Source organism: Aquarana catesbeiana, linkage group LG03, assembly GCF_042186555.1.
Source record: "Aquarana catesbeiana isolate 2022-GZ linkage group LG03, ASM4218655v1, whole genome shotgun sequence".
NCBI classification, from domain to species: domain Eukaryota; kingdom Metazoa; phylum Chordata; class Amphibia; order Anura; family Ranidae; genus Aquarana; species Aquarana catesbeiana.
In genome coordinates this window covers 410,326,654-410,398,742 of record NC_133326.1, presented here as the reverse complement: position 1 = coordinate 410,398,742, position 72,089 = coordinate 410,326,654, and the positions used below count along the sequence as shown (strand labels likewise).

At 39.2% G+C, this 72,089-nt stretch overlaps 1 protein-coding gene across 1 annotated transcript; it reads left to right on the top strand.

The window, feature by feature from the left end:
• The first annotated feature begins 44,821 nt into the window (after positions 1–44,821).
• TLX3 (T cell leukemia homeobox 3) lies at positions 44,822–52,016 on the top strand. Its single transcript, XM_073624056.1, has 3 exons — positions 44,822–45,368; positions 47,417–47,660; positions 51,524–52,016. The coding sequence occupies exons 1-3, from the start codon at positions 44,960–44,962 to the stop codon at positions 51,732–51,734; spliced, it is 864 nt and encodes a 287-aa protein (XP_073480157.1). The 5' UTR covers positions 44,822–44,959; the 3' UTR covers positions 51,735–52,016.
• Positions 52,017–72,089: the final 20,073 nt, after the last annotated feature.

The window sequence follows — 72,089 nt, the reverse complement described above, 5'->3', positions numbered from 1 at the left end:
GTCCACCGACTCGGTCGATCGACTGACCTTCATAAAAATGAATCAGACTTGGATCACCACCAGATACCAAGCACCTGATGCTGATGTAACCGAATATATTTTTTTGAAATGTCAGATCCCTTCAAGAAGGCCTATGCTGATGCTGAGTGACTATCCTGTTATGCTTAGTGACTATCCCCTTCCTCCTCAATGATCATGCTGATAGCTTGTAAGAATATTTTTGTTTCTGGGCGCTGCCACCAGTGGCTAAGGCCCAATTTTTCAGGCCCTGTTTAACAGGGGCGTGTAATTACAATTTTTGATGCAATTCTTTGCAGCAGGGCTCGTTCCTGCACTCCAACTAGAGTATCTGTGAGGGGTTGCAGTGTTGTGGCACCGGTGCCTAAGGCCCAATATTTCTGTCCCTTTTTAACAGGGACATGTAATTATTAATTCTTGATCTAATATTTCACAGCAGGGCCTGTTCCAGCACCCACCAAGAGTAACTGTGAGGACTTACAGTGTTGTGGCACCAGCACCACCAAAGGCCCAATTTTTCTGCCCCTGTTCAACAGGTGCATGTAATTACAATTCTTGATTTAATATTTCACAGCAGGGCCCGTTCCAGCACCCACCAAAAGTAACTGAGCACTTACAGTGTTGTGGCACCAGCAGCACCACCAAAGGCCCAATTTTTCTGATCCTGTTCAACAGGGGCATTTAATTACAATTCTTAATCTAATATTTCACAGCAGGGCCCGTTCTTGCGCCCACCAAGAGTAACTGTGAGGGCTTACAGTGTTGTGGCAACACCAACACCTAAGGCCCAAATTTCTGAGTATATAGGGCAGGCCCCTACTTCCAAACAAACATCCAACTTACAAACGACTCCTACTTGCAAACGGAAGGAGACAACAGGAAGTGAGATGAAATCTACCCCTAGGAAGGGAAATTCTCTCCTGTAAGAGTTAACATGGGAAAAAAGTTATACTGATGCTTTATCACTAATGTTTTTTTCACTAAAAAACCCAAATTTTCTAAAAACATTTGTCATTGTGACAGAAAGTGAGGTGAAATCTTCTGAAGAGGAGGACAGACAGCAAAACAAATGTCATAGGGGTGATAACCCTTCCCTATTTTTTCCAAAAAGCTTAAAAATAGCTTTTTTGGCGGGAGCTACAATTTAAAAATGTACCAGTTCAAAATTACAAACAGATTCTACTTAACAACAAACCTACAGTCCCTGTCTTGTTCGCACCGCCTGTATAGATCTGTTCAGAGTATATAGGGCCTGGGGGCCCCACGCCTTTCCTTTTTTTAATTTGGGTGCGGGGTTCCCCTTAATATCCATACAAGACCCAAAGGGCCTGGTAATGGACTGGGGGGGGTACCCATGCCGTTTGTCTCACGGATTTTCATCCATATTTTCGGGACCCGGCATTACATTAAAGCCGCAAGCAGTTTTAAATGACTTATTCCTTTAAAAATGTAATTTTGTGCAGGGACTGTTCTAAGCACGGGAAACATGTGCCACTTTACAGGCATACTATAGACACCCCCCAGGTATGATATTTAAAGGAATATTTCACTTTTTTTCACTTTAAGCATTATTAAAATCACTGCTCCCGAAAAAACTGCCGTCTTTAAAACTTTTTTTTGCATTGATACATGTCCCCTGGAGCAGGACCCGGGTCCCCAAACCCTTTTTAGGACAATACTATACAAATTAGCCTTTAAAATTAGCACTTTTGATTTCAAATGTTCGAGTCCCATAGACTTCAATGGGGTTCTAACGTTTGTGCAAATTTTCGGTCCGTTCGCAGGTTCTGGTGCGAACCGAACTGGGGGGGTGTTCAGTTCATCCCTAGCGGTGACGTACACCATGTACGACGAGACTATAAAAGGGCAGTTCAAAACCAAGCGCGGCACCCTTTGGGCTCCTTTTGCTAATCTCGTGTTAGTAAAAGTTTGGTGAGAGATGATTCGCGCTTTTTCAGACTCGTGGTTTTCAGATCATTTTTCTGCTGTTCAGTTTGTGCTTGCGGGTTTGTATCTGGTCTTCAGTGCGTGCAGTGAGTTCCCATTGGTTTATTCAGTGTGTTCTTGTCCGTTCGTTACTGATTTTCAGATTGCTCTTCACAGGCATTGCTGTTCTTCAGTGCGTTCTGTTACTGCGTTCTGACCAGTTGACCGTTTTGAAGCCATGTTGTGTGTACGTACTAATCGTAGAGTTTGTGCTGTGCGGGGGCTTGGTGTTGGGGTTCTTACTTTGACACAAGCCCAGTCCATGAACAGGGTGGGGAGGAGTTCATAGACCAAGAATTGGTTGCTCCAGCGTGACCAATTCTGTCACATGCCTGTGCTCCGTGAAAATAATCCTGATGATTTCAGGAACTTTCTCCGGATGACGGACCCCGCTTTTCACCCTTTGTTGGTTTTGCTGACCCCTTATATCAGCAGGCAGGATACCTGCATACGGCAAGCCATCACTCCGGAGCAGAGGCTAATCGCCACGTTGCGGTACTTGGCGACGGGGAGAAGCCTGCAGGACCTTAAGTTCTCGACAGACATCTCCCCCCAGGCTCTGGGGATCATTATCCCAGAGACCTGTTCTGCCATCATCCAGGATCTGCAGAAGGACTATATTAAGGTAAGATTTATCCTTTAACATCACATTTTATTGTATTTAATGTTTGCTAATGTATTGTATTTCTTTCATCATTCCCTAATTACCATGATTGTAATATGCTGTGAATGTCCCCTTTTGTCCTCATGCATGCTAGAATGTTTAATCGTTTTTTGTTTTGTCCTTCATGCATATTTGCCTTCACTTACCTCCCCAGCATGCTCTCCTGTGCCCATACTCACCTCACCTAGTCACTTAACAATGTATTTTGTCAGCTCCACAGTAGTGCTTTACCCTAAACACCCCCTAAAATATGTAAAAATCTGATTTGTGTCCTTAAATTCTGACAGAGTGCCAGAGGCTTATTTTTTGGGGCCCCAAACTCATTTGGAACCCTCCCTCCCCCCAACCTCTAGGTCAACCGATACCAATCCTCTATCTGCTGACTTTGCCAAACCCATACACACTATACCTACCTCTTTTGTGGTCAGATTTATAGATGAATTCCCCAAAGCATGTAGTGCAAGGGCCTGCCTGAATATTTTTAAATGGTACTGTTTAAAGTTTTTGTATCCTATTCTTATCTTGATAGGTAATTGCAGAATGTTAAAATTGTGCTCCAATTTGTACAGTGTGTATTCATTTTTTTGTATTATGACACTTCTTACCTGTCCAGTGGGCTGGCAATAGTGTAAGTAAGGAGGGGCTGGCCAAAGTTATACACATTATTTAGGCATTCAGCTCTCAAAGTGGAGAGGGTTACCTGTCCAAAACATCCACCCCCCTAAAATTTTTACAATGGGCCATCACAGGGGATGAGGAATCTGATAGGTGGACCTTATACTTTTGTCTTTAAATACTCCATAAAATAAATGTTATACTGATGTTGGCCAAGAACGTGTCTAATCTGCTTTCAATGTTTATGTGCAAAATTACTAATTTTTTTTTCTTGTTTCACTCCACAGTTTCCTTACCACGCCACAGGAATGGCAGACTGTGGCCTCCCACTTTGCCCAGGGGTGGGGCAATTGATGGGAAACACATCCACATAGTCCCACTCCCCAACTCGGGGTCATACTATTATAATTACAAGGGGTTCAATAGTATTGTGATGTTGGCGGTGGTGTCGGCTACTTACGAGTTCCTGTATGTGGACGTGGGGAAGAATGGCCGGATGTCGGATGGTGGAGTCATCACCCAGACCGAGTTCTACAGGCGTCTCCAGAATGGCAGCTTGGGCTTGCCACCTCCAGAAGACAATGCGGAAGGACTCCCATTCATCTTCGTTGCGGATGAAGCGTTTGCGCTGGGGAACCATCTTATGCGGCCATTCCCTATGAAGACCCTCACCTGGACCAGAGCCAGAAGAGTGGTGGAGAACACGTTTGGAATAATGGCCAGCCAGTTCCGCCTATTTCTTACAGCGATACACATGGCGGAAAATAAACTCAATCACATCATACTGTGTTGCTGTGTTCTCCACAACTTTTTAAAGGAGAAATTCTTTAAACTATGCTGCCTCAGTTGGGCCTGTGGCCGGAATTCATATTAATGAACCAACCCTGACGGCGCTTGAAACTGGCCGTCCTGACTTGCCCCCCCAGAGTGCCCGCAAGGTCCATATAAGATACATGGAATACTTTGCGGGTGGGGGGGCCATCAATATGCCAGACAATGTCTGAGACATTTTTTAAATAAAAATATATTTGAAACATAAAAAATATTTGGTTTGATTTACTGCTTGGCTTTCTTTTAGCTGTCTCCTCAGTTATCTTTTATTAATGTTATATTTTTTTGGCCTTTTTCTTCAACAGTGCAAATGACATTTCATTGACACATGAGGTGACAATTTCTTATTCGGCTAACTATTCTTATTATGTTATGGGTCTGCTACACACACCTTGTTTTTGTTGTTAATGTATGTAATGCATTACTGACAAAAATATTATTAATTTTCTGCACCATGACCGTAATTTGGGGAGTCATGAAAATAGCGTGATTGTGTAAAATTATAAAGCACTGTTGGGTGTTATTTACTAAAGGAAAATACACTTTGCACAAGTGCACTTGAGACTGCACAAAAACTGCTCTTGTAGTGCAAAGTGGATTTGCCTTTAGTAAATAACCCACATTGTCACTGAAAACACCAACTTTACTCCAAAAAATGCTTTTGAGCATTGAAAGAAGAAGCCACACATTGTTGATTATCAATCTTTTTTATCAAAGCACAATCACATGTGTGTTTATAAAAGGGTTTTTGAACAAACCAACATGTTTGTTGTCTAACGTTTTTTTAGGTCACATCAAGTAGAAATTGCCTTTTATGTTAAAACAGGCATGTTTAAAACCATAAAAAAAATAAATACACAACTCAGGAACTTATAAAGTTCAACTTTTATAAAGTGAAGGCAATATCAGACATGAGTATGTCCAAACTGTGTTTGATATTGCGTTCAGTAGATGGGGTGATGTCACCCCTGTAAAAGCCAAATTTAGAAGATGCACACAAATTGCCTAATGTCAACATGTGCTAGCTGCCATCATGGGGGGATCAATGGATGTGTTTTGTGGGTGCAACCCCTTCCTCTCAGCTACTTTATTATCGAGGAAGGGGTTGCACCCACAAAACGCGTACATTGATCTCCCGTAATGGCAGATAGCACATGTTGACATGACACACTGTGTGCATCCTTTAAATTTGGCTTTTAACATACGTAAAAAAAGTTTAGTCACAAAAAAACAGAAGAAATTTAGGGATTTCTGGGTGTTTTATATTCTCCCTAAAACATCAATGATGTTCTTCATTTTGTTTTTAACATCATTGAGGTTTTGCTTTATGTTTTCTAAATCTCTATTACACCCCATTATCTCCCCGATGAGGATCTGGGCACTTTCACTGGTGAAATGACATTCCTCTTCCACAACATCACGATCACCTACAAAAAAAATCAAAAAAACACACCATGTATTATAAATATGCAGGCACCCATCTCTTACCTGAAGCTGTGGTCGCAGACACACACCTGTTGTGAAAATTTCTACGTCTCCCTCCTCCTCCTCTGGTTGGGTTTGGGGGATTTCCCCTTCTATCTGAGGTGGGGGGTCCCTGGTCTCCTCTGATGAGTGGTGTCCTCGGAGTCCTTTATCCCCTATGTGAACAAAAATAGGTATACTTAGCACACAGATATTTGATGGCAGAAATAGGAATATGAAACATTGGTTGGAAGTGGGGTACAATTGTTTGTTTTGGCAAGAGTTCCAAGCTGAAGATTTTTTTTTGTCCTTTGTAAAGCTTGAATACTTACCTGTTTTGTGCAAGCTTCGCAGATGGAGACACCCCTATAGTATACACTGGAGCACCTGTGTGGGCCCCCTATTTAAAAGGGTGTTCTGGTGTCCCACACTAGTGCTCCAGCGTCCTGATGTGTAAACAGCTGCTGAGTGTCCTCTCCTTACACATAATCTAGTTTGCATTTCATTCTAGTTACAAACCCATCTAGACAACAAACTTTTATTAATAGAAGGAGGCCAGAAAAACAGTATTGAACTGCATCTGGACAAAACATTGTATTTTAGTGGCCGAATGAACAATGTTTCCTACGAACGATTAATATGCCCATGAACATGAAAGTTGCCTTTTTAAACTGTACTACAGTAAAGAAAAGCGCATGGAGCAGCACAAACATTATGAAAATAAAGAATAGGAACACAGGACAACTACTTACTTTTTTGCAGCACTCTCCTGATCCTTCTATACTGATCGTGCTCCCTTAATTTGAGGTCCGACCACCATTTCCTCAGTTGATCCTTGGATCGCCGTACCACAAAATTCCTGTGCAGACTCTTCACAACTTTAGCCACGATCTTGGCCTTTCTCACATTTGGGTTGGGGTAAGGTCCATACTTCCCGTCATAGTCGGCCCTCTTCAAGATGCCCACCATCTCCACCATCTCAACAAAGGCCATATTTGATGCCTTAAATCTTTTCCTCCAGGATTGTGACGTTTCTGGCTCCGGGCTTTCCTCCTCCTCCTCGCTGCTGCTATTATCACACACCTGTTGTCTCTCCGCCATGTGCTCTCCCCCACTGCGCCGAAAGAGAAGGGGCAGGGAATAGACTAGAAAAAATGTCAGGGGCGGGCGGAGTTTCACGCATGCGCAGTGTATATAAAAGCGTAACACGCATGCGTCGTTGAGCAAAGGAAGACGATCTGTGAGCAAAGGAAGCGCCGATCGTGATAACGAAGGTACCATTTGGACCTATACTGCTTATAGATTGAGGCCTATATTGGGACAAGATTAGGAGAGTTTAGCCTGACATTAGAATTTGTCTTGTGTTGTGTCTTGCAGAGAAAATGGATCTAATCAATGATCATGACTTTATGTTAATATTCATTGATATGTTCAGGGAGCTGCCCTGTCTGTGGCAGGTAAACCACCCACATTATAACAATACAACAAAGAGGAAGGCAGCATTGGATCAATTAGTGGAATTTGTGAAGCCGGTGATCCCCACGGCAGACATCCCCTATTTGAAGGCCCTAATTGGTGGCATGAGGAGCACTTAACTAAGGGAGCACAAGAAGGTCAAGGATTCCCAGAGATCAGGAGCTGCAGCAGATTACATTTTTGTAGCCAGGCTGTGGTACTATGACAGACTGCATTTTCTGGCAGGCCAGACTGAACCCAGGCCAGCACTCTCCAGTCTTCCTTCTACTCTTCCTTCCCCCCCAGCTGAGGCTTCAGATGCCCAACCTGGGCCTTCCAGGCAGCAACATGTGGAGGAGCCCAGCTTTAGCCAGGTATAGCATTCTTCAAAATATTTCTGGTTGTCAAATTAATGATGTTAAATCTATGTTAGTTTTGATAACTAATGTCTGATTTCACAAAGTGTTTTGCATATCAATAGACAGTAGTAGCCACAAATGATTGTGACAAGAATGAAAAATGTTGGGGTCAGAATAATAGTCTTTTCTATTTATTGACATTCAATTTGCAACAGTCATGAGCTGAAAATTGTGTGTGATTGATGAACCAAAAACTAAAACGATGTCCCTTTTTCATACACAGGAAAGTCTCAGCCAGGAGGTGGCGGGGGTAAGTGGCAGCCAGGAGGTGGCTGGGCCCAGTAGCCTGCCCGATACCCAGGTCCCTTCCCTCCGCCTTCCACAAAAAAGTGGCAGGAAGAGGAGTAAGCTGGAGGAGGCAGCAATTGGCCTATTTTGGAAGGCTACTGCGGCCCTCAGAACCCCCCACAGTGTTCAAGAGGACTTTGCATACATTACAGCCTGCAAAATGCTGGAAATGGAGGAGGGTTAACGCCTAATATGTGAATATCTCATCTTCCAAGCCCTAAATATGGGGTTGAGGGGCCAACTCACAAGCCAAAAGCCACGTTTGTGAGTTCAATCATGGTCCTCCTCCTCCAGGTGCTCCTCCTCTTCCTCCTGCCACACCTCCAACACCAGAGCCACAGCCTGGAAGGAAGCATCTAAGGAAGACCAGAGAGTGATGGCCCTGGGTTCAGTCTGGTCTGGCAAAAGATGCAGGCTGTGGTAGTACCACAGCCTGGGGACAGATATGTCATCTGCTGCTGTGCTCACTATTATAATGACTCCTCAGGCCACCAATTTTGACTGTAAAATTATTGATGTGTACCATGGGGTACAAAGGCTTCGCTAATTTCACCAGCTTTTCCAGCGTTGCCTTCCTCCTTATTTTGTTATGACCCAGAATAAATGGCTATTTATTTTTCACAAATACTTGCCTATGTGTTTTACTTCAAAAAGGACAGTTTGTTTGTGAGTAGGCAGGTACATTTCCAAAATACAATGTGAAATTAACAAGGGACACCAACATCAACTAACCAATCTCCTTCTAAAATACAATATAATAATGGTGTTGTGGTAACTTGACACACAAAACCCAAAAAAAAAAAAAAAAACAGGAGATCTTGATTAAAAAAAACAAACAACAAATTATCAAAAATATAAAAACATAAAACCCAAAAAAAGTTGTTAGATATGACGAATACAAATATTATAGTCATGAAATCATGAGAAATAATAAAGAAAGAAGTTTGTGAGACGTCTGTGTGAATATGAGCAGCAAAACAACTTCATTCTTCTAGCATTATAAAGAAGAAGAGAGTGCGCTGCATTAAACAATTTAAAACATTGTAGCATGACGAAAGTGCTATATCCATTACGAACGCTAATTTTACCAGACCGAGCAGTTCCGTCTCGGAATTTATTCTGAGCATGCGTGACACTTTGTGCATTGGAATTGTCCACACAGAGTCAGAATTTACGCGAACGGATTTTGTTGGAAAATTTTATAGCCTGCTCTAAAACTTTGTGTGTCGGAAATTCCGATGGAAAAAGTTCAATGGAGCCCACACACGGTCGGAATTTCTGACAACAAGCTCCGATCGCACATATTCCATCGGAAAGTCTGACCGTGTGTACAGGGCATAAGTGCAAGAACACCAAATTTAACACACCTGCTCCCCATACACCCCTGAGACTTTGTAACACTATCGAGTCACATGATACCATGGAGGGAAAATGGCTAATTGGGCCCAATTTGGACATTTTCACATAGGGGTGTACTCACTTTTGTTGCCAGCAGTTTAGACATTAGTGGCTGTGTGTTGAGTTATTTTTAGGGGACAGAAAATGTACACTGTTATACAATCTGTACACTCACTACTTTACATTGTAGCAAAGTGTCATTTCTTCAGTGTTGTCACATGAAAGATATAATAAAATATTTACAAGAATGTGAGGGGTTACTTTTGTAAAATAATGTAAGTTTCACCCTTGCTACTGCACCTTGTCTCAGTGTTTCAGCTGCTCCTGCTTATTCACTGTTTGTCATGCTGCTGCTTGACTCTGTAGGGGTCCATTCCTCCTCCATACTGCCTGTTGATGGGGTCCATTCCTCCTCCATGCTGCCTAATGATGGGGTCCAACCTGTTTCCATGCTTGCTTCTGAGGGGGTCCAACCTGCTTCCATGCTGCCTGCTGATGGGGTTCAGCCTGCCTCTATGCTTGCTGATGGAGTTTAGCCTGCCTCTATGCTTGCGGATGAGGTTCACCCTGCCTGTATGCTTGCCGATGTGGTTTAGCCTGCCTCTATGCTTGTTGATGGGGTTCAGCTTGCCAATGGCGTTCAGCTTGCCAATGGGGTTCAGCCTGCCTCTATGCTTGCCGATGGGGTTCAACCTGCCACTGTTGACCTGCTGCCAAGCCTGCTGCTGGTACCCTGCTGTCTGCTGCCAAGCCTGCCACTGGTGCCCTGTTGTCATGCCTGCCACTGGTGACCTGCTGTCCGCTGCCAAGCCTGCCGCTGGTGACCTGCTGTCCCCTGCCAAGCATGCCACTGGTGACCGTCTGTCTCCTGCCAAGCCTGCTTGTGATCTGCTGCCAACCGTTTAATTGGACTATGCTGATTCCTGGCTGCCACCCAACCGGACTATGCTGGTTCCCAGGCTGCCACCCAGCTGGACTCTGTTGACGGAAAACTCAGCCAGCCTCCAGACCCCAGCAGTGGGGAACCCAGTTGGCTTACAGAACCCGACGGTGGGGCATGATGGAGCATCTGGAGGCCGCTCCTTAAGGGGAGGAACTGTTAGGACCAAGTTCGCCTGCTGGTTGCACTGTGATGCTCTGGGCAAAAAGCTGCAGTTTTAGTGTCCACCAGCAGGTGTCTCCCGACAGCCAGCAGGTTCCAGCGATCAGCTCCACCTGCTGGGAGGGTACTTAGGTTCCACACTTGCTCCTTGCCTCAGTGTTTTGGCTGCTCCTGCTTGTACGCTATGTTTGTCATGCTGCTGCCTGACTCTGTAGCCATTTTCTCTCGCTCTTGTCCTGCATCTAGTATCCTGGTGCTTTTTCCCAACCCAGATTTGTTTCCCTCCTTCCCATCTGCTCTCCCCTGCCTTGTGTGTTTTGTTTTCTCATATATATATATATATATATATATATATATATATATATATATATATAAATAATGGTATTGGGGTGTTTAGCTCAAGTGGATAGATGCATTTTTGTGCAGTGAGTCCACATCAGACAGGCATTTATAGTTAAGGGCCTGGTAGCCTACATTTATTAAAGGGAAAAAACAAAACAAAAGTCCATCCAGAAATCCCACGCAGGGGTTTAACTTCATTAAGCACTCATGAATGAAAACATACCAAGCCACCTGGCTCTCTCTTGTCAGCAGTTCCTCTGCTTGCTCTCAACAGAGTTGATTCTTTCCAGCCCCCTGGACTCACTGGCTTCCTGACTCTCAAGGCTGGCCAGCCTTTCCCAGTCCCTGAGCAAAGAATCCCCCTTACATGGGCTACAGTCTCCCACAGGGCAGACCACTCTCCAAACACAGGTTTGTCTTCACACAGCAGCAGCAAACTGCTCACACTCCACCATCCTTCACTCTCTGCTCTCACCAGCCCCTCGTTATATGGGCTGTGTGCACCAGGGCACACAACCTGCTGGCTATCCATAAGACCTGGACACAGGGTTGGAGATTCCATCCCACCCAAGACTCTGAGGAATCTCCAAACTACAGATAGTAAAATCCGGAGAAAGCCGCCGGAGCAGATTTCTCCTCTCAAAATAATTGCTCTGTAGCTTTGCAGTCACCTGACATGCAAACTTTCCTTATTAACCCAATTTTCCCAGAGACAGGGACTCTCACTATTACAATATATATATTAAGTGTCAATGAACTGCTGGTGTTAGATATATGACCGCCCCTGATATCCTATACCACCACTGCGCCAATGAAACAAAATGTTAATAAAGCTGCCACTTAGGAAAGAATATGTAAAATAATAGAAATGAAACCTATATCCATGCACATTGAAAAATAGGAAAAACTAGTGAACTTGTGGCGCTAGTGAAATATAATAACAATGACTGTGAATCAATGGTTAAATAATGTGAATATGGCATATATCACCCAGTGACATGTGACAAAAAATAGTCCATAAATAAACAAATGTTAGATGTTATGCCACGTACACACGAGCGGACTTTACGGCAGACTTTGCAATTCGATCGTGTGTGGGCTCCAGCGGACTTTGTTTTCTCAAAAGTTGGATGAACTTAGATTTGAAACATGTTTTAAATCAATCCGTCGAACTCGAGTCCGGTCGAAAAGTCCGCTCGTCTGTATGTTAGTTCGACGGACAAAAAGCCACGCTAGGGCAGCTATTGGCTACTGGCTATGAACTTCCTTGTTTTAGTCCGGTCGTATGTCGTCACGTACGAATTCGACGGACTTTGGTGGATTGTGTGTAGGCAAGTCCGTTCATTCAGAAAGTCTTCCACCACACCAATGTGCTTGTGACACCTCTCCTCTGAAAAACGCACTCACCAGCTTATATTGCCTCCCGTGTTTGGCTGAAGAGTAATTTAAACCACACCTGGATTAAAAACGACCATCCACTGTATCGCCGTAGTTCAAATCAAGATTTCTCCATATGTGAAAAATAAGAAAAGTGCTCCAAATAGCGTGATAAAGTTTCAACCAGTTTATTAAAAATCACACCAACACTTCAATGTTTGCACTCACATTTCAAACGATAAAAATCAGCATCAAATAAAGAACCACAGCAAGCAGAAAAATTAAAAAACATTACAAGCGCACACTTCAGATCCACCGCGGCCGCAGTGCACCACTGAGCCATCTTTTTCTGCTTGCTGTGGTAATCCTTTCCTTTAGGGGTAAAGGTTTTATATAAATAAATAAAAGCTGGTCATTGTAAGCACCCCTGTAACCCCTGAAAGTTTGCTCTTTTGAAAAACAACAGACCTACTAGCTGAATCACCAGAAAATAAAAAAAGAAAGAATAAAAAAGTAAACAAATGCAGCCACCACATCTAAAAATTGGCAAGCTGCAATATAATACATTTTTGCTTTTGGGTTTAACTCTTTCATGACTAAGCCTATTTTTGAAATTTGGTGTTTACAAGTTAAAATCCGTATTTTTTGCTAGAAAATTACTTAGAGTTCCCAAACATTATATATATTTTTTTAGCAGAGAATCTAGAGAATAAAATGGAGATTGCTGCAATAGTTTATATCACATGGTATTTGTGCAGCGATGTTTTAAACGCAAATTTTCGGAAAAAGGACACTTTCATGAATTTAAAAAAATCCAAACAGTAAAGTTACCCCAATTTTTTTGTATAATGTGAAAGATGATGTTACGCCGAGTAAATAGATACCAAACATGTCACCCTTTATAATTGCACGCACTCGTGGAATGGCGACAAACTACGGTACCTATGAATTTCCATAGGCGACGTTTCAATTTTTTTTATGGTTACCAGGTTTGAGTTACAGAGGAGGTCTAGGGCTAGAATTATTGCTCTTGCTCTGATGATCGCGGCGATACCTCACATGTGTGATTTGAACACCGTTTACATATGTGGGTGCGACTTCCGAATGCGTTTTCTTCGCTGCGCGAGCTCGCGGGGACAGGGGCACTTTAAAAAAAAAAATTTTTAATTTATTTTATTTATTTTTATACTTTATAAATTGTGTTTAAAATTTTTTTTTTTTTTTTTTACTTTTATTGCTGTCACAAGGAATGTAAACATCCTTTGTGACAGTAATAGGTGGTGACAGGTACTCTTTATGGAGAGATTGGGGGTCTAAAAGACCCCCGATCCCTCCTTTGCACTTCAAAGTATTCAGATCGCCGAAAACGGCGATTCTGAATACTGTATTTTTTTTTAAAACCGGCGCCATTGACAGCCGAGTAAACGGGAAGTGACGTCATGACGTCGCTTCCGCGTTTACATTGAGAAGGCTGGAACGAAGCCACGAACAGCTTCGTTCCAGCCCACCCACAGCCGCCGGAGGCAGCCGATTGGACACCGGATGTCCCCTCCCGCTCCTCCGGTATAACAGCTGAGCGGCTTTTAGCCGCATCGGTTGTTATACTCGGGTAGCCGATCGCCCGCTGTAAACAACGGTACTGGGATGATGCCTGCAGCTGCGGGCATCATCCTGGTATAACCCCGGAAAGCCGAGTACGCATATCTGCGTACGTTTGGCGGGAAGGGGTTAATACCGCTTTAAGATCAATGCCAGTAAAGGGAGGCCCCATGAAAATTTTGCTATGTGGTCCCATGATTTATAGTTATGCCCCTGACTATGCATCAGTAAATCGCAGTATTCATTTTACACACTCACTGTTTGAATTATTTTTCTTTTAAATTACACCTCTAAAGATGCATTGGGGATTATTTACTAAAGGCAACTCCACTTTTCACTACAAGTGCACTGCAAGTGCATTTTCAAGTGCAGTCGCTGTAGATCTGAGGGGGACATGCGAGGAAAATAAAAAAACAGCATTTTATCTTGCATATGATTGGATGATAAAGTCAGCAGAGCTTCCCCTCAGATCTACAGTGTCTGCACTTCCAAGTGCACTTGCAGTGCACTTGTAGTGCAGGGTGGATTTACCTTTAGTAAATCAACTCCATTATTTTGCTTTCTTATAAGCTGTTATAGGTCAGAAAAAAAACTACTGTTTCCCCTCAGAAGACTTTGATTTCTCCCAAATCTGTAATTTTACCACCTGTAACTGCCACTTTTGCTTGGAATGTTAAAGCAAGCTGTAAAACAACTGATCTTCTGACAGAATTATCATGTAATAAAACTTACAGCAGAAAAACTTAGGAAAAAAACAAAACCTGTGTTGAAAAACATGTGTTAATGCTAGTGAGAGACTGCATCATAAGTGTTATTTTGTCATTTTTTTATTTTACCTATAATAAAAATTTAAAACCTTAATAATAAAAAACCTTTTTGGCAAATAAAATATTTTAATGAAATTATCAACCCCTGGGGAATAAAATGCAACTTTTCATAAGCATTAGAAAGACCACCCCAGAATTTAAAAAGATGTAGGAAGCAAATCTCCAAAAATGTACCAATAATATGATGTCGATACTCATCGGATATTGATGTTGATACATTGTGTTGTCTCTACGTAGAAAAAATGTTATATGAATGATTATCCTAATTACTGTTAAGAATCAAGGGTTTGAAGAGAATATTTGAAACAATATAACAAAGACATTGGAGATGATTTACTAAAAGTGGAGAGTGCAAAATCAGCTTCCAGGTTTTTTTGTCAAAGTTTAATTGAACAAGCTGAAGTTAGAAGTAGTTAGAAGCTACCTTGCACAGTTGCACCAAATTTTGCACTATCCGATTTTAGTAAAACAACCCCATTATCTAAAAATACTTTAGATAAATAAAATACTGAAAATACTAAATATTAACTAAAAATACTAAGATATACCGGCTTTCAATGTGGGTAAAGCATACAGGTGAAACACAGAATCAAAGCAGTTCATATTTGGGTGCACAAAATAAGGTACAACACTGGATGAATTTGGATCTGATACATTATTTTTGTCTTCTCTATCATAACAAGTACCTCACGGAATTGCTGGTGGGCCTTAGCGCATTTCACAGAAGCAGGTTAAGTGAGGTGGTGGTTTTAATTTACACGGTGATGGTTATATTTATACATTTTCCCCACCGCTCACACTGAGGTACCCATGCAGTGGAGAGTAGGGGTCACAGCCAATGGTTCAGGCAAATGAGCAGGGGACATTTGAACCCACTTACAGGCACCTAAAGTCAAATTCTTGCACGTTACCCAACACATTAATGATTCACAATCAAGGAGTGGTATCATTCCCTCCAATGTCAATTCCACAGGACATTCAATCATTCAACCTTCACAACTAGGAGTGATTCCTAAAGCACCATTTTAAGCAATACACTACACAGTAATGTTAACAAAAAACGTGGGCCATCTTGACTCATTTCTGATTCCTCACAGGAATGAAACATGTAGAAATTATTAACTTTTGATCCCACATTTTAACTTCCGCTGAAATACCATAGAAGCATTACAGTGATCGATAATAAGCACTCTCATATCCCCTTAAAAAGGTTACTGGGGTCGCCTGACCTATTGCATAGGGTTTAAAGTGAATTAATATGTTAGGTTACTAAAAAACAAATTCAGTTGCATGTCAAAAATACATTACACCTGAATATACTGCATACTGAAATCATGTGTTGACATGTCAGAGGATACAGAATTACCTGTCCCCTATAAAATTAATCCATGCACAAGCTATCCATGTACGAAGTGACCTGTCCTGTAAAATAAATTAATGCTGGGGGGAATATGTTTCAATTGCTGTATAATCTGTTGTACTGGACTTTTCTGATGGTGTGATTGATGAACAACTAAAACTCCAAAAGTTTCACTCTTTAAATCAAACTCTGAAGTAGGTAGTTATTCTAAGAAAGCAAGTAAGTTAGTTGATGATTATCTGAGGCCCTTATGTAGTGAGCCTCCCACCCTATGTAAAAAGATAAAACTATTATTAAATTCAATTTTGAATTGAGTTTCAGTACACCAGAATGCTTTATTGGTGGCAATAGATGTGGAAGCCTTCTTTTCTTACTATAAATATGTATTTGGCAGCACACCAAGGATCGTCAATCTCATCCAAACGGTTTTTGTTCAAGAAAGATCACATAGTTACATATAGTTGGTAAGGTGAAAAAAAGACACCAGTCCATCACGTCCAACCTGTGTGTGCACTTTTATATCATAAGTATATTGTATATCCTTGTATGTTGTGGTAGTTTAGGTGCCTATCTAATAGTTTTTTAAATCATCTATGCTCCCTGATGAAACCCCTGGTTAGATTGCTTTTCTTCTAATTCTAAAGAATGGCCGCAAGTCTTTTGTAAATGCCCTTTCGCAGAAACATTTTATCCCTATTGAGGGGTCACCAGTACGGTATTTGTAAATTTAAATCATATCCCCTCTCAAGCATCTCTTTTCCAGAAAGAATAAGTTCAGTGCCTGTGATCTTTCCTCATAACTAAGGTCCTCCAGGCCCTTTATTAGCTGTGTTGCCCTTCTCCGTACTTGCTCCATTTCCAGCACATCCTTCCTGAGGACTGGAGCCCAGAACTGGACAGCATACTCCAGGTGCGGCCGGACCAGAGTCTTGTAGAATGAGAGCATTATCGTTTTATCACTGGAGTTAATTCCCTTTTTAATGCATGCCAATATTCTATTGACTTTGCTTGCAGCAACTTGGCATTGCATGCTGTTGCTGAGCCTGTCATCTACTAGGACCCCCAGGTCCTTTTCCATCCTAGATTCCCCCAGAGGTTCTCCCCTAGTAAGTAGATTCCATTCATATTTTTGCCACCTAAATGCATTATTTTTCATTTTTCTACATTTAACCTCATTTGCCATGTAGTTGCCATTAATTTGTTCTTATCTTCTTGCAAGGTTTCCACATCCTGCGGAGAAGCTATTGGCTTGCTTAGCTTAGTATCATTAGCAAATACTGAGAGCTGTTTATCCTATCCTCCAGATCATTTATGAATAAATTAAATAGGATTGGTCCCAGGACAGAACCCTGAGGGACCCCACTTTCCACATTGGACCATTCCGAGTACTCCCCATTTATCACTACCCTCTGAACTCGCCCTTGTAGCCAGTTTTAAATCCATGTACTCACCCTTTGGTCCATGCCGACAGACCTTAGCTTGTATAGTAAACGTTTGTGGGGAACTGTATCAAATGCCTTTGCAAAATCCAGCTACAATACGTCTACCGGCCTTCCTTCATCTAGATGGCAGCTCACCTCCTCATAGAAGGTTAATAGATTTGTTTGGCAAGAACGATTTTTCATGAATCCATGCTGATTACTGCTAATGATACTTTTTCAATACTAAAATCTTGTATATAGTCCCTTGTCATCCCTTCCAAGAGCTTGCATACTATTGATGTTAAGCTAACTGGTCTGTTGTTGCCAGGGATATATCTTGGTCCTTTTTTTAAAGATTGGTGCTACATTTGCTTTTCACCAATCAACTAGTACCATACTAGTCAGTAGACTGTGCGTAAAAATTAGGAACAACAGTCTGGCAGGCAATTACTTGACTGAGCTCCTTAAAAACCCTCGGGTGCAAGCCATCTGAGCACAGTGACTTATTTATGTTACGTTTTTCAAGTCTGTTTATGATTTTATCCTCTTTTAACTATGGGGGTGCTTCCTGTGACATGTCATGAGGACAAACATTGCAGTTTTGGCTACTGAAGCGCCCCAATTCCCTCATGAAGATTGAGGAAAAGAATAAATTCACTACCTTCGCCATCTCACCATCCTTTGTAACCAGAATCCCTTTATCAATCTTTATGGGGCCAATATGATCTGATCTCCCTTTCTTACTATTTATGTACTTAAAGAATTTATTTGGATTTTTTTTGCTCTCCTCCGCTATGTTACACGTAGAACCTTCTACGTAGTTTAAGGTTAAACCTCTTTTCTTCTAATTTTAATGAGTGGCAACGAGTATTGTTAAACTCCCTTCCGCAAAAAAGTTTTATCCCTATTGTGGGGTCACCAGTACAGTATTTGTAAATTGAAATCATATCCCCTCTCAAGCGTCTTTTCTCCAGAGAGAAAAAGTTCAGTGCTCACAACCTTTCCTCATAACTTATATCCTCCAGACCCTTTATTAGCTTTGTTGACTTTCTTTGTATTAGCTCCAATTCCAGTACATCCTTCCTGAGGACTGGTGCCCAGAACTGGACAGCATACAGCATACAAAATCCAGCTACACTACGTCTACCGGCCTTCCAGCTCACCTCCTCGTAGAAGCTTAATAGATTTGTTTGGCAAGAACGATTTTTTATGAATCCATGCTGATTACTGCTAATGATACCGTTCTCATTACTAAAATCTTGTATATAGTCCCTTATCATCCCCTCCAAGAGTTTACATACTATTGATGTTAGGCTAACTGGTCTGTAATTCCTAGGGATGTATTTTGGGCCCTTTTTAAATATTGGTGCTACATTGGCTTTACTCCAATCATCTGGTACCATTCCAGTCAGTAGACTGTCAGTAAAAATTAGGAACAATGGTCTGGCAATTACTTGACTGAGTTCCCTAAGTACTCTCAGGTGCAAGCCATCTGGTCCCGGTGATTTATTAATGTTAAGTTTCCCAAGTCTAATTTTAATTCTGTCCTCTGTTAACCATGGAGGTGCTTCCTGTGATGTGACATGAGGATAAACACTGCAGTTTTGGTTACTGAAGCCCCTCAATTCCCTCGTAAAGACTGAGAAGAATAAATTCAATACCTTCGCCATCTCCCCATCCTTTGTAACCAGATGTCTTTCCTCATTCTTTATGGGGCCAATATGGTCTGTCCTCCTTTTTTTACTGTTTACATACTAAAAGAATTTCTTGGGATTTTTTTTGCTCTCCTCCGCTATGTGCCTTTCATGTTCTATCTTAGCCATCCTTATCGCACCCTTACATTTCTTGTTGCATTCTGAATGCTGATGATGATCCCTCAACCCTGTATTTTTTGAAGGCCTTCTCCTTTGCTTTTATATGCATTTTTACATTGGAGTTAAGCTATCCAGGACTTTTGTTCACTCTTTTAAATTTATTACCTAATGTGATGCATTGGCTATTGCCCTTATTTAATATGCTCTTAAAGCAAACCCATCTCTCCTCTGTGTTCTTTGTTCCTATAATTTTATCCCAATTATTATCTTCTAGCAAGGATTGTAGTTTAGGGAAGTTGGCTCTTATGAAATCCAGTGTCGTTGTATTCCCCTTATGTTTCCTATTTGTGTGATTTATGCTAATTGACCTGTGATCGCTGTTTTCTAAATTGCCCCGTATTTCCAGGTCCATAAACAGGTCTGTATTGTTAGTAATCAGTAGGTCTAGTAACGTTTGTTTCTAGTTGGTGCATTTACCATCTTACCCATGAAATTGTCCTGCAAGACATTTAGAAACTGGTGAGCCTTAGATGAATGCGTGTTTCCTTCCACCCAGTCTATGTCTGGATAATTAAAATCCCCCATTATAATGACACTTCCCATTCTTGCTGCTAATCCAAACTGTGACAGGAGGTCTGCCTCCTCCGTCTGGTTAGGGGCCAATAGCATACTCCCAGTATTACTTACTAGTGGATGCACCCGCTCCTGTTGAAGTGTCTTAGTAACACGAAACACATTGAGCAGGATGCACCATGTTTTTTATTCAATTCAACAATCATTGCACATGTACTCTATAATCTCTGCTACTTTCTAATCCCTGTATGGAGTATTACACCATACATTACTCCATACATGGGTTACTGGAATGTGCTGCTATTTCGCTTTTATAATGTATGTATATGTATAGGAACTGTTTGGAATATGTAATTGGATCCTTATTTATATGTATTCATAAACTGTACTCTATCCAATTGTGTGTATATATTCAATGGCTTTGCTATATATTTCATACTGAGTGAGATTTTATACCATCTTTATGACAAATAAACAAGTTTTTAAGCCATCTGTACGTGTATTACCCTATTTGGTTGCTACCTGCCTTCCACAAAGTCCCATCTCCCTCTCTATGTTCAATTATACCTAACCCCCTTAGCTTCATCCTTAGAGGATAACTAAACACACAAGCAAAAAATTTAATATATTGCAGCTTACCAGTCCTTGGATGTGGTGGTTGCATTAGTCTTCTCTTTTCAAGCTAAAAGTACAGAAAATACCTGTTTGTTTCCAGAAATGCAGCATCCTTGTCACTCCTGTGTGCTGAAAGGACAGAAACATCTTTGTTCTACTAATCCCATCATCCTCTATGTACTGAAAGCGGAGGTTCACACAAAAATTGAACCTCCACTTTTTTTAACCCTCCCCCCACCTCCAGTGTTACATTTGGCACCTTTCAGGGGGGAGGGGGGTGCAGATACCTGTCTAAGAATGTCATGCGCTATGGAAGCACATGACATTGATCCAGGTTAGGCTGGTCCACCCCCTGCCCTCTGCAATGTTGCTGCAGCTACAGCAAAGATTTTAAAGTAAAACTCTATTTGTGAAGGGGGTGCTGAGGACTATGTTGTGAAGGGGGGTTCTAAAGAGATGGGGGCTGACTCTGGTGTGAAGGAGGGAACTGCGATACAATGGGGACTGAGTCTGATGTGAAGGGGGAACTCTAATGTGAAGGGGCTGACTCTGATGCGAAAGTGGGAACTCTGATGTGATGGGGCTGACTCTGATGTGAAGGGGAGATTCTAATTTGATGGGGGCTGACTCTGATGTGAGGGAGGGAACTGTGATACAATGGGGATTGAGTCTGATGTGAAGGGGGAACTCTAATGTGATGGGGCTGGCTCTGATGTGAAGGTGAGAACTCTGATGTGATGGGGGCTGACATTGATGTGAAGGGTGGACTCTAATTTGATGGGGGCTGACTCTGATGAGAAGGGGGAACTCTAATGTGAGGAGGGCTGACTCTGATGCAATGGTGGGGACTCTGATGCGATGAAGGCTGACTCTAATGTGAAGGGGTAAACTGTAATGTGATAGGGGCTGATTCTGATGTGAAGGTGGGAACTCTGACGTAAGGAGGGGAGTTTGAAGTGAAGTGGAGGACTCTAGTGTGAAGGGAGGAGCTCTAATCTGAAGGGGGGGTATAATGTGAATGGGGGAACTTTGATGTCATGGGTGGTCAATCTGATGTGAATAGTGATTCTAATGTGAAAGGGGAAATCTGATGGAATGGGGGGACTCTAATGTGACGGAGGAAGTCTGATGGGATGGGGGGGACTCTAATGTGAATGGGAGATTCCAATGTGAAGGGGGAGGGCTCAAATGTGATGGGGAGACTCAGATGTGATGGGACACTCTGATGTAAAAGGGGGGCTCTGATGTGATCAGGGACTTGAATGCATACTTTCTGCTTTTGGGGCCACGCACTCACCCCTGTACACTTGTCAAACTAAGCTGTGTCTGTACAGCTGCCTCGTGTCCTTTTAGCAACATCGGCCCCCTGCACACACCTCCAGGCAGATCCAAACATGGAAACAAATGGCCTATTCACATTGTATGGGCCTCAGCACCCATGTGAATGAAGCCTAAAACTAACATTTTTGAGCCTTTTGCTGACTGTTTCCCAGTATTGAGATTTGGGGCAGTCTCTCCAAAGCAAGGTAGATCCTCTCTCTGAAGAAATGTCCTCATTGAAAGACTCTCTCTATTTCTATTCAAGTGGCAACTCAAGATTTTGGCTTTTCTCTCACTTTCTGTACTGGTGAAAATGGTCATCAGGGCAAATAATGTGGGTGGATATACCCAGCAGGGACACAGGAAGCAATATGAATGTCATAATGGTTCTAACACTTCACTGGACTTTAGATACACTTCAAGGAAATCATTTTAGATTTTATGCATTTTGTTCTGTATTAAGGTACCAGTTTGTACCATTATTGTATCTAATTATTTATATGAAATATAAGCTATATATGCTATATAAGCTATATATGGACAATTAAATGATATATTTTAAATCTCTACAAGTTAACAAATTATCTACAAATCTACAAATTATTTCAATGTATGCCCAAAAAAAGCTATGTTCTATAAATTATTCAGAATAAACTATTCTTCATTTATTTTTGTTAGTTCAATGCCCATGGTAGAATGTATTGCAGATACTGACCAATGAACATAGCCATGATCATCTGTAACAATACATAAGCCTTTAGTAAATCCAAACCTTTATGTGTTTATTTTTATTTCTGCACATTTACTGCATAGCTTGTTAGCTTTTTGTAGTGCTCATGATAAAATATCTGCTATATTCCATGATGATATTGACACTGACACATAATCACACACATAGGTTGGACTTGATGGACTTGTGTCTTTTTTCAACCTCAACTACTATGTAACTATGATTAGGGATTGGCAGAGTGAGTTTGAAGAATTTTATTTTGTTGCAAAATTGCCTATTTTGCCATCAGCAGAACTTCACCAAAAAGGAAACATTCAATTTTGCTCATTGAGCTTCTTAGTAGAAATTATAGGTCTATTACGCTATGCAGCTCTGGGAAGCACAAAAAGCCCTAATTTGATTTTGATTTTTGGAGGTGAAATTTACTTGATAAAACAAAACAAGAAGACTTATTTAGGTGCATATAAGGTAGCTTAGTTTATTTTGGTTTTTTTTTTTTATTATTATTTTTGTAGTGTCCTTTATATTTGTGTTTTTTACATTTGTGCTTGATCTTTATTTGTGTACTGACAGTTTCAATTTTTTATTTTATTTCTTTCACAATAGTTTTTTTCTGTGAAAAAATATAAAATATTGACACTATTGGGTGGCCATTTTGCTTGGTGCAAAATGGCTACATGCACATGGGCGCCTTTGCCCATGTACGGTAAATGCCCATGTATTTTTGTTTTACCGGATATCCTAGAGCTGCATACAGCCGCCCATCAATATGAATAGGTGAAGGCGGCTAAGGTGCATTTGGTGCCTTAAGTATGTGCTCATGCAATACTGTAAGCAAGTAGCTGTATACAGCTGCATTTAGCCATTCATGGCTATGGGCAACTGTATGCAGCTCTAGGACATCCAGGAAAACAAAAATAAATAGTGTTGTTATGCTGCACAGACAAATGTACCCATGTACATGTAGCTGAATAGGTCCATGATAGATGAATGTAGCTTCCATAAGCCTCAGGAGCCATCTAAATCCTACTCTTTTCTTAAAGACTACAAAACCCCTTTAATTTTACCTTCTCCATAAATTTGAATGCTTTTACCCAATATGGGTAATCTCCCAGTTTTTACTTTCAGTTTTGCCCATTCCTACCCCTGCACCCCACTAATAGGGCTTAAAAGCCCCTATTTATAATGCATGTCAAATGTGTACACCCCTTCAAAAATGTTATTATGTATAATGGCCTTAAACAACATATATGCTTTTGTTTTATTACATTAATCGGTTAAGAACACTAAACTCGGGAATACCAGCACAGTGGACCTTTGCATTGTTCTATATAATGCTGAAAAAATAGTAAATGTGTTAAACTGCTGGAAAGTAAATATGCAATGAATAAATAAGTAGACAAAAAACAGTCATTAAGCAAATGTTCCAGATTTTTTTTTCCATCTGAATATGAAGGAAAAAATACTTAACAACACACAACAGTGTTTTAATGAAGCAGAAGCTCTATAATCATGAGTAACACAATCTTGTTCTTAAATATTCCAAAACAAATAATTTTCAAACACTAGTTTAATTAGTCTTTCTTATTAATAATACTCCAACACAATTATTTTACATAGCTCAATGTGTACGAAGTGATGATCTCCATTATGTTGCATCAGTGGGGAAAATCAATTTCTTAACAGCATGTGATCAACAAATGAAAATGTAGGGATATAAAATATCCTCAGGGCCTGCAAATATAAATTGCTATGATAGCAAAGAAAATTAATTCCTGAGTTTCTCATAATTCAAAATATGAACATTTTAAGCTGCTATTACAACTGCCAATATTATGGAAGAAAAGATAGAGCTGAATTTCTAAAGGAGAAGATTTTACACAAACCTGTGTGCAGTGTGCATTCTCCTTGATTTTTTTTAATCCTATACATCTAATTGGGTATTTGGAGTTAACATATCGTACTGTACAAATTACAGTAAGAACATCTACAGGCTTTTTGTACTGTTAGACAATATATAGGAGATGACAGACAAACAGATGGATGGATGGATAGATAGAAAGGCATTAAGAAAAGCTAGTAGTATGACAGAGAAAAAATACAATATATACATATATATATATATATATATATATATATATATATATATATAACATTAAATTATATATAAAATTAAATGCTGTTGGATTATATGTGTATGTATTTTTTTTTCTCGAAAACTGCTTTCTATTTCCCATTTAGTCTGGTATCTGATGAAAATTAAAAGCTGCTGGAACTTAGAATGTTTAACTATTTAACTAAAATTCAGAAAATAGGATAAATAGGCTGAAGGTAGAAAAAATAAAGTGCTATTTCTCTAAATCAGCCAAGTATTACTTGATTCGTACATTCCAAATGATGTTTAACTTGGCATTTCCAGCTCAAGCTGTCAGTAACAAAATAAAGTGCAGCAATTATCCAGTGTGTGTATTTATTTGCCATGGCCACAAGCTCCATTGCTGGTAGTGATTAGTCATGGAAGTCCTAATGTCTGGTGACACTACAAGGGCCACTTTCACACCTCTCTGCACATTAAACCAGAGAGAAAAATATCTGTAGGACAAACGACAATTTGGTGCCTTCAAACATCAAGCAGTTTAGGATCTGATTAAATCCTCTCGCTAATTGCAGGGAAAACTCTACAATGTCAACATATCAAATTCAAAAGCCTATATTAAAACACTGTTAATATTTAATAAGGCAGCTAACTGTTTTAAAGGATGCTACAACCTATAGATAAGAATAATTACACATTTTATTCACTAAGAAAAAAAAAGGTTCAGGATCGTTGGAAGAACTTTGTGATACATTTGGAAAAAAATAATAAAGATATCTTCTAAATATTGTAATAAAAACATACCAGCGCCTTTTAAATACACTATTACTTACCAGCCCTTTTTATATTGTACTATCACAGACACTTTGGAATTGGTTTAAAAGCACATCATTCATTATTCAAAGCTCATCTTTGCATATTATTCCAGTTCAAGTCTGCCAGGCTCCCTGTGAAATTGTTCACGAAATTGATAACAGCAGACACACATGCAATAAAGAGATAGCCTTGGGCATCCAGAGCCCCCATTATGCAGATCAAGCTGTAATTTTCTCTAACAAAGCCTTCCCTGATCCAGAACAGAGTATAATTTTATTTTTCGGTACAATTCACTGAGTATCAAGTTGTAGATGGGACTGGAGGCTTTTTTTTTTTTTTTTTAGAAATGGTGCCTTCGGGCCAGGCCAGGAGTAGTGTATCCTCCACCCCCTCCCACCCATCCTGCTGTCCCTTCTGTGTCTCTGCTGACACTAGGCTGCTGCGGCTATCTCCAGAGCTGGGATGCTTCTTACTAAAAGCTGGCAACACCAGCTTGCTGGTATCTTGGAAATCCAATTATCTCCACTCTATAGAAACTCAAACTAATGACCAGTCAGCTTAGACACGCAAGTGCAAGTGGAAAAAATCAAATTAGGGCTTTTTGAGCCTCCCAGGCTGCTCTGAGAGCTCCCTGGAATAATAGACCCATAATTTCACATGGACTTTGTCATAGGAGAACCTGGAAGTGAGCGGCCCCCAACACATCTATCACTCCTTCAGATTGTTTCCAGAAAGGAAACATTATTCGAGCTTTTCGTCAACTTCAACTGACTGTCTATTTATATAAGCCATCCAGGCTCCTTTGTTCTAACCTTCTATAACCAGGAACGAAGATGTCCTCATGGTCGGGGCCCATTTTGGGTCTGAATGATTTGCCTGTATAAATACACACACACTTACTTTTTTATGAACATGGATTGTCAGTACTACTTACCTTGAAATGAGGATTAAACTGTTTGTAAAGTTCTAAATAAAGCCATTTATGAATGTGATGGTCCCCTTACCTCCCTTCTGAATATAGTTATTGGAATCTTGGCTAAATTGGCCAGCCTTTGAACCCTAATGTTCCCTAAGCTGGCCAATAAGATTATACAGTCTTATTGTACAATCACCTTAAAAAGGAACTCCAGCCTTACAATCAAAAACACCAGCCTAAAACTTGTCTCTGTTTAAACGTAAGAAAAAACATACTTACTAGTTCATGGAGTCCTGCGTTTTCTTGCTTGCAGTGAAAGTTCTCCCTATGCTGCTCATCTCCTGCACAGCCATCTTGAATTCATACCTGGACCATGCAAAGACACACTACAGGGATCTCTGCCAGGTCTATGGGACCCTGCAGATCCCTGCTGCATGTCTGCACATGTGTTGGACCCCAGCACATGTGCAGACTTCTCGCTGGCCTTGCCAGTAAACCATGCTGTTTCTGCACATGCGCAAGATACCACAAGTTGCCTCCTGAGATGAGTGATGTAGAAATCCCACCAGGCAGTTTGCAGGACCGAATGCATGCACAGACATGTTGCAAAGGATTCTGGAGTGACTTGTGGTGTTCCTGCACATGCGCTGGGTCTGGGTACGTCACCCTTGCCTAGGCAAGAATGAGGGACCTGAACTTTAGCAAAAAAAAAAAATATTTTATTTTATTTTTTATTTGTTTGCAATTGTGTTATGGGGAGGAGAGGAGGCAAGGGATAGGTGAAGGTTTGCTATAACGCTGACCGTGCACATTACAATCTGACAATCTCTCTCTCCAATCAAGCAGACCCTCGGACTACATACTTTTTGGTATTTCTAAGCAGACCACACACTATACCATCTGATTGTACAATCTCCTTTAGATTTACCAAAAACATATAATATGAGGACAAACCTAACAATACTTTAAATTTGTATCTAATTAGACAAACCCTTGTACTATATAGTTGATGGTAGATCTCAAAGAGATTGTTTAACAGGATTGTACAGTGAATGAGTACCTTAAAAAGGAAGTAAATCCTGGTGGGTTTTACTTCCTCTTTGTTCCCTGCAAAGTAAAAGCATAATGGGCTACTATGCATCGCATACTATTCTATTATGTGCCACTTACCTACAAACGAAGCCCGCAATGCCACCACTGTTCTTGCGGCAGGCCGCTCCCATCTTCATCCCTCTTCCTTCCGGGGTTGTGGACTCCGACTCTGTTACTGGCCGTAGTAGCGTGACGTCACTCCCGCGCATCACGGCACCGGAACAATAGAATCGTGCCCATTCTTCAGTGCGCATGCGCCGATGACGACGGCGTAAGCGTATATGGATAAAATTTCCATTACCTACAAGTAAGCCTTAGTATAGACTTACCTGTAGGTAAAACTGGTCTGTAAGGGTTTACAACCACTTTAAATGAGACTGCATAATTTTAAGGTGTGTGGTAAGATTTAGGCCTGGTATATACGGTTCAGGCTGTTAATGGGCAGGCTGAATGTACTAAGTTCGATCGAGCAACTTATGTACAACCAGTCTGCCGGATTCTCTTGCGATAAACGCTAGCGGCTGCTATAGCCGCTAGCGATAATCACTGTCTTCTCCCAGCGTGGACAGCTTCCCCCAATCCCCCCCCCCCACCCCCCCGGCTCAGCGGGAGAAGACAATTGCACTGCCTGTGTTGATGGGGGTATCATGCAAATTTCTTTCCTGTCCTCTTCCCTCTTGTGGTTGCAGGAAAGATATTTGCACTGTGTATGGCACTGTGTATGGCAGGCCTTAAATATACCAACACTGTGGAGTTGATTTACTAAAACTGGGGAGTGCAAAATCTAGTGCTGCTGTGCATGGTAGCCAATCAGCTTCTGCCTTCAGCTTGTTCAATTAAGCTTTGACAAAAAAAAAAAACTGGAAGCTGATTGGTTTCTATGCAGAGCTGCACTGGATTTTGAACCCACCAGTTTTAGTAAATCAACCCTTATGTATAATGAGGGCACACCTAAACAATCCATTCAATGTGTATAAAGTCAGGCATGCCTATGCACTACATAGTTGATGGTAGATCTAAAGAAGATTATACAATCGGATTGTATTGTGTATGGTCACCTATGGTGGTCAAACATGCTATTGTTTTATTATCTGATCGCTATGCAATTCAATCAAAACATTTTGATCAGAAACCGATGGAATAACCATAATTTCCCCTCTTATAAATTTAGACTTGGTTTCGATTTGAGTCAATCAAACTGAGTCGATCAGCCAGGGTGGAAAATAATGGTTTTTCATCATTCAGCAGGACTAAGATGATTTGGTTACTAATTTGATTGCATTTTGATTGCATTATGATGTTGCCTAGTAGAAACAGAGGTATGATGAATATAACTTACGATATCTTCCAAATATCTATTGAATCCTACTTCCCCGTGTGTGGCATATCGATCAAATTTGTTGTTGACTATTGAACAATTAGTTCTATAATGAGAAAGATTGATCAGAAAAGAAAAAGATCATTTATGGAAGCATATATAGCCATTGTAACACACCTAATTCAGGTTGAGTCATTTTCCCTGAACCTGCAGATTAGTGGATATTAGTTGGCAGCATAGAAAATGAATGAATAATATTAATATAAAAAATGCCATTTGAATTTTATCATTCTATGGTGAATATAATCCAGCAAGCCTTATTTACTTCGCATGGAGGTCTTAGATACACTCAAAATGTATGTACACAGTATGTGTTGTTATTGTCCTCTTCCCTCTGATGTGTAGGATTAGATATATGGATGGATGGATGAATGGATGGATGATACATCGCAATCCGCCCCTCACATGTTTCCAACTGACAATTACTTTAGATGATGCAAACCACTGACTTCTTCTAACAATGATAATCCATCCTTTATCTTCGCTTCATAATTGAGCTTTTAGCGTCCTGGCTAATTGCTTTTAAAATATTAATTTTTTTTAGCGAAGCTACTTTAAGAAATTTATCTGATGATTAAATGTGACAAGAGGAAATGCATTTACGGCCGTGATTATGTATGCAGCCTAAATGCAGATATCATATCACTCTACAAGGATAAGTTTACTTATGTGGGACCTGGGTACCTGCAAGTACTGGAGCAATCCGATTTCCTCTACTAATCCAATAGAGCTAATAGTGCCTTCCTCTTCTTAATGAGCTGTTATATTTATTAATTAAATCCATGTCACCTCCCTTATTAAACCAGAGAAGCATATCTGCCCTTCAGACCTGTTGGGTTTCTCTATACCTAATAGGATATGTTGCATTCTATTTGACTTGCTATAAATGCGCATTAATAGAATATGATACCCGAGAATAATGGATTTATTACAGGTATTTCATTTATACAGTGCCGGCAATGTATGCAGTGCATCAGTCCCTGCCCCCAAGGAGCTTACAATTTAAGATCCCTTTTTCACCTGCATGCTTATAGAGCCAGTTTAGACAGGAGCCAATTATTCTACCTATATGTTTTTAGAGTGTAGGAGGAAATCAGCGCAAAAACAGGGAAAGCATGCAAACTCCATGCTGCTCATGTCCTGAATGGGATTTGAACCAAGGACCCTAGAGTGCTAACCACTAAGCTAATGAATTAGTGTGTGCTTGTATGTATTGGTATACTCTGTCTTAGCACTGTTCACTTAGTATATCATAGGACAAATATAATAATAAAATAAGTATTTTTACATAAATACATTATATTACAATTATAATAATAATAATTGTTATTATGTGTGTGTGTGTAATATATATATATATATATATATATATATATATATATATATATATATATATATATATATATATATATATTCACACATATGATTATAATTATTATTATTATGTGTGTGCGTGTATATATATAACATATATATACACACACATGTATGATTATTGTGTGTGTATAGATAGATAGATAGATAGATAGATAGATAGATAGATAGATAGATAGATAGATAGATTGATAGATAGATATAGATAGGTGTGTATACATAGATATATAGATATATATATATATATATATATATATATATATATATATATGTATGTATGATTATAATTATTATTATTATGTTTGTGTGTGTATATTATAATTATTATTATTATTATTATTATTATTATTATTATTATTATTATAATATGTGTGTGTGTGTGTGTATATATATATATATATATATATATATATGCACACACATAATAATATTTATCATAATCATAAATGTGTGTGTGTGTGTATATATATATATATATATATATATATATATATATATATATATATATATATATATTACATACACACATAATGATAATAATTAGTACTATTTTTTAATATATATAGATATATATCTATATACACACAGTTGTGTCATACCTATTTTTTCCATCGCTGTACATTTAATGCCTATGGAAGGCATTTGGCCGTAGTTCTATGGCTTCCCCGATGTCATCACCCCCCTTTGTTGACCATAACTGTCAAGTGTATTAAATGTTCTTCCTTGTGTTATTTAATTTGATTATTTGTCACGTTTGTAGCAGTTTGTATGCCAAGTCCCTCTCTTGTATAGAGATGGGGGGGCATTGCCAGCAGGCATATCAGGGGCTCTACTTAGCGATGGTTGTACAATTGGGTGACACTGAAGTGGCCCTTCCTTAACCGATTTATGTAAATATCTGCGATAAATGACATCTTAAGCCGATTAATAGTATTATACCAAAAGGCAGCTCATTTGTCACAGGATATAGCCATTAAGTGGGCTTTTCTTTGTGTGCTGATGAATGAAAGTTGTGTTTGGTGGTGTAGATGGAAGGATGGGATGTTTGGTCCTGTCGGCGGTGTGACTCCAATATATATATCAGTAGATGTTAGTGAGCAGAGCTCGGGTGGTGTCTGACTGTCTATGGGGAGCACGATTGATAAAAGCCTGCCTCTTCTGAGCGCTTTAATTTGATAGTTTTATTGAGTGTTCGGTGTTGTAGATCACATCAGATGCTGGAATCATAGACTTCAATTAGACTTGTCCGGTACGCTTCCATCCTCCTTGTTATTGCTGCAATATATGTACAAAAGGCTGCCCACCGAGGAGGAATAGTATAGGGAGCCTGGGGGAAGCACATCCTGGGAGTCAAGGAACTACAAGCCCCAGCATGTCCTTCTAGGGGGTGCTTCCTGGACTTTAGCACCTCACATCCTCTACTATAATGCCAATAGTAAACTACATGCACACAGACATAATAAAATGCTCTTATCGACTCCCCAATGGCTAAGCCAATGTTCATAGAGCTGTCTCCTTACACACTGGCTTAGAAATCGCTCTTTCTAGAGCTCATGTACACTGCTGCTCAAAGAACGGCTCCTACAGGCTTTTGAGATTTTTTGAGCTCTTATTTTTTTCTGCCTGAAAACTCCCCTCCATGTTAGCCAATGGGGGTTATTTACGAAAGGCAAATCCACTCTGCACTACAATTGCAAACTACAAGTGCAAAGTGCTCTTGAAATTGCACTGAAAGTGCACTTGGAATTGCAGTCGCTGTAGATCTGAGGGGGACATGCAAGGGAAATAAAAAAAACAGCATTTTAGCTTGCACATGATTTAATAATAAAATCAGCAGAGCTTCCCCTCATTTCAGATCTTCCCCTCAGATCTACAGCGACTGCACTTCCAAGTGCACTTTCAGTGCAATTTAAAGTGCACTTTACACTTTTACACTTAGTTTGCACTTGTAGTGCAAAGTGGATTTGCCTTTCGTAAATAACCCCCATTGTGTCCATGCACACTATGGGGTTGATTTACTAAAACTGGAGAGTTCAAAATCTGGTGCAGTTCTGCATAAAAAGCAATCAGCTTCCAGGTTTTTTTTTTTTTTTTTGTCAAAGCTTAAGTGAACAAGCTCAAGTTAGAAGCGGATTGGCTATCATGCACAGCTGCACCAGATTTTGCACTCTCCAGTTTTAGTAAATCAATCCCAATGGCTTTTTCAGGAGTTGACAGGCACAAAACAAAAACCACCAAACTTGTATTTTTGAGAGGAGCTTTCGAGCAGAAAGGATACCTAAGTGCCCAAAAACGCATGAAAGAGCATGAAAAAGCATGAAAAAGCTCAAAGATGCTTGAAAAGACACAAAAATAAAAATAGGAAAAATTAGCTGGAGGGAGGGTTTGTGAAAAAAAACGCTTACGCTCAAAAAAAGCTCAATAAAAACGTGCAAAAGAGCCAAAAAAGTACAAGCGTCTTCAAGCTGAAATAAAAGCTGAAATGACTGTAAAAAACAGCTTTTTTTAACTGCAGTGTGCATGAGCCCTATGAGCTTTTTTTTCTGCCAAGAGAGCTGGCTTTTTTTTTTTACCCCAGTGTGCATGGCACTGCACACGACTGTAAAAAAAAAAAAAAAACTCTATTCAAATCATTTTTTTTTTATTCATCCAAATGCAGATGACGTGTTTTCTGTGCTGTGTTCAGAACTATAACCAAAAATCTAAAAAACAGCATTTGAGAATGCACACTTAGGCCTGGTTCACACCTATGCAGGTTGCAGTTTGCATATTCCAGGTGTATTTTGCGCTCTTCAATACACATTTTTGATCCATTGAAGTCTATGGACCCAAAAACCAGAAAAAAGTCCCCGGCTCTTTCCACAAAATGCATAGATGTGAATGTGACCCATAGGAAACCATGTTAAATGGACTGTAGACTGTAGTGTGTTTCTGCAAAACTGAAAACACGCTAGAAAATGCCTAGGTGTAAACCTAGGGTTAGGCCTGGTTCACACCTATGCATTTTTAGTGCATTTTCAGTTTTGCAGAAACACACTACAGTCCATTTAACATGGTTTCTTGTGGGTCATGTTCACATCTATGCATTTTATGGAAAGGGCCAAGGACCTTTTTCTGGTTTTTGGGTCCATAGACTTCAATGGATCAAAAACATGTATTGAAAAACACAAAATACACCTGGAATATGCAAACTGCAACCTGCATAGGTGTGAACCAGGGCTAAGTGTGTAAACACATGTCTAGGCAAATCCATAGATGTAAAAGGTGCATTCTGGAGTTGAAAACAGAGCAGGAGAATATAGAACTAGAATTGTATGCGTTTAAATACTTGGGGGGGGGGGGGAGTGTGCATTTTTATCTAAATGCAAGCATTTTACTGATCATTTATGCAGGGACTTGTGTGCCAGAAAAAAAGCATATATGATCAGAAACATTCTTATGGCCATGTGCATGCACATAAACTCATTGTATTGGCTAGAATATTCATGTATGTGCTTTATAATTAGTGTATGTGCATACATTATGCCAGTTAACTCCTCTCTGATCGCAGGTTTGGAGCTTTTTTTTCAAAACAAGTGCATTGTAATTCTATAGGACAATGCACACAGCTGCATAAAGACCCATAATGCAGCAATGCATTCAGAGCTGTAAAATAAAATTGAAAACATGCACATGGTCGTAAAATTCTCCTGATCATATAGGCATGGTTTTTCTTGTGCCTGTGTAAAGGATCAGTAAAGTGTTTGTGTTTAGATGCCTTCAAACGTGTAATGGCGCATATGCATTTAAATGCATAAAATTCTAATTCTATATCCTTCTGCTCTATTTTCAAACCCAGAATGCTCTTTTATATCTATGCATACATGTTTTCATGCGCATACACCCATATCCACATAAAATGTATGTCCTCAAATGCAGATTTTTCCATTTTTGGTTGTGGATCTGATCGCAGCACATGTTTATGCACCTGCATACATGTCCCCATTCAAAACAATGGACCTGCCTTTGGATCCATATACATAGAATGCTTTTAATTGCATTTTCTTAAAGCCGCATGCACATACCTTAATGTTTGAGTGGGGCAATTTACTATATGGGTGTATACAAAAGTACCTACATGCATATACACATAAATTGAAACATTGCAGCTAGGAGAAGATGAAGGAGAATTTTACATATGTATGTACAAGGTCTTCTTAGAACATAACTTGCGTTTTATAATCAGGATCTTTCTGCCAGCCTCTACCAGCAAGGTCCAGTTTCAGCAAATTATTGTTTCCATGCAAGAGGCCTTTAAAGTGGTTGTAAACCCTTACAGTCCACTTTTTTCTACAGGTAAGCCTATAATAAGAATTACCTGTAGCGACCCCGGATATCTCCCTAACCTGCATGGTTTAGGAGATATCCCCTGTATCTGCATGTGCCGATGTCATTGGCACATGCGCACTGAAGCAATGGCACGTACATATGTATACTAGCTCATTATGCCTATGTCTTGCAGGTCTTTTTTTTTTTTTCATGTGGGTTTACAACCACTTTAAAGAGGTTGTAAACCTCCCTTTGCAAGTTGTACCTATAGGTAAGCCTAGAATAAGGCTTACCTATAGGTACTGTAAATATCTCCTAAGCGTGCGTCGTTTAGGAGATATTTACTGTACACTGCGCCAATAATGTTGGCGCAAGCGCTGTGAAGAAACGGCCCCCCAAGCCATTTCTTGACGAGCCTATGTCTTGCAGGTCTTTTTTTTTTTTCATGTGGGTTTACAACCACTTTAAAGAGGTTGTAAACCTCCCTTTGCAAGTTGTACCTATAGGTAAGCCTAGAATAAGGCTTACCTATAGGTACTGTAAATATCTCCTAAGCGTGCGTCGTTTAGGAGATATTTACTGTACACTGCGCCAATAATGTTGGCGCATGCGCTGTGAAGAAAAAGCCCACCAAGCCATTTCTTGACGAGCGAGTGCCATGACCAGCAGCTCCCTCGCACATGCATTGGAGTGACGTCACGCGGCTCCGGCCAGTCACAGAGCCGGAGTTCACGACCCCGGAAGGAAGAGGGGAAAACATGGATGTGGCCTGCAGCGGGGACGGTGCAGGCTTCGTTTGCAGGTAAGTGTCACATAATGTGCTAGAATGTGATGCATACTAGCACATTATTCTTTTACTTTGCAGGGTAAAAGAAAGGAAGTAAAACCCATCAGGGTTTTAATGCCTCTTTGAGGTGCATTCACATCTACAAATGCACTCAACACTGACTATATGCGACAAGCCCAGCAGGGCTTCCCAGCGATTAACTGCGGGAGGCAGCCCTATTGAAAGCAATAGAAGGATGCCAGCTCCCGCAGCTAATCGCAGCCACTCTACACCCAGGGCCCATCACTTTGTGTAGCAAGTGACTGAAATTGAGAGCTGGCAGGCAGCCTTCTATTGCTTTTAATAGGGCTGTCTACTGCAGCTAATTATTGGGAATCCCCACTGGGGTTCTCATACGTAATCGCAGTTGGGTGCATTCACATTTGTGAATGCACCCTTAAGTGGGGTTATTTCTGCCTGTGTGCATGAGGCCTAAAACTGTAGGAACAATTGCCAGTTCCAGCCATCAGATATTTTTTTTTTTTACAAAAAGACGCAAATATACGACATTTGTATACAATCACATGAACATATTTTTATTCCCCCAATTTTTGTAAATGAGGCCCACATGCATAACATGTATTTCACACTGCACTTTGGAAAGCATAAGAACATATTAACTACAGGAAACCCTAGAAGAACTCTCCTTATTGCTTCTGTCAACTATGATGTATGGCTCATATTTACACCTGGAAAAGGCAGCCTTAGCAGTGAGCGAACACGTGAAGGAAACATGGGTAATTTATAATTTGATTGGAATGACTGCAATATTACGTTGCATCAATTACTCCAATTCCTCTTTATTGTTATTAGCGATTGGTACTATAAACCTGAAAGAGAGGTTGTAGCACTGACTCCTATTTTCTTTACAGATATTATTATTATCATTATTATTATTATTCTCTGTGTACACAAGTAAAACTCATATATTGTGCTTTATTAAACATACATCATACATTACATTTATAGTGCGCTGTGTTTATATAAACTAATGCTCAACATTAAGAAATGTGATTTTTTTTTTTTTTTTTTGGTGAAAGCATTGTTACTTTTTATCAATTGATTTTAAAAATATAGCCAAGACATAACTCATGGTGCTAATGGCCATTATTGCTTGAGATGACTACAGAGCCCCATTTTTAGCAGCCACTTCTCCAGTTTCCTAATGGTCAACTCTCTTAGCTCATACTTAAGTAATAAGTACTTGAGTAATTATGTTTAAATGATAATTGGTCATCACTAAAACCATTGTAATTGTATTAGCACAGCTAAAATATGTTATTATTGTAAATGAAAACAAGCAAAGTGTCTTGTCTTTTTTTTTGGGGGGGGGGGGGGGGGTTGAAAAGGTACTGGCATTCCAAAAGTTAATACTAGGTTTCAAAAAATGGACAAAATGAAGCAGCTTTCACATGAAACACATCATCGTATTGTTGTTTTTGTGATCTGAAGTCTATTGTGTCACATTGCTATGGAACATAAAGTGTATGTAAACTCTAACAATACATTTCTCCTTTTTGTTCACTTTTGGTCTGTGTTTAATATATATACTGTTGGAAGTGTTTTATTAGTTGTATTATATTCATTTCCAGAACAGCAAAAAAAAAAAGCAGAGCTGTTCATCCAACCAGAAATCTTGTGAGCTGATAGTTTCCTGTATGCCTCCAACCGCTGCAAATAGGTTGTAGTGGTGCAGTTACTTTCCTTCAATCCTCAGCTCAAGGCCCAGTGCTCAGACTGAAAGGCTGATGCTATCTCTGTGTACTGTGAACCACTTGAAGGACAGTCCAAAACTCGGGTAAACATCAAATGGCAATATCCTTTATTAAAATGACATGACATGGGGGCAGCACAGTGGTGTAGTGGTTAGCACTCTCGCCTAGCAGTAAAAGGGGTCCACTGGTTTCGAATCCCAACCATGACACTACCTGCCTGGAGTTTGCATGTTCTCCCTGTGCCTATGTGGGTTTCCTCCGGGTAATCCGGTTTTCCTCCCACACTCCAAAGACATGCTGGTAGGTTGATTAGCTTCTGTTCAAAATTGGCCCTAGTATATGAATGTGAGTTGGGGACCTTGGATTATGGGCTCCTTGAGGGTAGGGACTGATGTGTGGGTGTTACGATGTATGTGCAGAGAGTGCTGCGTGAATTGACTGCGCTATATGGGTACCTTATAATAAAAAAATAAAAAATAGGGATGATTGTAGAAAACGCACCCACCACACTCACTCAGGATGGACTGGTGTCTTTATTCAACCTTACTAACTATGTAACTATGAAGCAGCTGCAAAAATATCCAACGCATTTTTGGCCACTAAGCCCTTAATCGTGGCTCTACTACCTCTGGAGTTATCATTATTACCTACTAGCTCAATGGACTGCAAAACACCTCCCCCCCTGTTGTGGAGAAGAGATGGTGGTGTTATGTAGTCCTAAACGTAGTGTTATGTAATCCTCACACATTCCCTGTCCTGAGGTAAACAACGATGATCAGTATGGTTGTCACCCTAGCACAGGTAAACGTGTTTAAAAGCAGGTTTAATTAGGTTTAAAATAAAGGGAAACAAAGTGTGAAAAAAATAAAACACATGCTGCCACCACATCCAAAAACAGGTAAGCTGCAATACTATCAATTTTTGTTCTTGGGTTTAGGTACAACATTAGGATTTTCTGTTTACAAAGGTGTCTTCTACTGTCTTCTAAGAAGAGGGCTTGTTCTATATTTGTAAAGTTCATCTCTGAGAAATAAAGAACGCCTGTGCAAACACCCCACCCACCCATGTCATGAAGACAAGTAGGGGAAAGAACTGTTCTGTAGTCCAAATTAGAAGAAAAGCAGCCTAAGGTGCCAGCGATGCACCTCCATAGATACAGTATAGTGAGCCTTGTCACCAAGGGACAGTGTGTTGCTGGTAGGATCACCATGTGAATATAGGCAAAAAACCTGGTAAGCTGTATTATATTACGCTTTGTTTGGGTTTAGGTACACTTTAAATAATACATACCAAAATACCAGTATAATCTGCAACAGTAAAGCACTACTTCCCGGGATGCAGGGTTTGGTAGAAAGTATTTCAAAGAAAAAGACCATATTTTAAAACTAGCACATAAAAAAGGGTTAGAGTGAGCAAAAGAGCACAGAAAGTCACTAGAGATGGGTGTAGAAGAGCATACTGTATGTAAAACCTGATCAAACTAGTGGATGCTGAGAAGGGAGAAGTGTTTAAAACCTTTTGTCAAGCATGGAGGAGAAAATTTAATCGTACGGGAATATTTGGTGTTGAAAAGAAGGAAGATTTACACAAAATAGAAGGAATAACGGAACAGAAGTTACATCTTACAACATCTTCTGTCCTTTCTGGTTAATCTTGGCTGGTGCAAATATAACATTAAAGTGGATAAAAACCCTAACTATAATAATTCTTAAACATGCCCCCCCCCCCCCCCATCGCCCCATACTACCTATCCTGCCTAACCTGTATAAAAAAGATCTGTGTACCTATTTATTTGCAGTCCACTCTGGTCTGGTTATGTCATCCTGCAGCTCTGTGTAAGCAAGAACCAGGGGTGTATGTACAGGGGTCATAGGGGTTGCAATTGCGACCCGGCCCTATGCTCCAGCAGGGGGCCCATGCGGCCCTCTGTACACCAGGATGGAAGGGGTGGCAGGGGTAGCATATAGAGGAACCGATACCCTCCATTTTTCTCCTGCAGCCTGTCTATGGCTGCAGGTGGAAAATGGAAGAGGACCGGTTCCTCTACATGCGGCCCCCGCTGCCCCTCCTATCCATCTCCTGCTGCCCCGGGCACCTGTGTACTTCCCTGCCCCACCTCATCCTCCACTGCACTGCCGGATTCCCCCATCCCTCTCCTGCCAGCTGCTGCAGAGGATGTGTCAGGATAGAGAGTGGAGAAGGGGTCAGTAAATGTGTCATTTACTGGCCCCTTCCTTGGATTATTGAATGGAGCCAGTGATCCGTACCAATCACTGACCCTGTTCATTTATAACTGAGGCATAGTAAACTGTGTTTACTATGCTTGAGTTTGTAAAAGACCTGTAAGCTCTGTACAAAGCTATTCTTGTCCATTCTGTATGTACTGCTGAGGCTGCAGAGAAGGAAATTGAGGGTTGTGTCTCAATCTCCTTTCCCTGTCTCAAAGGTGAACATCAGAGGTCTGTTTAGACCCCTGATATCTCACCAAAGCCCCCCAACGAGGCTCCTAAAAAAACTGTAAAAAAAAAAATTAAAAAATGTAAAATAAATAAAATACTGTAGTAAAAAATAACAAAAAAAATAACATAAATAGAACAACACTGACACCAGTGGTGGAACTACCACGGTCGCAAAGGTTGCGTTCGCATTTGCCTTTGCTGCTGGGGGTCAGGGGGCCTTATGATTTCTTGCACCATGGCCCTGAAGGTTCTAGTTATGCCTGGCAAGCACTTAACAACTGCTGTGAATTCTGGGAGCCATGATGTCACCCATAGGCTCCAATGGCCCAGCCATGCAGCTCTCCCTCCTCCTGCCTGAACCAGCTGCCCATTGACACAGGGGAGCTGCTTGCAACTACAGGATCAAGTGACTGGATTGGAACAGATTAAAAATAAATAAACACACACTTTTTTATACAGATTAGGCAGGATAGTTAGGAGGAAAGGGGGGAATATTAATGAGAATAGTTATAGTTAAACTTTTCCTAAACTTTAAGTAGGAAAACAAAGCTACTCAAAACATATTCTATTAAGGAGACATATAAAGTCTTTGATGGACTAGCCATCACAGTTGTCAGATATCAACACAATTGTCAGATCTCAAAACAATCACATCTACAAGAAGAGGTACATAAGACTAGCTTGTCATTTCCCATGGTGCACATAAACAGAGAAATATCTGTGATAAACCATTACAACACCTTTCACAGCTTATCACAGTGATAAGTCCCCTGTGAGGTGTTTAATAAACTTTGATAATGCAGGTAGGGACTGGGAACATCTCATCCCCTTTCTTCACTGTGCATTCTCGGTGATAAGTACACAGAAAGTTGTAGGAATGTAGGCACAAAGGGGTCGATTTACTAAAACGAGAGAGTACAATTACTGGTGCAGCTGTGCATGGTAGCCAATCAGCTTCTAACTTCAACTTGTTCAATTAAGCTTTGACAATAAAACCTGGAAGCTGATTGGCTACCATGCACAGCTGCACCAGATTTTGCACTCTCCAATTTTAGTAACTCAACCCCAAAAGTGCCTTTTCACTGTGATAGATATGGAGAAATCCCCCTACATTTAGGTGTCCTAAATCTATTCACTGCTTCGTTCTCCGGCATTCACAGTGAAGATTTTTCTCCTCTGTGTGCCAGTTTATGAAGCTTTGTAGATCGCTTCACCTTTGGAGGAGTGAAGAGATCTAAAAATGCTTTCAACAGTGGAGAACGGCTCCTGATACTGGAATCTCCTGAGACTTTACGAGATTACAGCACCAAGAAATACAGAGATGTCAGTTTATTAAGCAGTGATAAATTATCACCGCTCAATACACGGACAGACGGCGTGAATTACTGTTAATAAAATAATGAGTCCCCCTACATTATATACATATGTATACACACACACACATTATATATACATGTATATACACATACATTATATATATATATACATATACACATTATATGTATATATGTATATATATGTATACACATAAATATGACAGGGGGACATGCTTACAGTGTTGGGGGGTCTGAAAGAGGCATAAGGAAGTTAAAAATCTTCCTCCTCCCCTCAGATCCCCCCAGATTTCCTCTTCACTCCCCGATTCACCACCTCTGAGCTGGTGAACCTGGGAGTGTGAATTTTGACTCAGATCGCCAGTGAAGCAGTGAGATCACCGCTTCATAAACTGGCCGTTTCTGTGTCATTCATGAGGATTCTCCGTGTGTAGAGATAATCGGCGGGAGAACAAGTTCAAACATGTTCTCCCCGATTATCACTGTTTCATAAACTGTTTATGGACTGTGATCAGCGGTGCTCCTCGGGATCACCGCTGATCACTGCTTCATAAACGGACACCTAATTACCAAGTCAGATTTCATGATAGAGGCCTTTTTTGATAAAACACTGAGAAAAGAGACAAGAAGTTAGCATTTTACTGTTGATTAGGCATAAATCAATGATTGCTCATGTTGTGTAGCAGGGGTAGGCAATCTGGGGCCCTCCAGCTGTTGTGGAACTACATTTCCCATGAGGCATTGAAAGGCTGGCAGTTACAATTACTCCCAGAGGCATGATGGGACTTGTAGTTCTGCAACAGCTGGCGGGCCCCAGGTTGCCTACCCCAGTTGTAAAGCGTCAGTGGGGCACTTTGCAGCACGTATTGCACTTCTTGCTTCTTACTCCTTAATGGATCAAGAAAGATGCAGACAAACATTCAGTTTGGCAAGCGACAAATTTGCTTTGCTGCTTGCAACTGCTGCACCAATTTCACTTTATTTTAAGCCCCCTTCACATTGGTGTCAAGAGGCAGATGAAAAACAGACCACAATCCTTCTCTATGGGCAAAACTATGGGTAAACAGATGTAGACAGATGTACATTAGAACATTCGTTTGCCTCTAATGTGTCACCCTAACAGACGCAGAGATTAGGCGCAGTTCACACCTTCTTATTGCGGAAACAATACCAAAATGCACAGCAATGCACATCACTTACGTTGGTTTGATGCAGTGCCAATCATTCTGATGTAATAGTTTGGGGATACATTCTGAATTGCGCTTTAAGGTACCTTCCCAGAGGACATGCATGCATTGCAGTGTGGTGTGCTGTCAGAAAAGGAGCATGTCCATTCTCTGGGATATTGGGATGCATTCAAAGCCTATTTTATTTGAGCTACCTAACATAGCACACATTAATGCAACACACCCCAGCACAAAAGTGTGAACCTATACATACAAAAGTGTTTGTAATGTAAAAAGATAAAATATTTTTTATTGTGGAAAAAAAACAGCATTTTGCCTCTCAGAAGCTTTATTATAAGAATGTTGCTGTAGGGGCTTTCTATAACAATAGTAATAACAATATGGGCGATTTCCTTTTTTTTTTTTTTATTCTTAATTCCCATATATGAGAGGAATAACCTATGACCTCTGTTCTGAGGATCCTAGGTTTCCTCCCAGAAAAAAGCCTCCCCTGCTCTTCTCTCCAGCCTTGACTCCTCACATCCTGGTGAGATTTCATTGCTGCATATCACTGGTCATCACCGTGATAAATTAGCCTCTTATGAAACTTTTCACCAGCAGTGGTGAGATATGGAGAAAAGATAATGATCACCCAGGCATGATCACTGTTTATTAAACGGACAATGATCATTACACATTGACAGCTATAGTCTGCCAAGGCTCTACAAAGCTGCCATTGCTGCAAATAGAGGAGTATTGGGTGACTGTAAAGTGTCAGAAATATAACTATTACATTGAATAAAAATAATGTCATGACGACACCTATGTATTGCCTATAATTTCTGATCAATCTAATGTTACCTTCGGTAAATAAAAGTATCGATTGCTATTACTAACTTTCAATTCAGTGTGGCTTCACGAAACCTTGACTTCAAGTTATCTTCCTATCTTGTAAATCATTTGCCAGTTACAAAGTCAACAATATCAAGCACCGATCCAACACTATTACAGGTTATTAAATGATACCAGTATCCTCCTTTAATTAACTAAAACTGAGCGGCAAACTGATTTATTTTAATGTTTGTTTTAATCAGAGCAAATCAGGGTTGTGGAAATATTCCTGCATGTTTCCTGGCTGCCATAAGCACATGCCTTAGAAAAAGCCTCTGCATTTAATTCAAAGCCTGATAATAAAATACCAAGGTGTACAATTCAACTGGGACTGCCTATAGTAATGTATTGTTATATAATAATGAGTCCAGCATTACATGCCAATCACATTATGTTACCAGAGCTATAGAATAAATCTGATCCACATAAACACTTAGCTATTTATCCACAGAAATTACACCTACCTGACCTTTTAAATACATAAAATACACCCTATTTAAATCCATTGTTACAAGAAGTAAGGAAAAGGGAATTATCTGATCCTAAAAACTCCTAAAAATACTAAAGATCCAAATATTTCATCTTGTCAACACATGCACAAAGCAGTAATATAAATATTACATTTAAACAATTGCAATGCCTAGAAAATCATAATTCTAGATTTAAATCGAATTACTACACCAAACACATCTCTGTTATGTTTCCTTATGGATATAACATGAATGTATTCAATACGTGTGGACAGATCTGAGGTGACTGTATATGAATACGGACATTTCATGGATTAAAATAGTTGTGGACAGATCTGAGATGATTCGGATATGTTTAAATATCAATAGGAATTTTCATAGATTGGAATAGTTGTGGACAGATCTGAGATGATTCTGATATGTTTATATATTAATATGAATTTTCATAGATTGGAAAACTTGTCCACAGATCTGATGTGATTTTTTATATCACATTTCATGAATCAGAATACTTTGGACAGATCTGAGATGATTCTGATATTTCTTATATATTAATATGAATTTTCATAGATTGGAATACTTGTGGACAGATCTGAGATGATGCCGATGTTATTATTATATGATTGATCAGCGTACTTGTGAACAGATCTAAGATTAGTCTGACATTTTTTTTTAATATGAAAATGATATTTAAGGGATCAGAATATTTGTGGACAGATCTGGGATGACTGTCACATGTATGTAGATGAATATGATTTTTGATACATTGGAATACTTGTGGACAGATGTAAGATGATTCTAATATTATTACATATGAATATGACATTTCATGGATCAGAATACTTGTGGAAAGATCTGAGATGATTTTTTATTATGAAAATTACATTTTATGGATCAGGATATCTGGGAACAAATCTGAGGTGACTGTGATATGTTCATAGATTAATATGATTTTTTCTAGATTGGAGTGCTTGTGGATAGATCTAAGACGATTCTAATATTATTACTATGACATTTCATGGATCAGAATACTTGTGAACAGATCTAAGATGATTAGAATATTAATACTATGACATTTCAGGGATCAGAATACTTGTGGACAGATCTAAGATAAGTCTGATTTGTGTTTTTTTTTTATATGAAAATGACACTTAATGAATCAGAATATCTGTGAACAAATCTGAGATGACTGTGATATGTTCATAGATGAATATGATATTTCATAGATTGGAAGGCTTGTGAACAGATCTTAAACGATTCTAATAGTATTTATTACCTATGAATATGACATTTCATGGATCAGAATATTTGCTGAGAGTTAGATGATTGTTATATTTGAATGGGATTTTTTAATGGATCGGAATAGTTGAGGCCAGTTGTGAGATGGTTGTCATCGCAGTCTGACTTTGCATTTCTGTCCTGTCAATGGTGAGATCATAGAGCAGACTACACGATCGTTTCATTTGGATCCTCTTTGCATAAATGCTTCCAACTTATTTGTCGGTCTCGCTAACTGATCCGGCGTGGTATTGTATTTTAAACATACTATTGCAATCTCCAGCACCTATTATCCCAGCTAATAAATTTGACCTATTGTTCGTTTGTTAAAATGATGTCACCTTCGAACAGTCCCTAAGCTACCGTTTCAATGAATTGCCAGCTGATGAGAGGTGGGAGCCAATCGTGGCTCAGAGGCTTGCTCCTCTCCGCCAATCCCCGTAGCAGGAAATACATCCGACGCTGAAAGTCGAGCTTTAGTTCAAAAGGATGACACAGAGCCTATCGGGTTTGACCAAGCTTGGCAAAGTTTCAGTCTCTATCCAGCAGGACATACATGGAGCCGGTGTAAAGAAGGACGGGGATTGTTGTAAAGGAATAGCCAATTTTTCTATAGACACAGGATGGATCAGCCCACAAACACACAGACCCAACACCAACATGAACCCATCAGCTTTGGGATTGACCAGATCCTGAACAACTCGGACCAGGAAAACTCTGTCGCTCCCCGAGTTTCCGACACCGCCAGCTACCTGAGCAGTCCGATCAGCCGCTCCTGTGCCCCCTACTCGTCCCTGCCAGCCTCCTTCCCTGGCATCGGGGCCGCCTTTGACGACTCGGGATCTTACAGTGTAAACCTAAGTCTGGCTCCAGCTGGAGTCATCAGAGTGCCAGCTCATCGACCTATCCCTGGTGCCGTCCCACCTCCCATCTCCAGTGCCATCCCAACCATGCCAGCTGTGCCCGGCCTTGGCAGCCTTAACTTCCCCTGGATGGAAAGCAGCAGAAGATTTGTCAAAGAAAGATTCTCAGGTAAGGACCATTCACCCCTTCATCTCATAGAACTACTGATTGACAGAAATAGATAGATATATGTAATCCTGTCCCAAGTATTTTTTTTAATAATGTAGAAAGTCCCTTGTTCATGGACAGAATGGTTTAACAGTACCGTTTACAATGGATATATATAATAATAATTTATTATAAATATTCTTTGGAAAAGTGCCATTGTTACCTTGTTCATTTGGAGCACAGTAATTTAACTGACTGCTTACTAGATAGATAGATAGATAGATAGATAGATAGATAGATAGATAGATAGATAGATAGATAGATAGATAGATAGATAGATAGATAGATAGACCCGATTATTTACCTTAAATAATTTTAAATCATCTTTGTAAATAATAGATTGTTTTATTGCTTATTGGCACAAATATTTCATAGACTAGACAGATAGAAAGCCTGTCATAATACAGTAGATGTAATTAGATAAATAAAAATACCGGTAACAGATAGACTGATAGATAAAAAGGTTGATAACAGAGAGAGAGATACACATGTGATTTTCCAGTGAATACCTTTAGATAAAGTTAAATAATCTTTGGAAATTTTAAATTGTGTCCTTGCTTATTGGCACACTGATCTTATAGAATAGATAGATAGATAGATAGATAGATAGATAGATAGATAGATAGATAGATAGATAGATAGATAGATAGATAAACACATATGTGATTTTCCTGTGAATACCTTATAGTTAATTTCTTTTAGTTTATTGTAAATGATTCAATAATTCCATTGCTAGCTGGCACGGTGATTTAACTGACTGCTTACTTTATATATACATAAATAGAAATACACAGATACTGCCCCCCCCCCCTTTCATTAAAATGAATAATGGTTGCTCCATTGCTCATTGGCACGTTGATTTCATGTAACCATTGACTACTTTAGAAATCAGAAAAGAAAAGAAAAAAAAAAAAAATATATATATATATATATATATATATATATATATATATAATCCTGTCCCAAGTAATTTTTGAATAATGTAGAAAGTCCCTTGTTCATGGACAGAATGGTTTAATAGTACCGTTTACAATGGATATATATAATAATAATTTATTATAAATATTCTTTGGAAAAGTGCCATTGTTACCTTGTTCATTTGGGGCACAGTAATTTAACTGACTGCTTAATAGATAGATAGATAGATAGATAGATAGATAGATAGATAGATAGATAGATAGATAGATAGATAGATAGATAGACCCGATTACACTCCACCTTTGCAATATTAAATAATCTGTGTTTTGTTGCTGTTTGACACCCATATTATATATATCACATGTATATATTTATTCAGGGTGTGTGTAAACCAATTTTAAGGAAAGTTCCAATGTTCACACTGATTTAGTTTCTAGTGCGAATATACTTAATACTTGCATAATACATAGAAACATAAAAATATGATTTTCCCTGGGAATCCTTATTATCTTGAGTCATTTCGAGGAAGGTTCCATCGTTTATTCACACTGATTTCATTTCACTGGGATTCATTTAACATAGGATCAAACTTTCAATATTCGAAAAACACATAGAAATAAAAAGAAATGATTTCTCTGCGAATGTCCCTTGGTAATCTTGAATCATTTTGAGAAAAGTCCTATTTTTTATTACATTGGGTGAAATCATTTGTGTTGCTCATTCTATATTTACTCCCCCCAGACAATACTAGAACACACGGTACATGGAAACATTGTAAGTCTCTATTCAGTGTACAGCATGTACTAATTGTATGTACTAAGCAGATGGCCTGTGTTTTTTCACCTCGGGGCATAATGAACTTAAGTGCAAGTAGCCCGAAAAGGCAATACAAACAGGTGACATGTGATAGCATCAATGGAAAGGGTGCGGGGGTGTAATATAATACTTTGTCACTTTCCTTGTCTGTCCATGGATTTGTCTGTATTGTTCATCTCTCTCCATCATGTTTAATACATAGGTGACTATATGTCTGTTCTTTCTTCACATATATAAAGTGACCCTCTCCTAAACTTTGTGTCCCCCTATGTTAGCTGCTGCAGCCCTGACCCCATTCACAGTGACCCGTAGGATTGGACACCCTTATCAGAACCGGACGCCTCCCAAGCGTAAAAAACCGCGAACGTCTTTCTCCAGAGTCCAGATCTGTGAATTGGAGAAGCGATTTCATCGCCAGAAATACCTCGCTTCTGCAGAGAGAGCCGCCCTCGCCAAATCCCTGAAAATGACCGACGCTCAAGTCAAGACATGGTTCCAAAACAGGAGGACAAAATGGAGGTGAGTGCTCATGGGTGGATGGGAGGTCATTGATGAGCTAGACCCCATCCAAGTGTGACCAAACATGCTTCTATAAATGATCGATTTCTTTTCTGATCAATCTCTCCCAATAATCAATGGGTGGACAACAAAATCCATTGATATTCCATACACGAGGAAAAGGAATTTGATCCATAATGTCTATCAAGTACCTTGTGACCATACATGCTTCCATAAATGATCGATTTATTTTCCGATTAAACTCTCCCAATAATCGAGGGATAGTCGACAACAAAATTGATCGATATTCCATACATGAGGAAATGGAATTTGATCGATAGTTGGAAGATATGATCGTTCGTTATCCATCATAGCTCTTTTTCCACCAGACAACCACATAAGCTGATCGATCAAAATACAATCAAATTTATGACCAAATCATCTCAGTGAATCTCATTGATGTATAAGGATGAATAACTTTCCGCCAAATCCCAACTAAAGTCTAAATCGATGGAAAAGGAAGGTATGGCTATTCCATTTGGTTTCTGATTCCATCACTTTCATAAAACTGCACTTTGATTGAATAATAACATGGAAGCATGTATGGCCAGCACTAGTATTTTATTTATCTCACTTTCACAATACGTTCTGCTATGTTTATAGCTGGGGGAAAAGCGTTGATTAAGCAACATATACCAGGAGGTACAAAAAATAAGAGCAAAAAAAAATGTAACGTGACATATTAAATAATATAAAATACAATATTGTACTGACTGGTTATTGCACTGTATATTTATATGTATTTTCACCATTTTGAAAAAATAATCTACCTGAGTGTAAATAAACAATGGAACTTTCCTCAAAATGATTTACATAAAATCAGTGTCATCATCACATGCCTGTCTGATAATTAAAGATGTTTTTATATTTATATAGCATAGCAACATAAAAAGTGATAGCAGTAAACAAAAACAACAACAACAAAAAATGTCCATCCAGTCTGCTCCATTTTTTTGTTTTTTATTTTTTTTGTCTGAGTATAGATCTATGTTTGTCCCCAGCATGTTTTTACCTCTGCTGTAAAATAATGCCTTCTATTAGGGTAGTTTAGACCTTTCTTCCTTGCTTAGCACATGGGATCTTTAGGAGGGTCTTTATCCAAATTCATAACATGTATGGAATTGTTTTTCCAAAGGCACTCCAGGTAGTGGAGAACACAACCTGAGCCCCCAAGAACTATTAACAAAGTAATAAACTGTTACAATTGATGGCTTCCTGAGTTCCACATGGCATGGCCAGTGTTAATGAATCCTTGGCACCTATATCTATTATGGGGTGATCTCTATTGCTTCCACAGTACTGCCATTCTAAGGTTGCAGAATGGTTTCTCTGATATGTTCACTAAGAACTTGTATTTCATTTAAGCTAGCAATAAAAAAAATGATACTCGATCGGGATTTATTAGAGACTGTTTGTGCTTTGGCACACCTTCTACAAGCTTCATGTTGGTCCTGGAAAGGAGTCATCATGCTCCAGATTGCCTGGGTTCATTTATTAAGTCTGACTTCATTTAACTGCACCAAGGTCTAACTGCCATTTGACTAGCACTGGAAGGCAGCTCAATTTTCTACTCATTGTAGATTATTATAATAGTGAGATACTACTACTACTACTAATAATAATAATTTATTATTATTGTTCTTATTATTATGTGCTTATTGAATTAATTGTCGTTGTTGCTGCTGTTGTTATTGTTGTTGTTAATAAAAATAATTTCATTCAACAAATAAAAGCAGTACTAATAACAAAATAATATTATTTCTCAGAAGGGTTTATTAAAAAAAAAAACTTGCTAAATTCATAAAGCCAACACACCAGGATAAGGTTCTGCATTTTCAAAACCGTGACCTTTTTTTTTCACCTGAATCCAATGAGATTTGAAAAATTACTTGAATAAAAATAAAGCTCCTTTATCCTCGAAATAAAGTTTGGCGAATCGATCCTTTATCATTACAGAGCAGGACTCTGAACCATTCTTGTATTGTCATATTTCGCATTCACTAGATATAGTCAGTGTTTGTGTTGGGTATATATGACTTTTATATTTGCATTTGTATATACCGAGTTTTGGTATTGGGAAGTCTATGCCGGTTAGATGCTCCTTTGTCCTTTATTAGTCTGTAAGCGATCAAATATTCATATTTTTTTTATACGATGGACTATGAGCAATTTTACATTTTATTGTCTTATTTATATTTTAAAAATATTTTTCTTGGATGCGTTTAAACATTTATTTCTTTACACATCTATGTGTAGTATTTGCTAGAATTAAGCTGATATCATATAGTCTTTGGATGCTTCGGGGAAAATAGCAGCAACGGCATTTGTGCCGGGAATTATAAGCGATATATATATCTATAGATCTATAGATATATATCTATAGATATATATCTATATATCTACAGATATATAGATATATATCTATAGATATATAGATATATAGATATATATCTATAGATATAGATATATACATATGTATATATCTATATCTATAGATATATATATATATATATATATATATAGATAAAGATATATATCTATAGATATATCTATCTATATATAGATATATATATATCTATAGATATCGATATATATATATATATATATATATATATATATATATATATATATATATATATATATATATATATATCTGTAAAGGAAGGTTTCTATTTATTCATTCTTTTTTTACTACTGAATTAGTGGAGCTTTTCAATATAATGCAGCTCAGACAGTAAGGAATCCTTGCATTATTCTGAATAGATCGGGGTGTAAATATGAATTAGTCCAGGATGGATGTAGACAGTGCTATGATTGTCGGTCACCGATCAGTCCCCATACACTGGAGCTCCATTTATTTCTCCATCTCATCTACTAAACCATCAAAGACAGAGCTTTCAATTCTGATGGTGCTGATGATAAAGACGCCTACTTGGAAATATTCTTGTGATCAACTCTAGAGGACGTTTAGGTGTCCGTTTATGAAGCAGTGAAATCTATTCACTGCTTCGTTCTCCGGCATTCACAGTGAAGAATCTTCTCCTCTGTGTGCCAGTTTATGAAGCGGTGTAGATCGCTTCACCTTTGGAGGAGTGAAGTGATCTACAAATGCTTCAAATAGTGGAGAACGTCCCCTGATACTGGAATCTCGTGAGACTTTACGGGATTACAGCACCAGATGTCAGTTTATCAAGCAGTGATAAATTATCACCGCTCAACGGCATGGATTAATGTTAATAAAATAATGTGTCCCCCTACATTATACACATATGTATACACACACACACACTATATATACATGTATACACACACACATGATATATATATACATATACACATTATATGTATATATGTATAAATATGTATACACATAAATATGACAGGGGGACATGCTTACAGTGTTGGGGGGTCTGAACGAGGCATAAGGAAGTTAAAAATCTTCCTCCTTCCCCCTCAGATCCCCCCAGATTTCCTCTTCACTCCCCGATTCACCACCTCTGAGCTGGTGAACCTGGGAGTGTGAATTCTGACTCAGATCGCCAGTGAAGCGGTGAGATCACCGCTTCATAAACTGGCCGTTACTGTGTCATTCATGAGGATTCTCCGTGTGTAGAGATAATCGGCGGGAGAACAAGTTCAAACATGTTCTCCCCCGATTATCACTGTTTCATAAACTGTTTATGGACTGTGATCTGCGGTGATCCTCGGGATCACCGCTGATCACTGCTTCATAAACGGACACCTTAGCCTGCCAATCCCGTCCTGGTTTTTTTTTGTTTTGTTTTTTTTCTTGTTGATTTGAAATTGAATTTGTTTCCTTGCAGGAGACAGACAGCCGAGGAGAGGGAAGCGGAGAGACAACAGGCGAACAGACTGATGCTGCAGCTGCAGCACGATGCGTTCCAAAAATCGCTCAGCGACTCCATCCAGCCGGACCCGCTGTGTTTGCACAACTCTTCTTTATTTGCACTTCAGAATCTGCAGCCCTGGGAGGAAGAGGCCAGTAAGATCCCTCCTGGCACCACCCTGGTGTGAGGGCAACGACAACAACAAAAAAAACGTTCATTACAAACGTTTATGATAAACTCGATTGTTACATAATAACGTGTCTCCGACGGATTGAAGGGTCTGCACTGGCCTCGGTCCGGGCAGGGTTTGGGCTGACCGCTTGGCAAGGCTGGAGTCTTCTACCAGTGCTGGGAGGACTGCCAATGGAAGGCAGCAAAGGACCAGGACAGTCTTCTTTCTGGATGGCCAACATAGGGATCGCTTAGTTTACATCCACTTCAACTGTATTCATCATTTGATTTTTATTATGCCCAATTAACTATATCTCTATATGCAGATAAATTCACAAACACAGCATAAACAAGTGTATATATATATATATATATATATATATATATATATATATATATATATATATTTCAAAACCCAAAAGGCTTTCAGAAACCATAATTCCTTCACTAAACAATATGTACATTTGATACAAACCATTTTAAGTTATTTATTTACAAATTATTCTTACACGCAAACAATATGCCTTGTATACCTGCAAAAACATTAGGCTGCTTTTACTAAAAGGCTTCGTTCACACAGCCGTAAAAAGGTTACTGATGTTATTACACACTTGTTTTCTATGAGAAAAGTTCTTGCGTAGTGATCAGTAAAAGTGATTGAGTATAGATTTGTTTATTTTATTTATTTATTACAAGTGCTTCTATAGCGCCATCAATTTACACACTGCTTTACATCTCTATTGTACATTCACATAAGTCCCTGCATTCAAGGAGCTTGCAATCTATATGTCTTGCAAGACACCTATGCATACATCATTTTTTTTATACTTTATTTTTGGCCTTTGTTTAGACTTGGGCTCCATGCACACTGGACTTAAAAAAGTAGGGCGTTTGAGGTTTTTTCTCCTGCCTCTAGAAGCACTTCTATTGTGTTCTATATGTCTTTGCACATTATGACTACTACAAGCGTTTTGTGTCAGGGACATTCAGAGGCAGGAAAAAAAACTCTCTCTCTCTATCATTTTCTGGAGAAGTTTAGGAGCTATAAAAACCTCAGTCTCTCCTAAACTCCTCTTATCTCTTCTGAAGGTCAGGTTTCAACCTTTTTTAGTAAAAATGCAATGCAGTGTGAAATGCATTCTGGTTATTTTGGGAGTAAAACTTTTGCAGAGGGGAGTGTAGTACAAAAAACACCTATAAACGAAAATGCTTAAACTCTCATAGACTCACCTAAACTTTGTACAATATGCTTTCAATTTGCGTCTTTTATGCCATGTTTTTAAGCTAAAAACGTTGACATTTTTTCTGCTCCTAGTGTGCATGGAGCCTCAGAGGCAGGAAAAAAACCCTTTTCTATCACGTTTTCTGGAGAAGTTTAGGAGCTGTAAAAACGTCAGTCTCTCCTAAACCCCTCTTATCTCTTCTGAACATCAAGTTTCAAAGTTTTTTTAGTAAAAAAAAAGGTGTATTGTCACTGTACATCATTTCCTGGCTTTTGCAGAGGGGCGTGTAGTGCAAAAAAAACCTATAAACGAAATGCTCTTAAAGACTCGCCTAAACTTTGTACAATATGCTTTCAATTTGCGTCTTTTATGCCACGTTTTTAAGCTAAAAACGTTTACGTTTTTTCTGCTCCTAGTGTGCATGGAGCCTTAGTTTACACTTGTGTCCACACACATTAGGACGATTACAGCCATATTTTGAGCTCAACGTTTAGAGGCAGGAAAAAAAAGCCTGGTTTGTGTTTTTGATTGGAGCTCACTGGAATTTTAAAAACATAAAACTCTCCTAAACTAGTCTAGACTTTGTTCAAAAAAGGCTCTATGAGCGTTTTTTACTCCCAAGAAAACAGACGTTTTTTCAAGCCCAGTGTGCATGGAGCCTTACAAACACAAATACATGCGTTTACACATGTAGGCGTGTAAAGCGTATGTTCTCAAATGCAGATTTTTGGATTCTGTGTTACAGATCTAAATTCAGTGCATGTTTACGCACCTGTGTGAATGGGTCCATTGAAAACAATGCCGCTGCATTCAGATCTGTAATTAAAAAACACTTGTATATGCGTTTGTTTATGGCCGTGTGAATAAGGCCTAAAAGTGTTAACAAGCAATACATTCACTTCAGTTTTCACTCAGGTTAAAAAGCAAATCCCTGTTCACTAGGCTCCATGCACACTGGCTTAAAAAAATGTTGCTTCTACAGGAGTTTTGTGTTCTGCCTGTAGAAGCAGCTCAATGTTATCATAGTTACATAGTTACATAGTAGGTGAGGTTGAAAAAAGACACAAGTCCATCAAGTCCAACCTATGTGTGTGATTATGTGTCATGCACATTAGGACATTAAGAGGCATATTTTGAGTTTAAAGTTTAGAGGCAGAAAAAAAAAATAGGCTCCATGCACACTGGGCTTAAAAAAGTCTGTTCTCTTGGGAGTAAAAAATGGCTCATATAGAGCACTTTTTGTACAAAGTCTAGACTAGTTTAGGAGAGTTTTAAGTTTTTTTCTGCCAGTAAACTCCAATCAGAAATGCAATCCAGAAGGGGGGGGGGGGTTTCTGCCTCTAAACATTACACAGGTGCCTAAAACTCCTGTAGAAGCAACATTTTTTTTAAGCCAGTGTGCATGGAATTTTGGATCGTGTTTCTGATTGGAGCTTAATGACAGAAAAATAGTAAAACTCTAATAAACTCCTCTAGATTTTGTACAGAAAATGCTCTATATGAGCGTTTTTTACTCCCAAGAGAACAGATTTTTTTTAAGCCCAGTGTGCATGGAGCTGCATTTCTTGTACCATGTATAGACCAGTTTAGGAGAGTTTTGTATTATTTCTGCCAGAAAGCTCCAAAAGCAAGGGTTTTTTTCCTGCCTCTAATTACCTTGAGCTCAAAATATGTAATGTATAGGATAACATTGAGCTGCTTCTACAGGCAAAACACAAAACTCAGCCTCATTCATAGGGCTGTAACAGCCCTAAAAAAATTATTGATCATTGATGTTACTGCATAATGATCAGTAAATATATCCATTACATTGTCATGTTCTTTTTTTTTTAAACAATATACATGTATATGCATGCCCACAGATTCTTCATTCACCAGACCACGCCCAAAAAAAAAAAAAAAATCTTTACAAACGATTTTTATTTATGGATATGGATGCAGCTGCATTTTTATCAATGGAGACATTCACACAGGTGGGAAAATATGCACTGAAAAAAAGGACAATTGTATGCCAATATTTAGCGCTCATTACGCAGGAACTTTTGTGCTAGAAAAAAAATAAGCGTAATAAGATCAGTAATATTTTTATGTCCATGTAAATGTAGCCTAAATATCTAATTATGTGCAAAAATAAGTAAACAGGCATTTGCTTTTCACATGATTGGATAATTGAAGTGAATATTCATATAATTGATTGAAGGAGGATTCTCATCTCCTTTAGTAAATCAGCCCTACTGCAACTAAATTCTATTATGGCTATAGGTTTACTTCTGCAGCTAAAATTCTCTCACTTATCCTACCTTTGGGTCAAATTTTTATATTTTGATAGGTCATATCAATGGTATTCCCTACAGCAAAACACTTTTCACTATAGGCCTGATTTAATAAAGTTTATGCTGCCTGTGAGGGTGACCTGTGTTCACTTTTCTTCACAAGCAGATTGGTGCTCAGTTGCTTGTGCACCCCTGATCACTTGTGTAGCAATCACAGCCATGCACAATGATTGCTTTCTGGGATGTACCTTACTATTTTGATCAGTTGAATCAATAAAGAATATTTATTCTGAATATTTTAGAACACAATGCTTTTATTCGTAATAAAGAAATATGAAGGAGACATATGTACAATATAATTTTAAAATCTTAAAAATTACATTTCATGATCTAAAATAATAAAAAAAAAAGCTCAATATCTATATTTAGCAATTAATATTTTGCTTAAATAACTGGATATGATAATAGCGTGAACTGGTGCACTTACAAAATACATTTAAAATCTTTTCAATTATTAATTAGTTTTAATCTTCCCACTCCTTTGATCTATGAGACAAGGCTTTCCAGACTACCTGCTGTTTTAGATCCACTGGGGCAAGATGACAATGTTTTCCATAGATTTAAAATGCCTACCACCAATAACTTGCAAGCAAAGTTAAGTAAGCACTACTTTAGTTTCCTGGCTAAAAGCTCTGGGAGTATTTTGATGTGCATGGGTGTGGACAAAGCATGGCATCATCAATATTTATTATTGCTCCTTTTAATATGTTTTTATGCTTTTATATCTTTACAAAATGTATCCTGCCACCTGATTTATTGGAGCCTGAGGCATAGATATATTTTTAGGTGTAAGTGTGAAAGATTCTGCAAAAATCAGGGTTTGAGCATTAAAAGTGCTGTAATTTTTATTATAAATAAAATTATTTTATAGGTAGAATAACAGCAAAATTAAATATGACATACTAATATTTATTTCTTTATAAATTCATAATCATGATACATTAATACCACCCGAATTTGAAACAGTTAATAAAAACATTATCCAAAACTCAAATTGCATTTCTGCTTTTTAAAAAAGATTTTTATTTATTCAGTTCCTACTTATTAAATCCCTACTTGTCCGTGTCCATAAAACTGTGTGCTTATCCTTACTGAATTTGTTTTCATATATAGTCCCAAGCTTTGTAAAAAACATGATTTTTTTTCATGTTTTTTTTTCTTTAGTAAGTCAGGGTAAGGCATGCCTATCATATTGTCCAAGACCAATAGCCCCCTTATAGAGTGTATGACCTCAGGATCTTCATATATAATCACCATTACATTCCTTAGTTCCTTTAATAAATGACTACAGTTCAAAGCTTTTATAAGCTATTTGATGATGAACAGTTGAATTTAAGGACAGATAACCTTTGAATCATGTTTTTTTTTTTTTTTTTACTGGAGTATTATGACATTTTTGGTGCATTAAAATCTAATTTAAAAAGGTTTATTTGTTATGATGGCAAGCAATCTGTTTTTAGAGTGAATCTGTCACTAGAGAGGCAAGGTGAAAATTTTAGTGTGCAGAAACACTGCAGAAATCATTTTCACTTTTTTTTATTATTATTGCCCATTGTGGAGTAATTCACTATAGAAAATCAGAACTTTTGTGACATTTATTTAAATCTCACACTTTTGCAGAAATATGAGCAAAGTTAAGTTGACATTTCCTCACAGTGCTCTACTTTGCTTGGACATGATTATGCAACATGGTCATCTCCACGATTAATTTATTATTACAGTGTAACAATAATCCTAATAATTAGTGAATTATATTATGTCCTAGTGTTATTTTCTTGGAGAAAAATACCTTTCAGACACAAAGACAATTCAGTATAAAACAAACATTAAATATCATTGAACTGACTGGATGTTTGAAGTTCCCTGAGCAAGGGTAAAAATACTCCTTTGGTGAATCAGCCCCTTCCACGATAGTAGCTTAAAAAAACAGCAATATTTTTAATATATGTAGCATAGCTGGAGTCATAAAATTATTAGACTGACATCACTAATACAACATGAGGGGTTTACCCTGCAATTGGTCATTCTGTGGGGAAAACAATAAATAAATACACACATAGCCATATTTTTTTTCATATTTTTATATACACATATACTTTATGATTATTATTATTTTATATATATATATATATATATATATATATATATATATATATATATATATATATATATATATATATATATATATATATATATGTGTGTGTGTGTGTGTATTTTTGCTTTAACAAAACCTCCCTTCAAACAGTTTTTTTTCTCATTTTGACATGCATTACAAACCCATAAAATGTATTTCTATATGTATTTCTATTAAGCTACACCTATGTTGGTTGCAAAGAAGTAATAGCGTTGTTGAAAAAAAAAAACATTTTTTATGTGCATGTACATATGTTTACACAAGTTGTTTACTAAACTTTTTTTTCCTTTTGCTATTTAAATGCTCTATTAAAATAAATATTTAAGAAAAGATTTTTAGTAAACCAATTTAATGGACAAAAATATAGCAGAATATTTTATAAATAAATAGGTTTGCAAAATTTTGTCTATATAAAACTTGATATTGAATGTACCAGAAATCATATAGTGGATGATTTAGTAAAATCTGTACAGTTTATAAACCAACCTCTGTTCCCTTCTGTGCCCCATCCCTTTGATGTTAAACTCATGCATTTTAGTAATTGGCCAGCCATAGACTTAATTTTGATAAGCATTATTCAGACATATCTGTATTCACAATAAGGGGGTGATTTACAATGGGACACTTTACGACACTCTGCATATTGAAGAAATGTTTTTTTCTCAATCGCAGTTTCTCAGTCCTGGAAATGAAAATATGGAGACCAATAACAGATGGCATAGAAACTACAGCTTTACTTGGTTAGGTCAAGGCAGCAATTGGTTGTATAGCAATATACTGATTAGGCATACTAACACTTTGGGCCTGATTTAACAAAGTAAATGAACAAGTGCAGGACAAATCACTATGGTATGCCATAATGGTATGCCATAGTGGTACGCATGAGTGGATGTACGCATGCATAGTAAATACAATCCCTGCAACTATCTAGCAAATTGTACACTATCATGTATTGCATATGGTGCAGTCCTAGCTTGTCATCCCAAGTGAACATATAAATATGTTGCTGCTTTTCTACATTTTGTTAGTAAGGGATATGGGTATCATCAATATTTTACCTGAAAATATATTACATTTAAAAATGGGATTGGCTTGCTATGAATTAAAATGTACATGCACCAAACAAAGTGGCAGTTTAAAAAGACTAGTGATACGTGAACACAGCAAAGTTTGATTCGCTGTAAGTTCAATGAACAAATGCAAAAATCAGCAAACCATGAACATAGCGCCAAACCCCAATGAAGGAAATGGACAGCTGGATACTGGAATGGAGAACATATTCCAATGCAAAAAATTGAAATATACAATTTGGTGGGAAATGGGACTTTAAAAGTCTTAAAGGGCAACATTAAAAATATGCAATTTCTTTAAATAGTATGCTTGGGGGATGTCCTAAATCTGCCTGTGCTGTGACACATCTGTGGAATGCACTACAGTAAAAATGAAACTTTTAAAAATGAAACTTAGAAACGATAAACTATTTCTGTTAAATGACATCTTCTGTTTTTAAGCAAAACAGTTGGGGGATCCCAACCCTGGACTCTGGATTAAGGAAGGTCTGGTATAGATTTTAAGAGCTTAGAGCGGAACTAAACCCTCTTATCGTTTTCAGCCAAGGAAGCTGCCATCTTGGCCTCTGTTTGGGTCTTAAACTGCCACGATGCTGCACGTGTGATCAGTTATGACACCAGCCATTTAAAGGTTTGACAGTTTGGTTGAGAGCACAAGCGATGTGACGGTTACATTTCAGGCACATGTAACTGTTTTCTAAAACTGTTAAATAGATGGGTTTAGTTCCACTTTAAAGATGAGCCCATGCAAAAGGCAAACAAAAAAAAAACAGCATGCCCCCCCCCCCCCCCAAAAAAAAAAAATCAAAACCAGACCAAAACATTTTATATGAACAGGCAGCCAGCCAGGACAGGGAGAGGCAGCAAACATGTACCCCCTCCTCACCTCCTGAACAATACCAGGTCACATGCCCTCAACATGGGGAGGGTATCCTCTTTGCCCTGAGCTAACTGATTACCTGACCACCCCTCCACAGATATATACTTACTAGGATCCAAAATAAAAAAAATGCTTATTTACATTCCGCACCACAAGTGCTCTATCTACTGGCCAAGCAGACGTATTACAGTCCCATAGACTTCTATAGGGCTTATCTATTTTTATATCCTGGCTCTAAATGATAAAATCTACAAAAAAAACTTTTTAAAATTTTAAACAAATAATTTGGTTACAGGGCTTTAAGTTTAAATTTTGACATCAAGGTGGGATTTTTTTTTAATGAAAGGGATTTGAGTATTTTTTCATTTTTGTTAACAGCAAAGAATACATTTGTAAACAAAATGAAGAATTGCTAACTCAGAGTGAAAACAAATATGCAGTAAAAATAATTAATTTTTTTATATAATTGTGATTTACTTCATCTTTTTTAAAAAGGCCTGGGCCAGTTGCTTGATTTTGGTTCATACCTAATCTTTTAAGACAAAAATGAAAAGATATCTTGCCTGGAGTTGACCTTGCAGAAAACTGAAGTTTATAATTTTTATAAATTTTCTAACTTTTTTTTACTTTCAGCACTTATTGAGTCTTGGTGTCACGTCTGTTAAGCAGTGGAAGGGCATAGGGGGGTTGCCATTGTTGGGTTGTACCTATGGCATTAGTTGCCTTTATCTAGCCCCACTAGTGGTAAATTAAACCCACTATCACTGTACCACTGGAAACATTATACTGTAGTTAAAAAAGAGCAGTGTGCTATGCTTCACCCTAAAATGTATTTTTTTTTTAAATTGAAGATTATTTTACCTTGTAGTGATAGCTACTTACATTTAAACGTAAGTTATTTAAGTACATTCACAAATATTTAAGTTGCATCGCATATAGCTGTTTGATATTGATTGACTAAAGAATATAGGGAATTCATATGGACCTAGTACTATATACATTATATACATTTATTTATGTTCTGGACAAGCATGCTATGTAGTGTGTAGGTGTAAAACATATAGCTATTTACTGATAATCCCAGAGTTCACAGCACTATCATACTAGCACATTATGGCATGACACTGTAGTGGCACTTTTTTTTTTTTAGTTTAATTTTGGAGTTTAATTCCACTTTAGGAGGAATTGCAATTTTTAAACAACATTTTACAATATCCCTGTATATAATGTGTCACAAGCACAAGTCCTTATAATATTCTTATTTTAATTCAACTAAACATTACATTCTAAACTAAATCCTGTTTCAGTAGTCATGGCTTACAAATGGCTTACAAATCCCAATAGCTTACAAATCCACTAACTGCTATGTTCACATTAAAATATCCTACATTTCAAAAAATGCCATTAATCCACCCTGTTCAATGCTGCTTTAAAATACTCAAACAAATTGTGAGTTGAATCTTGTAAACTCTTTTAACTATGTAGCACTGTCCCTGTAGGGCTTGCTGAGTGTTGACTTCATAGGCCTCTCTCTGGCTACCTGCAGCTGGTTGCCAATGGTTCACACTTAGTTGCTGAGGATCCCCACTTAGTTGCTGAGGGTTCCTTCTTGGTTGGTGAGGGTTTCCCACTGTGTTGCTAAGGGTTCCCGCTTGGTTGCTAAGGGTTTCCCACTTGGTTGCTAAGGGTTCCTGCTTGTTTGCTATGAGCTCCCACTTGTCCCACCCTTACTCCCACTTGCTTGTTACTCAATGACCAGTCTAGGGTATTTGGGTTTTTTGTATTTTATTTTGTTACTTGGATGGGAGAAGGGATGAGTGGGAAACTCCAACTGAAACTATTCACAAAGGATGAGGACAACACTCACTTGGCCTCACCGGATTATTAGCAGAAGCAGTCAAACTGCTTTGACCATACAGCCACATGTATGGAAGGGTTAAGCCTTCTTGCTATCACTAGCAGCAGACTTGATGCACTGCATTATCTTCAGGACACTCTCTAGCATCCTCTTTACTGACACCCGTCCACTGACTCATCTAGCTGAAGGGGGTGGCCCTCACTCGACAGGCCCCAAAGACACAGATCTGTACTCACAGTAGGCAGAATCAGATCCTTCCTGGTGTCTCCCTTCCAGTCAGCTCTGCAGGACCTCTGGGTTCAGCTTCTCTCTCTCTAGGCCCCTGGGTCAACCTGGGCTAAATCCACCCCCCACCAAAACAAGCCATGTCCTCACTGGCTTCGGGCATCCACCCCCACAAAAATATCTGTACAAAAATATACAAGGAGTATCCAACAAACTTGGAAAGGTGGTAAAAGGAAAAAACATATGTACAGGGCCATGGGGCATACCCCATATGTGGCCAGTTAGTATAATAAATTAGGTAGAAAAATATAGACATCTCTGCTGTACAAATATTAACATATTTTTAAAGAGCATTTTTGCCAGGTGCACTAGGTTAGTGCACCCCCCACCAAACAAAACTGAATGACGAGGAAATGGCTGAACACCCCTAACTAACTATACTACCCACAACATTTTTACATATGTACAAAATATATTATATATACAAATGGACCGAGGACAACCTTCGCAGAGGCATGAAGATTTGTTGCAGGCCTGTAAAGAAAAGAAACACAGGTATATAGCATCACTCACCCTATATACTTACTATATACTTACAGTGAGACTGCCCTCTCCTCAGAGGCGACCTTCTCACTTTACCAATCCCTATCACTAATCATCCCATAGAGATTGTAGATGCATCCAGCCCCCTAAGGGCAACTCTTGATTCGTCATACTGTAGTGTTCCTGTAATAGACAAACAGAACAACATACTAGTCTGACTACCTGGACACATTTCACATTTGAACCATATGACTAGCAATAGACTCGGTCCCACTCAATCACCAGGGTACTGACTCTTGTCCACCCTAGTCAGACTCACAAGTTAGAATGAAGAGGGGCCGAGTCCACCTGACTGATGCCGCAGTATGGTCTGCTGTGATTGCTAGAGCCTGAGCAATAGCTGGCCTACTTGTGAGTGTTTGTAGAAATTTTTTTAAGGGAGCCCTTTCTCTCTGGCACTCTCCTTCTCTGAAGAAACAATGAGACACTACCCCCTTTTTTTTCATTTCACAGGGTAGCAACTCGTACACTTTACACTGGCCCAAAGGAATCTTCGCAAAGTGTCATTGCTGAATGAAGTATCTTCGCAAAGTGTCCTTTCCCTTTTTTTTCCGAACAACACTTGAGCAAACATAAGGGCCTTTTTGCCCAAAAATCTTTACAAAGTATCCTTAGCAAAGTATCTTCGCAAAGTATCTTTGTGAACTAGGGGTTTACCCCCTCTAGGTAGCAGCACCTGGGGATGGGGAATTCTCTGTGGCAAAAGGATTTCTCTCCCAAATGATGAAACATTGTAGTTTCAATAGTTTCCTCCTTCATTTGCAAGGATAGAAGGGAAGGGGAAACTTGGATAAATCTGGCCTTTAACCCTGTAAACAACAGGCCAACTGTGGCAATTCTTCAGGCTCAACAGCCCCTTTTCTGACAGTTCTTGAATCAGGCTTGGACTTGGCATTCCTCAATAAGGCTGCATTCACACTACAAACCAAAAAGAAACATAAAAGGGCCCAAACTTATATGTGATAACGCATGATAATGTCCTCAAACATTGTTTACCTAGTATAGGTAGTGTCACTCTAGTCAAAAATACTGCATATATATCAAGAAAGAACGGATTTTGTCCCTACCAAGACAGTGGGGAACCAGAGGACAAAAAGAGTGACACTGCATACAATGTAGGGATAAGTAGAAAAAATATTACATTTATTGATTAATTAAAAATTCAATATACTCCACAATGGGAAGTGATAGTTAAGACACATGAACATGACATACAGTGGGGACGGAAAGTATTCAGATCCCCTTACATTTTTCACTCTTTGTTATATTGCAGCCATTTGCTAAAATCATTTAAGCTAATTTTTTTTAGTCGTGGCATGGACATCGGCACATAAATATCTGCCGTCTGGACGATTGTTTATATGTTTGAATTGTTGTTTTTTGTCCTGTGCTGTGTGTTGCCATATTCGGTGGCTATTTGATGCAGTGGCCTTTGGATATACAGTGGGGACGGAAAGTATTCAGACCCCACTAAATGTTTCACTCTTTGTTATATTGCAGCCATTTTCTAAAATCATTTAAGTTCATTTTTTTTCCTCATTAATGTACACACAGCACCCCATATTGACAGAGAAACACAGAATTGCTGACATTTTTGAAGATCTATTAAAAAAGAAAAACTGAAATATCACATGGTCCTAAGTATTCAGACCCTTTGCTCAGTATTTAGTAGAAGCACCCTTTTCATCTAATACAGCCATGAGTCTTTTTGGGAAAGATGCAACAAGTTTTTCACACCTGGATTTGGGGATCCTCTGCCATTCCTCCTTGCAGATCCTCTCCAGTTCTGTCAGGTTGGATGGTAAACGTTGGTGGACAGCCATTTTTAGGTCTCTCCAGAGATGCTCAATTGGGTTTAAGTCAGGACTCTGGCTGGGCCATTCAAGAACAGTCAGGGAGTTGTTGTGAAGCCACTCCTTCATTATTTTAGCTGTGTGCTGAGGGTAATTGTCTTGTTGGAAGGTAAACCTTCGGCCCAGTCTGAGGTCCTGAGAACTCTGGAGAAGGTTTTCGTCGAGGATGTCCCTGTACTTGGCCTCATTCATCTTTCCCTCGATTGCAACCAGTCGTCCTGTCCCTGCAGCTGAAAAACACCCCCACAGCATGATGCTGCCACCACCATGCTTCACTGTTGGGACTGTATTGGACAGGTGATGAGCAGTGCCTGGTTTTCTCCACACATACCGCTTAGAATTAAGGCCAAAAAGTTCTATCTTGGTCTCATCACACCAGAGAATCTTATTTCTCACCATCTTGGAGTCCTTCAGGTGTTTTTTTTAGCAAACTCCATGCAGGCTTTCATGTGTCTTGCACTGAGGAGAGGCTTCCGTCGAGCCACTCTGCCATAAAGCCCCGACTGGTGGATGGCTGCAGTGATGGTTGACTTTCTACAACTTTCTCCCATCTCCCGACTGCATCTCTGGAGCTCAGCCACAGTGATCTTTGGTTTCTTCTTTACCTCTCCCACCAAGGCTCTTCTCCCCCGATAGCTCAGTTTGGCCGGATGGTCAGCTCTAGGAAGGGTTCTGGTCATCCCAAACGTCTTCCATTTAAGGATTATGGAGGCCACTGTGCTCTTAGGAACCTTAAGTGCAGCAGAATGTTTTTTGTAACCTTGGCCAGATCTGTGCCTTGCCACAATTCTGTCTGAGCTCTTCAGGCAGTTCCTTTGACCTCATGGTTCTCATTTGCTCTGACATGCACTGTGAGCTGTAAGGTCTTATATAGACAGGTGTGTGGCTTTCCTAATCAAGTCCAATCAGTATAATCAAACACAGCTGGACTCAAATGAAGGTGTAGAACCATCTCAAGGATGGTCACAGCAAAGGGTCTGAATACTTAGGACCATGTGACATTTCATTTTTTTTTTTTTAATAAATCTGCAAAAATGTCAAAAATTCTGTGTTTTTCTGTCAATATGGGGTGCTGTGTGTACATTAATGAGGGAAAAAATGAACTTAAATGATTTTAGCAAATGGCTGCAATATAACAAAGAGTGAAAAATTTAGGGGGGTCTGAATACTTTCCGTCCCCACTGTATATCCGAAGGCCACTGCATCAAATAGCCACCGGATATGGCAACACACAGCACAGGACAAAAAAAAACAATGCAAACATATAAACAATCGTCCTGACGATAGATATCTATGCACCGATGTCCATGCCAAGACTAATACGTCGTTTGCAAAAATATTTTATAAAGAAGATAAATATATGGCATGAACATCTGTGCAGAGGTTCCTGGGGGGCTCGAGCCTACAAGGTACAGATGGAAAAAGGGGAGGAGATGGACGGATGGACAGCATGTACTAATAGCTGGCTGTAGATGGAAAAAAATTTGAGATGAATGATGAATTTTTCCAATAGGAAACAGTTGCTAGTATGCTGGTGGTGTAGACATGCAGTCCGGAGCCATGCCTAATAATGACTGTGTGGTATCCTACACACATGTAATTAGGGCTATGCCACTAATGCAACAGGAGGAGTGAAACCAAGAGGACAGTGAATCACACTGCAATTAAAGTCCTAAAGCAGTCTTTCAGAGATCAGGGTAATTAGTCCCATTGCTTCACAATACCCAGCATGATATATCAAGCAGTGTTAAGTATAGGAGCCAGCCATACGATACCCTCCTGAAGTAATAATCTCCACAGTGAGGCGGCTTCGGATAGTGACCTCATGTACTTTGTCCAAAAATGCTCCAACTGTCCCTCGGTATGTGCGCTAAACAGTGGATATGTCTCCTCCAGCATTCAAACCTCAAATCACTCTTCACGCTGTGCAGCAGCCATCCATCCACGTTGGCTCGCCGTAGGCTCACTTCCGGGACATGATGGAGTGGAAAGGCATTACATGACACTGGTGACATCAATGCGTTTCACAAAGTGAATCACGTAGCTTCGTCTGGACCTGGTCCAATCCTCACAATTGGGTGGTTGTGAGGATTCCAGTGCCACTCTGTGCTCCCCTCCTGGGTCCCCACTCACCAGCAATATGATTTAAAACCACAAGGTCTTTATCCTGCATCAGTGGATGGAATATCTCCTTCCTGCTTCTCTGGTTACCAGGTTCCCATTGTGGTGATATAGAGTATACCAATGAAGAGAGAGTGGTACAATATCTCACAAAAGTGAGTACACCCCTCACATTTTTGTAAATATTTTATTATATCTTTTTATGTGGCAACACTGAAGAAATGACACTTTCCTACAATGTAAAGTAGTGAGTGTACAGCTTGAATAACAGTGTAAATTTGTTGTCCCCTCAAAATAACTCAACACACAGCCATTAATGTCTAAATCGCTGGCAACAAAAGTGAGTACACTCCTAAGTGAAAATGTCCAAACTGGCCCCAAAGTGTCAATATTTTGTGTGGCCACCATTATTTTCCAGCACTGCCTTAGCCCACTTGGGCATGTAGTTCACCAGAGCTTCACATTCTTTTCAGGTGAATATCTGAAAATGTTAACAAGGTTAAAAACTCATTGCACAATGAAAGTAAAAGCACTAAATTACATTGTGATCCTGCCATTTACATACTTCTACCATCAGTTCTGTCTCAGAGTCAATAGCACTATAGAGGCACAATACAAATTGCCTGGCTAGGCCCTGGCCCCAATGTTGTTAGGAACATCAGAATGGTTCTTTCATTGAACAAGCAGTGGTTAGATGTGCCAGAAAGAACCAGGGAAAGTAGAGTAAGTGGACATCACTTTAAAGCCTCGTACACACGATCTGATTTTCTGCAGACAAAACCTCGGACTTTTGTCCAAAGGGCGTCGGCCAGGAACTTGTCTTGCATACAAACGGCAAGGAATTGTCGGCCAACAAACAAGAATGTAGTGACGTACTATATGTTTTTTCAGCTCTTTAGTGCCACCCTTTGTGCTTTTCATTTCGCACTTTTCAGTTCTTTTCTGAACGGCCGTTTGCCAACCAGCCATGTTGCGGAATTGAAGGAGATAACATGTTATTTATTATTGGCCTTGGAGTTATTGCTTTGACCCAAGTCCAGTCCAGGAACAGGAGGAGGATTGGTTGCTTTATTAATCGTGATCAATTATGTCATATGCCTTAAGCTCCAGGAGAATAATCCAGATGATTTTCGGAATTATCTCTGGATGACGGACCCCTGCTTTTACCAACTCTTGGCACTGTTAACCCCCTATATTAAGAAGCAGGACACATGCATGAGGCTTTTATTTTATTTTTTGGTTGAATAATGATTTGATTTGGTATATTTTCTATATTTTTGGATGCATAGAATGCACTTTTTGGTTAAGTTTTATTGGCAGATAGCATAATTTTATTTGTTTTCTTTTTTTAATGCACAATAAAAAAATTGTGGACAATAATACTTGGCTATGTGTTTTACTTCAAATGACAGTTTGGGAGTAGGCAGTTACATTTTAAAAAATACAATGTAAAATTAACAAGGGACACCAACATAGTTGTATCTTTGATCTTAAAAACTACGGGATAATGGTGTTGTGCTAACTTGCACCAAAAAAAAAAAATAACAAGCATAATAATATTATTCTTGATATCACTAGGAAAAAAAAGCCTTTGAAAATTTGTTTTCAAAAACTCCATCAGTATCACCTGCAAAGCAGCTTCATTGTTATCCCATTAAAGAAGAAGAGAATGTGCGGCTGCATTACAAGATTTCATAATTTTCAGCGTCATGAATGTTAATTCTACATTACGAACGCTAGTTTACAAGACCGACCGCTTCTGGCTCGTCCTTGCTTTCGAGCATGCATGTTTTTAGCACTTTGGACTTTTGTCCGACGGACTTGTGTACACACGCTTGGAAAATCCGACAACACACATTTGTCCGCGGAAAATTTTAAAGCCTGCCATCCAACATTTGTCCGTGGAAAATCCGACAACAATTGTCCGATGGAGTGTACAAACGGTCGGATTTTCCACCAACAGCCTTTCATCACACAATTCCCGTCTGAAGATCCGATCGTGTGTACGAGGCTTAAGTGTCAATCTCAATGCTGAAACAATATCCATCCACTTCATTAGTAGACAGCTGAGATAGGTAGCTGTCACATGACTGCTAAAAACATAATCAAAGTGTTAGTTCACCGTTACAAAAAAAAAACTGCCTGTGCAGATAAGGGGCTTCTGTACATAAAAACAAGCTGTGCAACTTTAACCAAATATAGGTGTAGGCCATTTACTGTACATACCTTACGGTAGCCTGACTGGCAAATGTCTAGGAAGTTGCTAAGGACCGTTATTAAGAGATGCCTAGTGTTACTGCTCACCTTCATCATAACAGGAGCAAGCTCTCAAATGCTGAACTCAAAGCTACTGCATCAGGCGAGCATCTGAGAGGATTTGAATCAGAGAAAGGGCTCACTCCTGTGATGGTGAACGTGAGCAGTAACACTACACCTATCTTAGCAATGATCCTCCTCTGGAACCCACAGGACCACCTCTTCCTAGCTAAATAAAAGACAGCCTCTCCCCAACTGAAGTGTTCTTCTTTTTTGGTCATGCTCCAGGCCACTTGTTGATTGCAGTTGGTAAGTACTTTGGTTGCTACAAGTATATCCCCCCTGCCGCACTTACCGCTCCAGGTTCAGCCTCTCCTGGAGTTGGAAGACCCAGAATGTTGGATGTAAACTTTCCTGAAACTGGGTGCCCCATGTGCCACAGGCAATGTTGCTTAAACAGCACGGATATTGTACAGGTGTGGTATTGGTAAGCTCTGAAACGTCACCATTGGCTTCTCCCTTGGGGTTTTTCCTTTCTTGTAAAGGCAGTGTTCCGCATTGCTCTCCTGGCTTTGTTTTCAGTCTGAGAGTGGCTGTGGATGATGTCACAGAAAGCAGAGAGACAGGGCTCCCACTGCCGCTCCGGCTGCCTAGGAGGCCAGAGCGGACGTTTTTCTCTCCCCCTCCCTCCTTGCAATCTTCTGGGACATGTCACAGGTTCCAGAAGATTGCTCGGCCATTCAGCACACGCAGCTTGACTCACACATGCACAGTGAGCACCTGGCTGTGAGGCGGCAAGCTGTTGCAGCCGGGTGCCACACTAGTGATGCCAGTGCCGGGAGTGGCAGGGGAGAGAACCAAGTTTACGGGCGGCCACATCGCTAGATTATGGGACAGGTGAGTGTGTGTTTATTAAAAGTCAGCAGCTACACTTCTTGTATGTATAAACAGTGTTTACCATGGATTCCAATGGCCTAATTCACACCAGTGCGGTGCGTTCCAATACAGTCAACTAAAGTAGAACATACAAAGAAATTAAAAAGTTGTGACTTTAGATGAGGTATGTGTACCAAGGCTAAAGAAACTGAGTCAATGTGAAAAGCCATATATTTTTTATTATTTGTTATCCTGGACAATGGAGAGCATAACATAATAAAATGCTTACATACATGCTAAATAAACATGACAACAGGTTACAGACCATACAGTTTTATAACATCACAGCAGCAAAATGATGTCATATGGTAAAGGACAAAAATCCTCCATATCATGGGTCAATTAAGAAACAAGATAATGAAGTGAAATCTGGATGAAGCTGATTATATTGAAATATCTATAAAAACATGATGCAAACAGATGAGCTCAGCATGTTTTGTGGAATCACTCCACTTCCTCAGGGGTGAATGGATTAGTATCTGTAAAACAATGAATAAACCAATATAATCTACTATAATATTGTACTCAACCATAGGAAAGGTTGAGCTAGATAAAGGAAGGAAAACATCCATCTTGTAGGAATACTTACATAGGGGTTGGGTCTGACATATGTGAGCTGGAAAATGCGCGCTGGCTGCCTAAGATGTCTGTCAGGGGAGCTGTGGGAAAACACCCGCAGGAAAACCCGGGTGCACATACTGGTCCCCAAAGGAAAAGAAAAACCATATCTCAAATCCAAATGGTGACTGGTAGGGGCTCCAATTCTGTAGAATAGTATTAAATATAAAAGTAAATATATAAAACAGTAATATGAGGAGAATGGGGCCCAACACTGGGGGTGAATGAAGGTGAGATAATTGTGGGAGGGCATTGTAGATCCAAATAACCATACCCTAGTAGTGAAAGAGAGGTGAGGCAGAAGCTTGGAGACTTCTAGAGAAACCGATATTCATAACACCAAGATAAGAAGCCATATACCATGGTGCTGTGAAGCTTGGAAAGAAAGAATGACCAGGGTGAGTTACCTTTAAGTGCTGGAAAAAGCCATATTCTAAAGTTAGAAAGAGAGAACATGCAACTGGTGCAATAGGAGCCGCCCCCTTGGACTTTTAAGGCAGAAATGGGAGTAATTAAGTATGTAAAAGGCAACCAAGTGCCACTTTTATTAAGTACAAAAGATGAATTTTATAGTCAAAAAACAGTCACTTTAAAATATACAAAGTACACCAATGAATTAGTTATACATATATATATATATATATATATATATATATATATATATATATATATATATATATATATATATATATATATATATATATATCAAACCCAAAAGCTAATAATCTAGGCACTGCCAGAGTCAAGCTGAGGTCAGTCCATGAAGATTTGTAGCGTACATTCCGACATGTTTCGGAAATTTTTATTGGTACATATTTTCCTTCATCAGGGGTGATTTATTTTTGGGTGACTTTATCTTTATCTTCAACATAGATATACTACATAGCATTTGTACAATGGTACATGAAAACAAGTACCGTATATACTCAAATATAAGCCGAGTTATTCAGCACATTTTTTTATACATACATTTTTATCGGCTTATACTCGAGTGAGGGCAGGGATACAGGACATTAGGCTGCTTGCCCTGGGGCCACTTTTAACTGTAGCTGCAGTGCTCCCTTTTCTCCCTCCCTTACACAGCAGGAGATCGCTGTGTCTCAGAGCTGACTCCGAAAATTTCGGCCGCGCTGTGACAAAAGTCCTGTCCTCCTCCTAGACCAGCTCGTATGATAGACAGAACACTGCATCTATCACACAAGCTGGTCTAGGAGGAGGGCAAGACTTTTGTCACAGCGCAGCCAAACGTTTCACACTGATCTCTGAGATACAGTGGGAGATGCCCGCTGTGCAATCCAGGTACTGACTACATGAATGCACACAGTCACTACTAGTGAGGTTGCAATGACAGGCACAATGAGGGGGCAATGATGGGCGTGAGCCTACAATGATGGGCACTCTAAGGGTGCAATGATGGGCATGGTGAGGCTGTGCTGATGGGCACAGCGAGGCTACAATGATGGGCACGGTAAGGCTGCAATGATGGGCATGGTGAGGCTGCGGTGATGGGCACAGTGAGGCTACAATGATGGGCATGGTGAGGCTGCTGTGATGGGCACAGTGAGGCTACAATGATGGCCACGGTAAGGCTGCAATGATGGGCATGGTGAGGCTGCGCTGATGGGCACAGTGAGACTACAATGATGGACACGGTAAGGCCACAATATTGAGCAGTGAGGCTGCATTGATGGGCACAGTGATGCCGGCAGCCTCTGTGTTGTCTATGCCGCACCGCATCCTGAAAATTTACCAGTAGCTGCTGCATTTCCCACCCTAGGCTTATACTCTAGTCAATAAGTTTTCCCAGTTTTTTGTGGTAAAATTAGGTGCCTCGGCTTATATTCGGGTCGGCTTATACTCGAGTATATACAGTAATTTTATATAATGAATGTTTTTAGGCTAAAGGGTACTTACATACAGGGTTCATTGGAATAGCATAGGAAAATGATAAAAACAATAGCAGGTGATCCACGTTGGCTGGGAGAGTTCAAAAGGACAGATAGGTGGGCAACCGTGCAGTCCAGAGCCGGCCAATGCTTCACACACACAAGAGACACCCTGATGTTTAAACCAGCAGGAGAGTAACACTATCTGAAAGGCCATAAATAAACAAGAAGGTTTTATGCAGTTTATGCGGTATTTTTTAGAGAATCAGCTACTGTGCTGAAACAGCAAACCAAGGGCATACATTGCCCTGGATTGCAAGAAAAATAGTATAAATTACCTTTCACTGTGCTGATAAGGGTGCAAACATCAGGGCG

Bases quoted from the DNA above. Each gene is read 5' to 3' on its own strand.
- TLX3 (XM_073624056.1), top strand. From the start codon at position 44,960: ATGGATCAGCCCACAAACACACAGACCCAACACCAACATGAACCCATC. The intron at 45,369-47,416 runs GTAAGGACCATT...CCCCTATGTTAG, and splicing joins TGTCAAAGAAAGATTCTCAG to CTGCTGCAGCCCTGACCCCA. The intron at 47,661-51,523 runs GTGAGTGCTCAT...GTTTCCTTGCAG, and splicing joins AACAGGAGGACAAAATGGAG to GAGACAGACAGCCGAGGAGA.